We start from the raw sequence: 60,948 nt of genomic DNA, 5'->3' as shown, positions 1-60,948 counted from the left end.
GGCGACTATGCGTTCGCACGGCTGCAAAAAAAACAGCTAGCGAGCGGTCAACTCGGAATGACCCTCCTAATGCAACCGTGTTAGAGATGCCTGCGGTGGCTGATGTATAGGATGATCTAAAAAGCATTTCCATCCCGCGGCTGCAAGTCCGAGTCTTCCCGCAGCCCAGGTTCAGGGGGTCCAGGGAAGTTGCGCTACCTACAGGGGGAATGAGGGTAGGAAGGATTTGTACTGTGGCGCAAGTGGTCATTTAGGGCAGTCAGCCTGGCAACAGCGGATGTTTTTTTTTAGAACACTTCAGTTTTCTGACAGCATACTATGGAGGAGAGTGGAGAAACAGTGCCCCCCCCTTCATCTCTTGCCCATTCAGACCTAAATCTAACTCTTCTGAATGAGCCTTTGTAGGGTGACGTGCTCCGTACCGTCCCCCAGAAGCGGCTAACAGGCATTTCTGAGCGTGTTACTAAGAATAGATGATATCAAACATTAATCTTCAGAGACAAATCGTTCATTAGGCAACCTAGGCTTCCTTCTAGAGCCCAAGGGGAACGAGAAGCCCAGATTACTCTAACCTTAATAAATGGAGAGGGGGCCCACACCATGGCCTTGCCTAGGGCGAAGAATAATCAGGCTCTGCTAATCTGTATATTCCGTAATAGAGTGAAAGCCGCATGCAGTATGTAGCAGGGAGGGAGGGAGTCGTTCTTTTTATAATCTAGCAGTGTAGAGAGACAGGAATAGCTGCTTGCTCGATCAGACTACACTAAATTTAGACCAGCAGTGACGCCAACGTGCGTCTGAACGGCTTCAGAGACTTCCCTGCACACAGAACTGCTAACCTCAATAACATGAATGACACCAATCTCTCCGCACGTTGCAGAGCTCACAGAGGAGACCCCCTGGCAGCGAGAGACCGCTGACAGACACACACACTGAGAGGAGAGACTGATGGAAACACACATCAGTAGCACCGAGAACGGTAATTGGACATTCTATCTTTACAGGAAGTCCACAAATAAGGTCTTTATCATGACAGTCCTAGATAAGAAATAGAGAGTGAGAGAGCAATTGGAGAGGTAGCACTAAACCAAGTATAGGTATCAGAACATATAGATCCTTTATTGTTGTAATAATAAAAATTTAAATGTGTCATATAAACCACTATGGAAGGATTTAACGTTTTGTTAAATCTCTTTGCTAAACCATCAGTCTGGGGGTGATACACAGAGGTTCTTAACTGAGTAATTTGAAACAGGCGGCATTTCATAAGTTTCTGCATAAATCGATTACCCTGGTCATTCAGGATTTCCTTAGGCATTCCCAATCTGCTAATGGCATGTGCTAGTTCTCTAGCAATGGTCTTTGTTGACGTATTGAGCAATGGTACCGCTTCTGGGTTTCTGGTAGCGCCATCTATTACCACCAAAATATCTTGGTGGCACCGGGCAGCATTTATTAGCAGTCCAACCATGGGCCCGATTCAGTCCTGATGTGCGAATTTGCACAGCGGGCGTTTATTGAATGACTGCGTATGCACTGCAATGCGCAGGTGCATCACCAAACAGCGATAGGATGGTGCAAAAACTTAGACCGCAAGGCGTTCGCAAGGTGATTGACAGGAAGAGGATGTATGTGGGTGGTAACTGGTCATTTTAAGGGAGTGTCAGGAAAAACGCAGACGTTCACAAGTGTTTTCAGAGCGGGTGTGTGACATCAGTTACGGCTCCGATCAGCCTGTTTGTATCGCACTGTAGAAGTAAGTCTTGGGCTATGCACAGACTGCAAAAATCATTAGATGGTGAGTGGTTTGCGAACGGATTTGCAGCTTTCCGCTGTCTGGTGGAATTTTTGCACGGCGTACACATGCATTCGCACACTTGCACGGCAGGGTTTTCTGATCGCAGACCTCTGGGTGGAGACTATCTGATCGCAGACCTCTGCAAATTTGCAGCACAGCGATCAGGTCTGAATTAGGCCCCAAATCCATAGCTATTCTCTCAAACGGAACCTCAGTAATGGGTAACCGGACAAGCGGACTTTTAAAATGTGATCTTGGAGCGTGGTACTGACATTCAGGGCATGATGCACAATATTCAGATACCTCTTTATAGACCATGGGCCAGAAAAACCTCTGTAAAATTCTCTGATTTTTCTACCCCTAGGTGACCTGCAGTTATGTAACCATGAGTGCGATCTAACACCGTTCTTCTAATGTATATGCCTTGGGGACTACCAATTGTTCCACAATATCTTCCCCTTTCTTGGTCACCTTATACAAAAACTCCTGGCGTACTGCCATGTGAGGATATAACAATGTACTATCAGGGTCGACCGCGTTTCCGTCAATCACTTTTACATTCTCTCTAGCTTTTTCCAGAGTTGGGGCAATTAACTACTCTAAGGCAAAGATCACTTTTCTGACTTCAAGATCAGTCAATCGACTGATTCAACAACATTTCCTATTTCAGTAGGAGGTACATCATTCTGTGCCCAACTACTGCTCTCATCATACTCGGGCTCCCCAGTCATGCTTGAAAAAAGGAACATTTCAGACTTCGAAGACACAGCCACTGTATCAGTAACATTCTCAAGCGGTTGTGAGTTATTTACTTCTGTAACAAATCTGCTTCCCGCAGCTTCCAGATGTGGGCAAAATCTTAAATCTTTCCCCAATATAACATGATACATCAAGTCAGGAACCAAACCCACAGGGACTACAGCGGAACCACACTGCGTTTCTATGTTCACTTCCGCAGTAACGTAATACTGAGTATCCCTATGTATACAAGTTACATCCAAAGTTTTAAGATCCAGGTGGCTCAGCCACTTTCGCAGAATTGCAGGTAGGGACCGTAAATATCGATATATAATGACTCTTTCCACGATCTGTGGTCTTGTTTCTTTGTGGTAAGATGGACGAGGTCATGCATTTGAGAGTGGGGAGGATTTTCCATGTAATAATCCCACCGGTGAACTCGTTGTGCACAAACAAACACTGCGACTCCCAATCAAGTTAAGATTCTTGTTTCAATTTATCAGTCTTTGGCATCAGTCAGGCACAAGTTGAAAGGTGCCACAAGACTTGTCCACTGATCATTCGGCCAACTCCCTCTCTCAGCTGTTCTTACAAAAGTAGTTAGGCTTCAACATCACTCGGAGTCATCTTTTGCTGAAAATTATTTGCCCTTTATGGAGCGAGAGTTAGAATGTTGGTGGAAGTGTTCCCAGAGAGGGCTGTTAAATGCTGCACCACCACTTTGAAGGCCTCTCAGTGTTCTTAGGGCCTAATTCAGACCTGATTGTAGATGAGCGAAAAAAACGCACATCTACGATCAACACACAGCACACCAGTCCAGGATTTTTGTGCAATGTATTGGGGGTCATTCCGAGTTGATCGCACGCTGCCGATTTTCGCTGCGCTGCGATCAGGTCTCTACTGCGCATGCGTATGCACCGCAATGCGCACGCGCGTCGTACGGGTAAAATGCAGATCGTTGCTGAGTTATGGATTTAACGAAGAATCCATACTCACAGATGATCGCAAGAAGACCAAACTTTTGAAGACGCCATTTTTTGTTTTCTGTTCTTTTGAAAGTGTAAATGATGGAAATAAAATCAAACTTTTTTTTGACATGTTATAAGAATGTCTAATCTGTCATTTGATGCCTTTTGGAGATTTTTTCATCTTTCCTTGGCTTTTTTTTGCACATGAAAATGAATTTTTGCCTGGGGTGCCCAAACTTTCCATCCCCACTGTATATGTGTGTATGTGTATATATATATATATATATATATATATATATATATATATATATATAAGAGCTGTCTATGATCATGACTTATTGAAGAAAACAAAATAAATGAGTGCATTGTAGTTCTCATAAGTCAATGTGTGCAGGTGCATCAGTCTTATTAAAAATGGAAATGTCCACTGATTATGTTCTAGAGCACAGGTTCTCAAACTCGGTCCTCAGGACCCCACATGGTGCATGTTTTGCAGGTCTCCTCACAGAATCACAAGTGACATAATTAACTCCACCTGTGGACCTTTTAAAATGTGTCAGTAATTAATTAATACACCTGTGCACCTGCTGGGTTACCTGCAAAACATGCACTGTATGGGGTCCCGAGGACCGAGTTTGAGAACCACTGTTCTAGAGTATTCAACCTATTTTGTGCAAAGTAGAAAGAGCCCTCAATAAAAAGGGACATCAAACTCGATGCACTGAAACACCACTGGAACCCAAAAGAGCTACTTTTCTTAATTTTGTAAAATTGGGCAAAGAGGGTGGTTTGCGCATGCGCACGGCCATTGTGCATGTGCGATTGACAGCCGTCGGGGGGTGTCTTTGTGGCATTGGGGGCGGGGCATTCTGAACGGGGGCGGGCCGGGACAGTTTTTGCATGTGCAGTGTTTGTTCACTGGGAGAGAGGGCTAGGGGACATCCCAGCTGCAGACAGAGCACTGGGCATGCACCCACATTGGCGAAAGACATGCCCCTACCCACTAGGCCACGCCCCCTAATTGCACGCCTTCGGCGCGTGTCTGTGTCCCTCCTGCCAATTTTCTAAAGTTGGGAGGTATGCTACTGTTCTTTCCAAGTAAAAAGCAGGCTCATATATTGCTGTTCTCCCCTAGCGACGAGCATGTCTCCTGAGATGTTATGGCGCATTACACACAGTAAGATTTTGACCATGCGATTTCCCTTGAACTCCCGGGAGGCCACCACCAATTTTGACTATACAGTATTCACTTGCGATTTTGACTGTGCGATTTTGACTATGGGGGTCATTCCGAGTTGATTGCTAGCTGCATTCATTCGCTGTGCAGTGATGAGGCAAAAAAATCGTCCCTTATGCGTATGCGGCGTAATGCGCACACGCGAAGTACTATTACAACGAACAATGTAGTTTTGCACAGGGTCTAGCGAAGCTTTTCAGTCGCACTGCTGGCCGCAGAGTAACATGAAGTGGGCGTTTCTGGGTGTCAACTGACCGTTTTCACGGAGTGTTGGAAAAAACGCAGGCGTGCCAGGAAAAACGCAGGTGTGGCTGGGCGAACGCAGGGCGTGTTCGTGATGTCAAAACAGGAACTGAACAGTCTGAAGTGATCGCAAGCGCTGAGTAGGTTTAGAGCTACTCTAAAACTGCACAAAAAAACTTTGCTGCCGCTCTGCTATTCTTTCGTTCGCACTTCTGCTAAGCTAAAATACACTCCCAGTGGGAGGCGGCATAGCGTTTACACGGCTGCTAAAAACAGCTAGCGAGCGATCAACTCGGAATGACCCCCTATATACAATTTTGACTATGCTAGAAACTAGATTGTACACAATATAGTCAAAATTGCCTTGCCTGCACAGTCTATTTTTTATTGCGATACTGACTCGGCGGGAGCGCGCATCGGTATCGCAAGCTGTGCACACACGGTGCGATATGTGCTAACTTTTCTTACAATTTGTACTATATAGTGAAAATCGTCAGAAAACATGGCACCGCGTGTATGCACCTTTAGCCTGTGCACTATTTCCCAGCTTGGAAGACGGTAGACATGAGTACCCCGTTACATGCAGATTTCTGCCTCCTGACGTTTGTTCCTCTGTTTGTAAAGCTGCACCCACTTTCCGGCAGGCCATATTCCTTTTGTGCTTCAAGAACCTGGTTGGCTGGGAGGTATGAGGAGCTGGTGCCATTGCTGTATCCTGGAGGGGAAACGCTCTACATCTATAGTGTGGGCCTGTAGTGCACAGGCCTCTGTCCATAAGCTATAGAATGAGAGAACATTATTTCTGTAAGTGTGAACGGTTTATATTGGTATCCGGACTCCAGATCGACAGCAAAAAGGTCGACAAACCTTAGGTCGACGCAAATTGGTCGACAAACCTTAGGTCGACATGGACAAAATGTCGACAGGAACAAGGTCGACATGGAAAAAGGTCGACATGATTTTTTCACGATTTTTTTCTTTTTTGGAACCTTTTCATACTTAACGATCCACGTGGACTACGATTGGAACGGTTATCTGTGCCGAGCGAAGCGGTAGCGGAGCGAAGGCACCATGCCCGAAGCATGGCGAGCGAAGCGAGCCATGCGAGGGGACACGGTGCACTAATTGGGGTTCCTGGTCACTCTACGAAGAAAACGACACCCAAAAAAAAAAAAAAACTCATGTCGACCTTTTTCCATGTTGACCTTGTTCCTGTCGACCTTTTGTCCATGTCGTCCTTGTGTCCATGTCGACCTAAGGTGTGTCGACCAATTGGCGTCGACCCTGAGTCCCAGACCCGTTATATTACACGGCTCCGTTTCCGGTGTAATTGTGTCTGCTCCTATGTTTCCCCATTGATGTTTTTATGAATGGTCGTCACTGTGTGATGCTCTATTCATGGATCTCCATGACAATGCACAAGGAAGCAGCGGCCCCTACAGGCAATAATTGGAATGACTCCCAGTAAACTGAAGTTACTAGGATACTAAGGCTGGCAGGAAGTATAGGAACATACAAAGATAATCCTTCAGCATTCCAGACAATGCAATTTATACTGAGCCAATCTCATAGTTATCTACTGTCCCAGGATGTGCAGGAGACTACCTGATCAGGCTTCAAGGCTCCAGGGAGAGCAAGTGAAGCAATGTCTGTAGCTGAGATCTCTGCATTTTATTATCATGTAGGATGCAAGTCTCTGTCACTGGCCCATTGTAGAGTGCTATGGGAATTAGTTATTTCTTATCTAGTTTATCCCCTCCCTTACATGCATTGTGATGGATCTATAAATTAATTGAGCAACTTCCATTCTGTGCATCACTGTTCTGTGAGGCATGGATGGAATTAATAGTCAGAGGTTATGCTTATCCTTGTAGTGCCATATTGGAGGATCCTGGGGTGCCTCCAGGTAAGTTAGCGCTTAATTTAGAAATACATAAATGTATGACCCAAAATTGTGTTATCATACAGCGTAAAACCCCCAGAGCAGAGACGTCTTGCTGGCTGGTGGCTTACCATATATTTGCAAATATATGTTAACTGAGAAATCTGAATTTGAATATTATGTAGGAGTCAAGCAGTGTGCTTGGGCATTTGTTTTCTCTCCCCCAGAACAAGCAATGCTCTCAGAGGGGCACTTACCTTCCTATAAGGTGAGAGGGACAGTGACATTATTAAGCAGGTCATGTATTCACTGACTATGCAGGGCTGTAATGATGAAATGAGCATAATCGTATGCTACGCTCGCCTATTTAATGTCAAGTTAAGTTCACCTCTTTCTAGGGGCGTTTCACAGAGGTGGGGGCCCATGTGTACCTCCGGGTGAGCCCCCTCCTCTGCACGGCGCAGTAGTCTCCGGCACTTGCCGGAGTCTACTACGCATGCGCAGGTCTACGGAAACATGGCGCTCGCCATGTTCTGGAGACCAATTTAACTACTGCGCATGCATGGTGGCCATTTTGGCTGTGATTTTCGACGCGATTGCAGCGCCCAACGCTGGACTCCAGAAAGGTAAGTATTCAAATATGAGTGCAGTGTGAGCGGTGTAGTCCCCCATGGGCCCGTGTGCACCGCATGCGTTACACCCATTATAGAAACACCAGTGACACTTTCTTCATACCTCTCCTGTGCAAAAATGAGGCATGAGGTGTGGGCAGTAACTCACCATTTCACAATCATATTCATCAGGCCTAGGATTTACAGAGAACAGGAGAGCAAAAGGCAAACAGGCTGAGGGAGAATCCCAGGTAAGTGCCCGGAGAGTGGGTAATAATGGGAGAATCCCAGGTAAGTGCCCGGAGAGTGGGTAATAATGGGAGAATCTCAGGTAAGTGCCCGGAGTGTGGGTAATAATGGGAGAATCCCAGGTAAGTGCCCAGAGTGTTAGTAATAATGGGAGAATCCCAGGTAAGTGCCCAGAGTGTTAGTAATAATGGGAGAATCCCAGGTAAGTGTCCAGAGTGTGGGCAATAATGGGAGAATCCTAGGTAAGTGCCCGGAGTGTTGGTAATAATGGGAGAATCCCAGGTAAGTGCCCAGAGTGTTAGTAATAATGGGAGAATCCCAGGTAAGTGCCCAGAGTGTGGGTAATAATGGTAGAATCCTAGGTAAGTACCCAGAGTGTTAGTAATAATGGGAGAATCCCAGGTAAGTGCCTGGAGTGTGGGTAATAATGGGAGAATCTCAGGTAAGTGCCTGGAGTGTGGGTAATAATGGTAGAATCCCAGGTAAGTGCCTGGAGTGTGGGTAATAATGGTAGAATCCCAGGTAAGTGCCTGGAGTGTCGGTAATAATGGTAGAATCCCAAGTAAGTGCCTGGAGTGTGGGTAATAATTTGAGAATCCCAGGTAAGTGCCTGGAGTGAGGGTAATAATGGGAGAATCCCAGGTAAGTGCCTGGAGTGAGGGTAATAATGGCAGAATCCCAGGTAAGTGCCTGGAGTGAGGGTAATAATGGGAGAATCCGAGGTAAGTGCCCGGAGTGTGGGTAATAATGGGAGAATCCGAGGTAAGTGCCTGGAGTGTGGGTAATAATGGGAGAATCCGAGGTAAGTGCCCGGAGTGTGGGTAATAATGGGAGAATCCGAGGTAAGTGCCTGGAGTGTGGGTAACAATGGAAGAATCCCCGGTTTGTGCCCAGAGTATGGGTAATAATGTTTCCTGCAGATTGCCAGCTGAGTAAGCATGGTCATACTAAGGCTGGCATAGTCGGGCGCCTTGCGAGGCCAGGTAGTATGCATCCAGAAACGCAGACCCTGGCCTTGCCGCTCCCGGAAAACAGGGCGACGCCCCCATTTCAGGAAACGTCTGTCCCAGCACCGCCCCACCTAACGCCACTGCTTGAGGCAGAGGCAGAAGGGGGACTGCCTGCATCACTCAGGACCCGCTCTGCACATGCGCAGAATCGGGCCTGGAATCTGCATGGGCATTTGTATCAGCGTGTCCTGCTGCATCAGGCCCATAGAGTGTTGGTGGTGCAACTACGAATCAAATGGGATCAGTTTTGTACAAATAATTTTTTGCGAGAGCATAAAAGTAGACGATCATGTCCCTCACGCAAGCGTCTACTTTTTTTGCTCCTGCAATAATTATTTGTGCAATAATAAAGGGAGACGCCCTGGTATGTGCCCAGGAGTGTGGTTAATAAAGGGTGTAGTCCAGGTAAGTGCCCAGGGTGTGGGTAATAAACATAAAAACCCAGGTAGGTGCATTAGGTGTGGGTAATAACTGACCGGGACTGCAATCCATAGAGGCGCACCTGGAATTGGTGTGTGACTATGCCCCCTGTAGAATGCCATTAAGGCGGCATGACCGCATGCCACGTCCCCATTTCATGTCATGCTAGGGACAAGCCCAGCACTCCGGCAGATGCGCCTGTACCCAAGGTAAGGGTGAGCGTACAGGATCAAAGTCACTAGGCAGACTTGGAGACAAAAGATAAGTAACCCAGGTGGATATTGCTAATGAAGAACAAGAGGAAAGAGTGCCTTGACCAAGAGAGCTTACAATCGAAGGATAGGAATGAACAGTTAGAGCAGGCATGTCCAAACTGCGGCCCTCCAGCTGTTGAGAAACTACACATCCCAGCATGCCCTGACACAGCTTTAGCATTCTCTGTCAGCAAAACTGTGTCAGGGCATGCTGGTATATGTAGTTTCACAACAGCTGGAGGGCCGCAGTTTGGACATGCCTGAGTTAGAGGCTGATCTGTGAAGAATGGCAAGTCAAAGATGGAGAGGTAAGTAGAGATTAGGAGGAGGGCTGTTAGGCTTTAACTTATGTTTTACAATTACTCAAGTGACGGATGGGCGTGTTTTCCCCTTGTCTATATACAGTGCCGTTTTTTTGCGGTGGGCAAGGGGTGCCCACCGCAGCACTTTGTGGCTCCATTGTGCTCCCCCTCCTCCCACTTCCCTAGTACTCCGCTCAGGGGGCGGAGTTTTCTGGAATAACGTGGTTGCGATGTGATGTCACAACACAACCGCGCCATTCCGCAAAACTCTGCCCCCCCCCCACCAAGCAGAGTACTAGGGGGGAGAGGGAGCGGGATATGTCTGTTGGTGGGCTGGCACCCGCCAGCGAACATATTACCCTTGGCAACGAGCACTATCCTTGGCAACGAGCATAGATCCCAGAGCATGAAACCCCTGGCAACGAGCATGACACCCAGCACATGAAACCCCTGACAACGAGCATGACACGTGGAGCATGAAAACCCCCGGCAACGAGCGCGACACCCAGAGCATAAAACCCCTGGCAACGAGCATGACACCCAGCACATTAAACCCCTGACAACGAGCATGACAACTGGAGCATGAAAACCCCCGGCAACGAGCGCGACTCCCAGAGCATAAAACCCCTGGCAACGAGCATGACACCCAGCACATGAAACCCCTGACAACGAGCATGAAACCTGGAGCATGAAAACCCCCGGCAACGAGTGCGACACCCAGTGCATGATACCCCTGGCAACGAGCATGACACGCAGTGCATTCTATTGAGTCCACGCTCCTCGCTAGGAGCGTGCACAAAATAACACTGAGAGCCAACTTGTCTAGAATCAGCCATGTTTATATACAAAGGTAGAGGCTGCTCCGCTGAATTTTGTCCTGGTACCACTGATTCTGGGGTTTGGGATCTGATATCTAGGTCTCCCACTCGGAAAAGAGTGGTTTCCTGAGTTTGGACTCCAAGGTCTGGCTCCACCGTCAATCTGAGTTCAGCTCTAGGAAGTCTGGAGCTAGATGTCTGGGGAACAGACCAGTATTGTCAGCAGGCGGGACTCTCTGAACCTGCCTAGTTCAACAGAACCTGGGCGTCCGTACAGAAAGACCCTCTAATGTTCTACGAAGCCAGGCATTGGTTCTAGAGGAGCAGCACAACTCCACCGGCCCCTTCCACAAACATTGCTCTTATGAGTTACATCCAAACCCTGCCACACCTGCTGGTGCAGTTCCCCATATTAGACATTAGAGGGCGGTAATCTTGCATCACAGAGACCACAGACCCCAGCTGACCACCAGGTGGGAACTCTTTCATTATACAAACATTTTTGCTTCTACACATCTGCATTAACTTGTTTATATATTTCTGGACACATAAAAATAAATACCACAAAAATTCCTGGGAGCATGTAGCAGCACGGGGCCCTAGAACCATGTTATATTACATGTGCGGCTAGTGCCATATCAAGCTTAAACAGCTGCAGGCTGGATATTAGCGCTATAATGGGTCTTGGTAAATGATCAGTCACAGGACGCTGCAAAACAGGCGACCTGCACTGGTTTCTGCTCTGGAAAATTGTATTCATTGTTAGGAAACACAGTCGGTGGTCTGGATGTTATAACTATTGGTGGTGTTGTAGGACAGGCCTGGCCAACCTGTGGCTCTACAGCTGTTGTGGAACTACAATCCCAGCATGCCCTGCCACAGTTTTAGCATTTCCTCATAACAAACCCGTGGCAGGGCATGCTGGGATTTGTGGTTTCACAGCAGCTGGAGATCCACAGGTTGGCCAGGCCTGTTGTAGGATAATGATGTATGTTATATTATATTGCTGCGTACTCTATTAAGTCATGGATTGGATATTACAGATGGAGGTAGATTTACTTACGCTTCCTTAACAGACAAGCGGAGATGTTTGCTCCTAGCAACCAATCAGAACAGCTTATCATTTTCTAGAACGTACCAGTGAAATGATACCTGGAACCTGATCGGTTGCTATGGCCAGCTTTAGTAAATTTACCCCATGGTCTGGATGAGTGGTCTAATCAGTTTGGGCATAGGGATATAGATTTTATTATTGACGTCAATTCCGGGACCAAAAAGACTGAAGTGATCGCAGCGGCTGAGTAAGTCCAGAGTTACTCAGAAACAGCAAAAAGCTTTATCATCCCGCTCGGCTGCACACGCGTTCGCACACTTGCAAAGCGAAAATACACTCCCCCGTGGGCGGCGACTATGCGTTTGCACGGCTGCTAAAAGTAGCTAGCGAGCGATCAACTCTGAATGACCCCTATGTGCACTGCAGGGGTGGGGCAGAAATAACATGTGCAGAGAGAGTTTGATTTGGGTGGGTGGGTGGTCTTCAGTATGCAGAATTTCGGGATCCTGGCGCACAGTATACCGGCGCCGGAATCCCGACACCCGGCATACCGACAGCTATTCTCCCTCGTGGGGGTCCACAACACCCCTGGAGGGAGAATAAAATAGTGTGGCGCGCGTAGCGCGCCACCGCGCCTGCAGCGTGGCGAGCACAGCGAGCCCACAAGGGGCTCCTTTGCGCTCGCCCCGCTGTCAGTATGCTGGCGGTCGGGCTCCCGGCGCTGGTATGCTGGTCGCCGGGAGCCCGAGCGCCGGCATACCGTACTACACCCGGGTGGGTTATATTGTTTCTGTGCAGGGTAAATACTGGCTGCTTTATTCTTACACTGCAATTTATATTTCAGTTTGAACACCCCCCACCCAAATCTAACTCTCTCTGCACATGTTACATCTTCCCCCCTGCAGTCCACATGGTTTCGCCCAACTGCTAACAAATTTGCTGCTGCGATCAACTCTGAATTAGGCCCAAGTTACGTGGCTACTTCATAAAGAGCTGATTCCACTTTCTGATTGTATTAATGTTTTTTTTTTTTTTCTGTTTGTTCCACAATCACTGAGAGATCTGCTGGTCATACTGGGAGATAGAATACTTCTGATTGTTCTCATTGTGACGACGTTAGAGCCCACTGGTGACACTGAAGGTATGGTACGTATGCCCCTGTTTACAGCACTTTCAGCAGCCTTCTCCCTTTGTTCTGTCCTGTGTGGGTGACATGTGACGCTGTTCAGCGCCGGCTGGCATAAGCTGAGCTTCTGTCCACTGACTGACATGCCTGTCTTCCTGGAAATACCATGACAGTGTGGGGCCTGCTTGTCACTTGGTAATGCCTCCTACACGTAACTTCAGGGTCACAGGAGGCGGATGACGAAATCCGGTAGTGCTGAACAAAGATAATATGTAGTAGAGTGATTACATCACCCTTCTCCTTGTGTATCGCCAATGTAAAACGAATTATCAAATCCTGGAAAGTGAAACGGGATAAAATATGTGCGAGCAATGAATTGCTCTGGATCATCATTCTGCATCTGGTGGGGGCTGTTTTCCACTCCCGAGCACCACAATGAGCAGCTAATTCTCCTGAAGCGCACTTATCTGCCGCAAGGTGGGCAGGGACAGGACTTATGTGATGAAGCCCCGCCCAACTCCGTAAACACTGAGCAAGTGGCTTGATGCAATCTATCATTGCGTTCTCTCTAGAGATGAGCGGATTCGGTTTTACTCGGTTCTCAAAATGGCATCCTATTGGCTATCCAAAACACGTGACATCCGTGAGCCAATAAGATGCCGTTTTGAGAATCGAGTAAATCCGAGTAAAACCGAATCCGCTCATCTCTAGTTCTCTCCCAACATATCTGGGAGACTTCTGGATTCTTACTAGAATCTTGTGTCACCCCTGTCTGTGTTCCCCTCCCCTTTAGAATGTAAGCTCTCCCGAGCAGGGCCCTCTTCCCTCATGTGCCTTTACGTCTCTGACTTAACCTATCTTCTTTTCAATACTTCCTCCGACGGCACCAAATCCCCCGGTTTTCTGCCGTCCTGATACTTATTTCAGTGCTGTTTACTGACGCAGCCATGTTTATTTACCCTGTACTTGTCCTATATTGTATTGAGCTGTAAGTCTCTGTCTTCATGTTTTGCTTATTTGTTCACTCTGTAATTGGGCGCTGCAGATCCCATGTGGCACCATATAAATAAATGATAATAATAATGATAATAGACTTGCCGAGAGCGCAGTCAAAGTTCCCAGATAAGGTCCCGGAAAGGCGGGAAAGTACCTGGAGGATGGAAATTGCCTTGCCAGCTTGATGTGACATTAATAATAATATAATCGTGGCCTGCCTCCATGACACAATGCCGCGATTTGCTGCACTGTGTAGCAAGGGGCGGGGCCATGATGCACAATTCACAGCAACAGTGGGGGCGGGATTTACTAAAGGGAAAATGCGGTAAAACCCCTGTTTTACCGCATTTTCATATGTACTAACTCCCGATCACCGCATTTTCGCACCATAGGGTATCGCCATCTTTTTATGGCGATACCCTATAGAAGTCTATGGGATTCTTACCGCCGCCGCCGCCGGATCCCGCCGCCCCACACTGCTCACAACGCCCCCCCCCCCTTCCCCCCGGCATTCCTGAGCCGCTGCTGGTGCAACCCCCCTCTCCATCCGGCTGCAATGGGGAGGAGGAGGAGCCCGGGGACTCCCTGAACACGTCACCTCCCGAGTATGGGAGGTGATGGAGACCCCGCCGACCCTCACTGACCCTGGAAGACATCATCGCTGGGGGCCTCCTATACCGCATTGCGATACTAATCGCATATGTTAGTACATATGCGATTAGTATCGCTGCGGTAGGCGGCGAGAGGTGGCGATGTCTTATAGTACATCCCGCCCTGGGTGTGATTCGGGGGGGGGGGGGGGGGGGAATAGGTTGTTTGATTACTTTCCTGGGATCTGGGAAAATCTCCTCAAAATGGAGTGACTCCCGGAAATCCAAGAGAGTAGGCAAGTTTGCACGAATGGAGGTGTGGCCAAATTACATCATACTTGTCCCTCCCCACAGACGCGCTAAAGTACAACTAGTACGAAAAGTCCTTCCATAGTGAGCGCTTTCTCTGGTGCCAGAGAGGAACATCACTTAATGTACAGTAGATCAGTATATAACAAATTATCTTTTCCATGTAAAGTGTTTAACATCAGTTATGTCGTCATATTTCTTGGCACACAGGTAGACTTGCTTAGCACACATTCATTGCACTGAGACTTTCTGTCCTCCCTGTATTCTTTCCATTCTGCCCATTTCATTTTGAAAAACAAAAATTTAGAGAGTTTCCCGGTTTCTGGAGCGTCGGAAAGTATGCGTTAATTAGTTACAAGCCCGTCAAAATGATGGAACAACATAACAGTAATGTCAGCGCTGGTGGCTGTGCTCGCCCAAACGGAGCAACTCTTCAATTGCTCCGTTGGGCGCCATCTAGTGGCCATTGGCATGCAAAACACTTGAATTCCCCCCATGGAGGTGAGGAGCAGCATTAGCCTTTTATTATATAGGATGGGCTATAGCTTCCAACTTTTCATATAGTCACTGATCCAATATGAAGTAAGGAACAATGCCTGTGACCTGGGGAGTCTGGAAGAGCTCACTGGAATCTGGGAGGTATATTTACTAAAGTGTGGGTTTCTAGAAGTTGAGATGTTTCCCATAGCAACCAGATTCTAATATCTTCTAGAAGGTGCTAGATAAATGATAAGTCTAATCTGATTGGTTGCTATGGGTAACATCTCCACTTCTAGTCTAGCAGGCATTCCAGATAAAAAAACAGCTAGACATTACAGAAAACTGGTGAAATGGAAAAACATGGTGTTCTCCACAGTAAAGGGCCCCATGCACTAACGCGACATGTCCGACCCTCATGTCGCAGGCGATCATCCCGGCAGCCTCCCAGGCGGCAGGATTGCATAAGATACATCATATGCGGTACTTTTGCATACAATGGGGTAGATGTATTTACCTGTAGAAGGCATAAGGAAGCGATAAAGCAGTGTTAAGTGCAAGGTGAAAATGCACCAGCCAATCAGCTCCTAACTATTAATTTACTTATGGGAGCTGATTGGCTGGTGCGTGTATCACCTTGCATTTATCACTGGTTTATCACTTCCTTATGCCTTCTCCAGGTTAATCCATCTGCCCCAATGTATCTTATGCGATCCCAGCCATGTCTGCGGAGCCAGACATGATCGTTTGTGCAGCACATTCAATCTAGGGGATCCGATGCTCACGGGAACGCGCATCGGATCGGAAACACCTCCAAAATGCCCAATTTCACGCGATATATCTGCCCAAATACCCGAAATCGGATAAATTGTGCATTATCGTTCTAATCTATGGGGCCCTTAACTTTTCAGACGTTTGCTATCGTGTTCTAAGCTGCTCCATACAAATGACAACTGGAATATGATCGGTTGCTATGGGTTACAGCAGGTTTCCACCTGTAAACCAGCTACAAAAATGTCCTCTACGGCTTCTTGGTCTCCAAGCAAATGGCGGTCGCGGCGACTTCCGGTGCTGTAAGCGTCTCACGTGACAAGCGGCAGCCAGTCAGCGGCGTCCACATCAGGGTAGGGCGGAAGTGCGGGGTGGGAGACTGTCTCTGCGCCGGGCTCTCTCCGCATATTGCTCCCCATGGCTCAGCTGCTGCTGTTGCCGGCGCTCCTGCTGCTGCTCTGCGGCTCCGTGCGGCCCATCTCCTTCCAGCTGCCACCCAACAGCCGCAAGTGTCTGCGGGAGGAGATCCACAAAGACGTGCTGGTGACCGGCGAGTATGAGGTCTCCGAGGCTCACGGGCAGGGCCAGGTCCGCTTGAAGGTGAGAGACCTAGGGATGGTCCTGTGACAGTGAGGTCTAGGCCTCTGTGGTTCTAGGCGGTTGGGGTCTGGTGCTGCAGTGATGGGGCATCTTGGTCCTGCTATAGGGAAGGCAGGCCCTTCTTCTCCGTTAGTAATGGGACTGTAGCTCGGGCCGGCGGGGGTATGGCCCACCTTGGAGTGTCAGTGGGTATGGTAGACCGGGTGCCTGAAGGTGTAGGTAGAGGAGCGTGGCCCTCCTAGGGTGTCACTGGGTATAGTAGGACGGGGTCTGTGGGTGTAGGTAGATTAGCTTGGTCTTCTTGGTGCTGTCACTGAGGTCTGTGGTTGTAGGTAGAGGAGCTTGGTCTTCTTGGTGCTGTCACTGAGTATGGTAGGATGGGGTCTGTGGGTGTAGGTAGAGGAGCTTGGTCTTCTTGGTGCTGTCACTGGGTATGATAGGATGGGGTCTGTGGGTGTAGGTAGAGATGCTTGGCCCTCCCAGGGTGTTACTGGGTATGGTAGCCTGGGGGTGTAGGTAGAGGAGCTTGGCCATCCTGGTGGTGTCACTGAGTATGGTAGCCTGGAGTCCTAGGAGTGTTGGTACAGGAGCTCGGTCTTCTTGGTGGTGTCACTGGGTATGGTAGGCCGGGGCATAAGGGTGTAGATAGAGGAGCTTGGACCTCCTGAAGTATCACTGGGTATGGTAGCCTGGGGGTGTAGGTAGAGGAGCTTGGCCCTCCTAGGGTGTTACTGGGTATGGTAGACTGGAGTCCTAGGAGTGTTGTTAGAAGAGCTTGGCCTTCTTGGTAGTATTGCTGAGTATGGTAGAAGGTGCAGGGAAGCTTGTGAATGAGTTATAGACCACCTGAGGGGAATGGTCTAATGGGGTTACAAATGTTATGGTTGATCAGGCACTGCTTCAACTACCTTAATGAGACCACCTCTCTGCAGTATAATATATTTACTAATAAGTAGTATTTTGAAAATGCATGAAAGATTTGAATGCAGTCTGGCCCAGGAGCATTGTGCATCATTGTGTGGTGTGGACTAAGTCAGGGTTTACAGGCAAATGATTGGCTTACTTAGTGGTTGAGTGACCCCAGGCCCAGGGTTGTGGTATAAATATGTATATTTCTGTTGAGTGAGATGTAATGGGTGATCGGAGTGACCTCCTGCAGGCCAGTTGCTGTGTATGCTGTTAGGTGGCCATAGAGTTTCACAAAGTGTTTCTGAAGCATTTCCTATCTTACCACAGTCTCTGTACATAGGTGTTAATGAAAAGTGTAACCAAACATCACCGTAAGGGGCCCACTTACCAATGGGTTGTAGCTGTTTAAAACGTGTTGCATATGATAAATGGTGCTCCAGCCAATCAGCTCCAAACTGTCATGTTTCAAACACATGAAAGTTAGGAGCTGATTGGCTGGAGCACCACTTATCATACATAAAGGGTTTGAAATAGCTGAAAGCCGTTGATAAATGGGCCCCTAAGTACAGCCACATCACTGTGAGTTGCCTGAGCTCTGACCAGCAGCTACTACAACATAAGCACTTTCCTCCCGGGAGTGTGGGAACTCTACCGGCTGTCTGTCCCTACGTTCTGTCGCTGGTGGCACAGCTGTTCCTATGTCTGGAATTCCCAAATGCTGCTCATGGTGTGTCCTCAGAGGTTACTGACACACACTATCCGGCAGTAGCAAAAACCTGTAGTACTGATCTGGTGTGTGTATATATAATTATTATTATTTTATTTTTTTTGTTCTATTTGAAAATACACAGAATAAGCAAAGCAATGATAATGTTTCTTTAAATTTAGCATTACTGTAAATAAATGTCTATTTAGGATCGACTAATACCCCTTTCACACTGCACAAATAACCCGGTATCGCCCCCGTATATTGCCGCATTGCTGTGCGGTGTAAAAAGCGGCCATGACGAATTCCTGGGTCGCCTGACCTGGTAATTCAACCCGGGAATAAAGCAGTGTTATTCCCGGGTTAAATACCAGGTCAGGTGCAGTGTGAACGGATTGCCAGGATCGGTCACTGCATAGGGAGAAGCGGCGCAGAGATGATCTCATCTCTCAGCGCCCCACCCCTGATGTCTGCTCCGCCCCCACCCGCGATTGCTACCTGACACGGCATATTGCCGGGTCGATAAGCAACATGAAAGGGCCCAATTCCCGGGTGCGACCTGGCATTGTAATCTGAAAGGAGTGTAATTAATATAAGAAACAACTTTGAATGTCATTTGCTGGGAGAGGGGGAAAAAAAAAGCAAAAAACGCAGAAAGGAAAAAGCAAGAGTAGGGGGTATTGCTACATCATGGTTTAGACCAGTGGTTCCCAACTGCGGTCCTCAAGAACCCCCCCAACAGTTCATGTTTTCCAGGTCTTCTCACAGAATCACAAGTGAAATAATAGCTTCACCTGTGGATCTTTTTAAAATGTCAGTGAGTAATGAGTGCACCTGCCGAGTGTTTTGGAAAACATGAACTGTTTGGCGTCCTCAAGTTTTGGAACCGCTGGTTTAGAGTCACAAAGTTGAGTGAATGTTACCCGGTGTGTAATGGTGGCTCGGAGTGTTCAGTCCGTGATGACCAGATTTTAATAAAGCAGTCAGTAATTTCTTGTAGAGCAGTTGTGATGTGTACCATGCGGGAAACCAACCAGATGGTGTTGACGGTAGCTGATGGATGGGGTGAAGTAGGGTCTTTCCAGTGGAGAGCGTATTGACATTTTTCGGATATGCTCAATAAGGTTTGACGTTTATTAAGGCCCCTGTGGAATAGGACAGGGCAGAAGAGTCAAGTGAGGAAACTGGGATGTCTACAGGCAGAATAAGGACATTTTAGCTAGTTCCAATTTGGGGGGACTCCAACAGTGTTGGAAGGCCTAACCGAGAGATTGGTGAAACTTTTTTTATATTTTTGATGCTGACTTGGATATACCCCTGCTGCACACACCTGGGCCTGTTTGGTCCTGGAGATGTAGCTTGTTTGCCTGGAGTGTCTCTAGTTATCCTGCGTGGTGTACAGATTTCAGTTCCATGTAGTCCCATATCCCATCTTACGTGGTTGTTTTTCCTTGCCTGCTGGCTATGAGGCTCCCTGATGTGACTGAGCTGGCCACTGTGTGTGCTTCACTTTTGCCCGCCAGTGACGGGATTGGTTCTGATTTTTATTCTACCCTGACAAACGGGCTGACCCACCTGTACATCTGCTTTGTAGATCACCGACTCGGCTGGCCACATCCTCTACTCCAAGGAAGATGCATCTAAGGGGAAATTCGCCTTTACCACGGAGGAGTACGACATGTTTGAAGTTTGCTTTGAAAGCAAGCATCCCGCAGGTTGGTGGCTCGTTGTCGGGTAGCTGATGGTAGGTGAGCACTCAGAGAGCCCCGGTGTAAGCTTCTGACCCTTCCTGTGTTCCCAGGTGCTGGCCGTGTGCCGGACCAGATGGTGGTTCTAAACATGAAACATGGCGTGGAGGCCAAGAATTACGAGGAGGTGAGTTGTGTCGTGTCACTGTAACAATATAACAAGTCCTTATACCTCTGTGATCAGTACAGCTGAGCTTTTATTGTCCTAGCTGGTCACAAATACAACCGTTCATAAAACATGTGCTTCAGTCATTTTGGAGCTTTTACAGATGGTATTACATATTCCCTATGATGCAGCTGCCCCCTGCGATTGATTTGGAGGGAAGTGTGACCGGACGCTGGCTCTCATTGGCTACGCCCAGCAATCACAGATTGGGTTTGGGTCACAAGGAACCTGCCCAATAGGGGATTCCCTCTTACTGCGCAGTGGGTGGGTATTTTGCTGCTACCACCAGGCTCCTACCACCGGCACCTGGAACTGCTGCCACGCCTCCTGGTTGGTGTTGGCTGAACCCCACCGGTCACTGGCCAGGCACCTGCTTTAGTAGCTGGCAGAAGGTGGCGCTTGGAGACGCCAGGCTCCTTCCAGGTAGGCGGAGAATGGGACTGCGCTTGTCGCATTTCTGTTGGTCACAAGAAGGCAGCCGTCGTCTTGAAGGCTAAGATGTTTATTTGGTCAAATGGCCTTAAAGAAGAGGGCAAGCATACAAAACATTACAGCCCCCCCCCCCCCCCCTCTCCTCCATGTCCTCTCTAATCAATCAGGCTATCTCACAAAATATAAATACATTTCAGATTACATTTCAAAAGAGTTAAATCACTAAATAAATTATTTGTCCTGCTTTCCCTCCTTGTACACACATACAACTCAGAACAGTTTGCATTCCTAAAACAGTCTGATTTAACATAGTCTTTTAGTGTTCACTCTAGGAGTGAAAAGGGGCAGGGCGCCGGACTCCGGGGGCAAATTTGCGCACGCGGCGAAGCCGTGCGCCCGAAACGGGGCAGCGGCCACGCAAATTAGGGGGCGTGGCCACGCCTACGTCATTTTAGGGGGCGGTTCGGCCCACAGACGCTACCATAGAGAGCGTCTGTGGCCGGCGACGTCCCTGTTGGGGGCGTGCCCAGCACCTCCGTCGGTGCTGGGCTTCCCCCAGCTCTCTCCCAATGCGTAAATGGATGCCATGCGCATGGCATCTATACACGCCGGGAGAGCAGGAAGCGGGCAGCTGTTCTAGCAGGGCGCCGCAAAAGGGACGGGGCGGGTTTTGCCTGCTAAAAAACGGGCAGGGCGCGGCGCCCTGCTAAAACACCCTAGAGTGAACACTAGTCTTTCTCATGTAAAAATGTGATTTTCATATTTGTATATAAAACCAGTTTCGCTTAATAAGAATCCTTACAACTTCATAGGAACAACATGAAATTCTGAAACCCAACAATACTATTTATTCTCCTATGTGTCTCTGAGGCACAAAATATTCCCTTGGACTGCATCTCAAAGAAATTGCTTGTCCAGGGACACCCTTGCTTGTGACATGCTCATTAATATAGGAATTCCTTGGTAAGAATGTCCCAAGGCAATTTGTTCCCAAATGTCAAAGCCTTAAAAAAACAATATACCTTAAACAGAAGTGCAGTGTTCTGCGTTCCCATAATTCTCTAACAGTGCACTGAATATAACCTGTTAAACACATTATTAAGTATACATTTAGTCATTTACGGCCATTCGTCTATTAAAAATAATGGCGAATGCGCCACAAGTTTAATCTGTGTGCCCGGCCTCTGGCCACAGGAAGGTTTTGGCAGTGACCGTTTGGTACTTGCTGCAAAGTAAAGGGGAATGTGTTTCCCATAGAACACCCTGATTTTAGCTCCGCTGCTTTTCTAAGCCACATCACCTGATAGATGGAAAATAGGGGACATCTCTAGGTAATGCGGCTATGTTTATGTGAATGACCTTACGCGGTCCAGTATACAATGACATGAACGATCCCTTGGCTTGTCTACTTGCAATGCAGACAGGCTTCCTCCCTTTTGGATACAGATGAGTAATGCTCGACGGCTAGCGTTATATAATTTGGGTGTCTGCTTTTTCTTATTAGATCGCTAAAGTGGAGAAGTTGAAGCCGCTGGAAGTGGAACTGCGTCGTCTGGAAGATCTGTCCGAATCAATAGTCAACGACTTTGCCTACATGAAGAAGAGGGAAGAGGAAATGAGAGATACAAATGGTGAGACCCTTTTTGTTTCATGACCTCTTCCTTTTTTTTTTACCTGTCTCTTCCCAGTGAGTGTACGTGAGGTTGTCTGACTCCTCGTCTCTTGCAGAGTCCACCAATGTGCGTGTGCTGTACTTCAGTATATTCTCCATGTGTTGCCTGATGGGACTGGCCACGTGGCAAGTCTTCTATCTCCGACGCTTTTTCAAGGCAAAGAAACTGATTGAATGAACTCATGACTTCAGTCATCCTTACAGCGCCCCGTCCCTCCATCCCCCTGGGTGTCACTGTCCGCCGCAGAACGGCCTGCAGATTTGTAGCGAATGCCTCTCACCCCTTTATCTCCAGTCTCATGTCCGTTCTGATGCACTACGACTCTTACAGGGTGTCGCGTCATGGGGCCAGGTCAGATCGGCCCGTTACATGCGGCATTGCTGTTGATGCCCCTCCTCCGCGGTGTGCGATGTTCTGCAGATCCTCTGCTTGTTCTGCTGTAAATTTTGGATACATATTTTTCAAATTAAAGAAGAAACGTGGGTGAAAACTTCCAGCCTGTGGCGTTGATGATGAATATTGTGTATACGGGTTGGGTGGAGGTGACACTGCCCTGATGATGATCTTGTCTGAGGGATGGCAGCTTTCTGTGTCTGGTTCCACGTGCGTTATCTGCTGGAGGACCACTGCCATAACGGAGTTCATAAAATGTATATCCGACTCCTGACATCCTGGAGCTGTGTAGTACAATTCAGAATTTGGAGCTTTGTAACCTGTTTATCCATAGGACTAGCGATTCTATACGTATAACTTGGTCACAGTGAGTGAATAGATATATATGATAGAGATCTCTTATGATCTGCAATAGAATCTGCAGCTTCACTTCAGTATGTTTACGTGTAGGGGACACACTTGCTTCCTCTTCTGAAGCGTCCTTATCAATATCTATAAGTCACTCATCCATCCGTCTATCTACACAGGGGGCGCAGATAGTGTAGCATCGTTAAAACACAATAAATACTTTTTGCATTTTAATTCAGTGGTTCCTAACTGCGGTCCCCAAGGCTTCCGAACAGTCCAGGGTTTACGGATATCCATTCTTAGGTACAGGTGACTTAATTAATTGATTATAAGCAGGAATATACCTAAAACCTGGACAGTTGGGTGCCTTGAGGATCGCGTTTGCAAACCACTCCTTTACTTGAAGGATGTTATTTTAGACATATAACAAAAAAGGAAGCTTAGTCTAGGGTATAAGGGGCAGAAGTAAATATGTAAGGGTCACAACTAAAAATGTCAGAACTAAATATTAGGCGATATTGCATCTGGTAAAGACATGGGTAATATGTTTAATGTTAGGAATGTCATGACATGGCTTGGGTTGAATTTCATAACTGTGATCAAACTGATGGTGCACCAACTTGGCATGTGCATCACCTCCACAGGCTGCATCTGGCTCGTGTCTCCATTGTATGCCCTGTGGGTGGCAGAGGCTGAGAGTCTTTGTGGCTCCCGGGTGTCTTGTCTGGAGTTATTGCTGGCATTCTATGGGTGTCCTCCATCCTGTTCTGTGGATGATGTGCAGCTACTGGGAGCACCCAGCCCTATGCTCCACCTATTTACTGTTGCTCCATGGTTGCTCCCAGGCTCAGCCAGTGGCTGTGTCGTGCTGCGGAGATCAGTATTTAAAAAAATGTCCAGAGCGTGGCGCTCTGTCAAAAGAGCCTAGCGTGACCACTGACTATACAGGTGGTGCAGTTATCCCACACGTGGATCCCTATACACCAGGGCTGGCCAAACCGGTCCTCGAGATCTACCAACAGTTCATGTTTTCCAGGCCTCCTGGAGATCTGTAGAATTGTCGGTTAGGAATGAATGCAGCACATCTTAACTAGTAATGACTACACATGTGCACCAGCTAGGTGGTCTGAAAAATGTGTACTGTTGGTAGATCTCGAGGACTGGTTTGGCCAGCCCTGCTATACACAGATCAGTATACATTTTGAGCCTGGGCTTGAAGCTTGGTGTTAGGGACCTACCAGATGAGGTCACCTGGTCGCGGTTGGTGGGTCCATATTATTGGCCAAAAATGATGCTAAGCGCCTCCAATTTTGCTCTGTTAGGTTGCAGAGTTTATTATAAGTATTCTGATTAGCAGAACTTAGTACTATACAGTGTGCAGCTGCATTTTCATTTTATTTATTATAACCTATAATGCGTAGACATAGTTTTTATGTACGTAGTTACTGCTCAGCGGAGTGTTCAGCTTGTGGATGAGTGCCTGCAGTGGTGCACAAACCAGATAAGCATAATAACATACAGCGTGTCCTCATTCATCATTGCTGCAGTCACACCAAACACCCCCGTCTTGGCACGCCAGGTCACGTGTACATTTTTTAGCTGAAAATGTGTATAAATTACAATACAATGTGACTAGGACACACAAGGAGACACTGCTGGTTTAATTTGATGTGACACATGTATATCTGTGTGCGACTGAGTCTCAGAATCTGACAATGTAGCAGCCACAGCTGTTTTCCCACTACAAGTTCTGTTTGCTCCGTATACAGACTCAGTCATGCACAATATGGGTCTGATTCAATTGTGTTACATTGTACTACCACTAGGGGGCGTAATTCATTTGTTGATTCTTTTAGATGCCTGGAAGCCTCGGGGATGACACGTCTTCCCACAGCCTCCTGAGGTGCGAGAAGAAATGTGCGCTAAGTCTGCATGCCCGGAGCTGGACTTTAGACGGGTTTAGCCGTTTTACGCGGCTAAACACTGTCTGATAGGCCGCGATATGCATATGCGCCCAAACATCAATAGAATTGTGGCAATTGTTTTGCCTTCTAAACCGTCCCATTTAGATGTGAAATTCTACCATTAGCATGGGCGCACACCAATACATTAAGAAAACACGTTAAGACGCACAGTTGTCTCCCTATTGTACTCACATTTCTTTTTCTCTACACACATTCTATCATTTTTTTCTCTGCTTGTTTTTAATTGATCATACAATACAGTTATTACATAGACAATAAGTTATAGATCATTACAAAGAGTGCACCCTATACAGACCCATTTTCTTGCTTCTTAATGTTGCACAGAAGGTCTTCGGGAGGTAACAGCGCCATCTAGTCAGCCTGACCCAGAACTACAGTCTGCTGCTCTTCTTTATATAACGAATGCGGAATTTATAGGTGTGCATGTGACCGGATGGTCCCGTGCGAGAGCCCTCACCGCTGTGTATCCCGCCCCCAGTCACAGAATGGAGTTTTAGGTCACACGGGACCTGGCCAATTAGGGGATTCCCGCTTACTGTCAGTAACTGCCTGTTACTGACTCCACCCACTGCGCAGTGGGTGGTACTACGCTGCCACCACCAGACTCCTTGTAGCCGTGGCGTCTGGAACCATGTGTGGTGTTGACGAATCCTCAATCGTCGTTTGCCTAAGCACAGCACGTTAGCAGGCGGGAGGCGGAGCTTGGAGCTGCTGGGTGTACCCTGGACAGCCGGAAAATGGAGCTAGGTATCGCCTAGCCCTGCAGGTCACAAGATGAAGTGGTCATCTTGAGGCAGAAGATGTTTTATTTACCCAAAATAGTCTTCAAAAAGACTCAGCAATACAGCAGAAGTTTACAGCTTAAAGTAGTTGGTATAATACACCTCTGAAGCTCACAGGCCTCTTTTATACAGTAAAACCACAATGCAGCTCAGGGGGTAGTTCCCCACTGAGTCCTTTCTGTTAGGATATATTACAAAATATTAATAAATTACATTTTAAAAGGATATAAGTGCATGAAGCAATTTCCTCCTTCCTATCACACACAAAATTTGGTTCATTTAAACTCCATTCCTTACCACCTGGTAGTCTACAATTCACCTTTGATACATTTATCACCTAGCTTCAAAATACGGTTTGTATTTGATTTCTCAAACAAATGTTCCACATCCTTCCTGCATTGACCATTCAGGTTTGTATATCAATCAAACCAGTTACATAAATAAATACAGGTTCCAAACCCATACCAATCCATACCACTTTACATATGAAATAAGAAAATTCACAGTCATTAACATCTTTCCCTGAGGAACTCGCACTCCCAGCCATTACCTGTTGTGCCCTGTCCACCATCAAAAGGCTTTTGTCATTCACCTGATCTGCTAGGAGAGGTCAATTAGCATACAATTTCCGAGTCACAGAAGATAGAGGATCCTTATTCAGTCATATATAGTAAGTGCATTTTTCCCTTAAAATACATGTGACCACATCTTAAATATAAATACATTTAAACATGCAATCCTACAACTGCACAGAGCACTACATATGAGGTTAAAACACATCTTTAAACATATTTTTAAACAGTCTGCGCCTGGTGCCGTAAGCACATTTAAAAGTGGCGCCTATTGTCCTTAAAATGGTGCCGGACAATTAAGGGTTAACATTACGTACCGTGGCCGCCATTAACCATGTGGCCGCCAGGGTCTCCGGCGCAGCGTATTCTGAGTTGGAAGCAGCGGCAGGAAGCAGCGGCAGTGGAGCGATGGATTTTGCATGTGTTGAAGTTGCATCACTCAGACGTCCTGTGTTTTCTTCATACAGAGTCCCAGTACAGTTGTAGTAGCACTGTAGCAGAAACATCTGTGGCGTTGCCAGGGGGTGACTGGAACGTAAAGGGGGTGACTAATCCGATGCATGGAGATATTGCGTTTTATGGGAGTGTTGCTAGCAGTGTTTCTGTTCCTAGACACTGCTATTCACTCAGTGGGCTATATTCATATCGTGCTGTCTAAAGACGTATGAAGCGGTATATATCGGCGTGTACGGACGTTGACAGCGGGCGTCTCAGCCCTAGCGCATTTGCCACACAGAGGCACACCAGGGAGGGGCTTTCAATGGACATTGGCATAAAGACTCAAACGCCACTGCTGCAGAAGACACACTCGGATCAGGCCCTAAGTGCAACGTGTAGCAGCGTGCTACAAAGGAACCCGGGGTGTTTATCCTTTAATCCTAGGTAAACCATGCATTCGGAGGATAAGAAATGTGTGTTGCCTGCTTGATTGACTTCAGTGCATTTCTCCCCTGCAGCCTGGTGCAGCTGAAGGCATGTCACTAATCAAACAGAGCAGCTGTGAGGAACTCCCTTAAGATTGCAATGTGGGAGTGTTATTTGCCTGGCCTTCTGGGAAGTGGAAGAGGAGTTATCTAATGCTGGGTACACATAGAACGATGTGAGCCTGGATGATATACCAGCCTGCGGGCTAATATATCGTATACGCGGTACGGACGGAACAATCCTTCATTACACTGCACATTGCCGCATACGATATTGTCTGGTTTGCTGTGCAGTACGGCCGTCTGGAAGTTATTACACGCGACCTACGGAGTGTGCAGTTTGGGCATACACACTGAACAATCCGGTCAATATGTTCCGATTCATCCGAAAATGGCACATCCGGGCCGAAGTTGCTTGAGTGTGTATCTAACTGGTATACCATTGTACTATCTCGCTGCTGAATGCTGACAGATGATCCAGATGCCTATAATGAAACCACAGGCAGGGTTTTTACGTTCAGAACCATTTGCATACAAACGTGTTAGACACACGCACAGTACAACATAAACCATAAGCTACAATATTATTTGTGCAGCTGGGTACACTGTGTTCCACAGGGAATACATCGGGGGGTGTAGAGTTGGATCTTGATCCAGAGGCACCAACAGGCTAAAGCTTTGACTGTTCCCAGGATGCATTGCATGGCCTCCACTATAACCCCGCCTCTGGACACTGGAGCTCAGTTTTAGAGTTGGTGCCTGCATGAAGCAGGTCACTTAACAGGGGGTCTGCGCTAGGCAACCCTGAAAAGAGCTTTTAGAAAACTTCAAGGGCTGCAGCATTTAATATGTCATTGTGACATACTGTGCTGCGGCTCCATCACCTCCCCAGCAGCGCTGCATACTCCCGCTGGCCGAGTTCCCGGGTATTTGCGCCGGAGGTGCTCCGGTTCCCAGGCACACCACCGCTGACGCTCTCCTGGATCGCGTGGCTGCTTCTTAGGGAGGATGTAAGAGGGTCCCCCAGGCGGGACCCACCGCTAAATCGCGTTCCGATCGCAGTCCCAGGAGATGGACTGCGCCGCTGTTGTGGACACTGTGTCAGTACAGGGACTCCACTGTATCCACCAGGGCAGGGAGCACAGGTCGGATTGTGTAAAATCCATTTTAATAAGGCTCCACAGTACCCGGTGGTGAGGACCAGCATAGGGGATATGGCGCTTACCTGTAGCCCCTCCCCCAGCCCCGGGCGCCATCTACTGCTGGTGTTTCCGCCCTGGAGCTGCTTATCACTCTCCCTCACGTCTAAGAAACCTGATAAGTTCAAACGTCAGAAGGTTGCTAAAGTAGTCTTGCCATATTCTGACTATTTAATAGACATACGTCAGGAACCCTGGTCTTCTCCAGGAAAGAAATTCTCCCTGTCTAAGAAGATGCTAGCTCATTATCCTATCCCTGCGGAGTTGAGTAACAAGTGGACTTTCATGTAACCCGTCTTGTGGTGTCATCTACTCTGCCTGTCACCACTGTCACCTCACTGAAGGAGCCGACGGATAAGCGTGTGGAGGGAAGCCTGAAGTCTATTTACTCGCTTACAGGTGCTGTACGTAGACCCACTATAGCAGCCTCCTGGGCCGCAAAAGAAATTGAAGCATGGGTTCAGGCACTAGAGGAAGAGCTGCCTCAGGATATATCTGATACTGCCAGAAAATATCTGTCTTATATTACCACCGCCTCCCACTATATTCAGGAGGCGTCCTCTGAGGCAGGTGTAATGTCGTCCAAGGCGTCCACTACGTCTATACTGGCCCGCCGAAATATGTGGTTGAGATCATGGAAGTTGGACCTGGACTCCAAAAAGACCTTGGAGGTGCTCCCCTTTAAGGGAGACATCCTATTTAGGGAAGACCTGAATAAGATTTTAACTGACTTGGCGATGGCTAAGACTGCATTTCTCCCAAGTACTAATCCTTCTGCACCGAAGGCAAAGAGTACCACTTTTCATTCCTTTCGGCCTCCAGGGAAAACACAGGGTCAGGCGTACCCGAGACAGGCTTGTGCTTCCAAAACCACTAAGCCCAAAACTAAACAATCCTGGGCTGCCCGTCCGTCTGCTTCCAAACAAGACAAGCCAGCTGCATGACGGGGAGGCCGACTTTTGCAAATCGCCCAGGTCTGGTTGAAGACCACTTCAGACGCATGGGTGCGAGAAGTTGTCTCTCACGGGTATGCAGTCTCTTTCAAGAGATGTCCCCCTCGCCAGTTCTTCACAACGGTTATCCCTTCGGATCTGTTGAAGGCGCAAGCTCTACAACTAGTTGTGCGTTGCCTCTTGGATATGGGAGTGGTAGTGCCGGTACTACTGTCCCAGAGAGGCAGAGGATACTACTCGACTCTGTTTCTAGTCCCGAAACCCAATGGTTCTTTCTGACCTATACTCAACCTCAAGTCACTGACAAATTTGTGAGAGTGTCCAAGTTTTTTTTTTTAATAAAGTAATTTTTATTCAGTAGTCTGGAGATTAAGGTACAGACATTGCAGATCATAATCATAGCACAAACATTACATCCATTCATATTGAATCAAAGCCATGTTTTACACATATCTTACATCAATGAGATATCAGTATATTTTCAATAAAGATGTATACAAGGATTTCCTAATGTTCAGACCTTCAGGGTCTGCAAAATCCGCAACCAGCTATATTAGTCTTCATTATTTTTTATATTTAAACCCGTAACCTAAACTGTAGAAAAATAACAAACAACCAGAAAAAGGGCAAGGAAGGCATATTAAGAAGGAGTAATCCGATTCAGGGCTCCATTAGTCATACACATATGTGAGTATGTGGTCACGCAGGGCCCAACCGTCATCCCCTCAGTACACATCAGACATAGTAATTTATTGACATGCTTGCACTTCAGTGTCTTCTATATTTGGGGAACAAGATGAGAGTGGGAGGAATCTAGCCATGGAGACCAAACCCTTTCAAACTTAGCTGATGCGTTTTGCTTCATGTAAACATATCTTTCCTTAATTATAGTGTCGTTAATTAAGCCCTTAAGTGCAGATATTAACGGTCCTTTGGGGGCCATCCACATTCTTGCAATGCAAACCTTAGCCAAGGCACATACATTTAGAGCATAGAGACCCATTGAAACAGACTCGGGAGCAAGGCACCCCATTCCCAATATACAGAATTGTGGGGTAAGCAGTCCGCCAGGCACTCCCGTACTCTCCAGAATTGACCCGACCCCCGACCAGAACACCCTCAACCTCGGGCAGTCCCACACTAGATGCCAGTATGTTCCCACCGCCCCCCCACACTTAGGACAGAGAGTAGATCTGCCCGTCCCGAACGTAGCCAGCCTAGCTGGAGTCATGTATGTTCTGTGTAAAATGAAGAATTGAATCTGCTGATATCTAAGGGACTTGGTAACCTTAGCGGGGTATTCTAAAGCGAGGACCCAGTCCTCCTCAGTTATTAGACCCAAATCCTCCTCCCACTTTCCACGGAGACGCGTCAAAGGGTCCGTATGGAGCTTGGTAAGAAGATATCCATACGCAAGTGAGACCATCTTAGCCCGACCCAAAGTGGTCACAAATGTCTTGATGGGAAATGGGAGGATTCGTGGGGGTGACTCAGCAAATTGGGACTGGAGGGCGTGACGAAGCTGGAGGTATCTGAAGAAGTAGGAATTGGGTAGGTCAAACTCATCCCTCAGTTGTTGAAAGGATTTAAATGCATTATCTAGATAAAGTTGAGAGACAGAGATCACCGATCTAGGGGCCCACACCTCCCGCCCCTCGAGTGCATGCAGTTCAGGGAGCCAGTCAGAGTACCACAAGGGGGTATCCGGGTCCAGGTCGTCATATCTTAAGAGGTCTCTCAGGGCCCTCCAAATCTTTAGGGCCTGAAAAATGATAGGGGGAAGAAACCTAGCTATGCTCCCACTCAGTAACACCTGCATAGGAGAGAGGTAGGGAAAGTAACAACGGATAAACTCACAATGCAAAGAGTCAGTCTCAGAGTTTTGTGCCCATATAGCGATATGAGTCAGCTGAGCAGCGAAGTAATATATCTGAAAGTTAGGTAGAGCCAGGCCGCCGTCAGATCGCTGTCTGGTAAGGGTATTTAGCTGTATCCTAGGTCTTTTATTAGCCCAGATCAGTGAGGACAGAACGCTATTCAATTTTCTAAAGAATATTGGATAAATATATACCGGGGATTGGAGAATAATATATAGGAGTTTGGGCAGTATAATCATTTTAATGAGATTAACCCTGCCAGAGACTGTCAGTGGAAGCTTACACCAAGTCTTAGATTTGCCCATGACCCACTGCATGGTCGGTTCTAGATTCAGGGGGACAAAATCAGAAGGGTCATTAGTTATTTGGATTCCAAGGTACTTAAATTGTACCGTCCAACTCAATGGCAGGGGGATTTTGGAAACAGTAGGAGGGGGGCCTATGACTGGCATAATGTATGATTTAGGCCAGTTAATTCTAAGGCCCGAATGATCTCCAAAGCTTTCTATCACACGCAGCAGGGTGGGCATTGACTTGGTGTAATCCTGCAAAAACAACAACATGTCATCGGCATAAAGAGCTATCCTATCCTCACGTGAACCTGTACATATTCCCACAATATCTGGGTGTGATCTTATCAAGCAGGCCAGGGGCTCGATGGCCAAGGCAAACAGCGTAGGGGACAGGGGACAACCCTGTCTAGTACCTCGGGTCAATTGAAAAGATGGGGATACATAACCGTTCACCAAGATCCTGGCACTCGGATGTTGATACAGTAGTTTAATCCATTTTATATAATTGGGTCCAAATCCCATACGAGCCATCACCTCCCACAAATAAGCCCACTCAATGCTGTCAAAGGCCTTGGCCGCGTCCAGCGAGACCACAGCCGAGTCAGAAGGGGATTCGTGTGGGAGCTGTAGAATGGTATGCAGTCTACGTAAATTGATAGACGTGGACTTTCCTGGCATAAAGCCGGTCTGGTCCGGGTGAATGAGGGAGGTTATCACTGTGTTGAGCCGTATTGCCAATATCTTTGCCAGGATCTTGGCATCGGTGGGAATCAGGGAAATCGGTCTATAGGAGTCCAGAGATTTAGGGTCTTTACCGGGTTTTGGGATCACTATTATAACTGCCTCTGACATGGAGGGGGGGAGGTCGTTATTGGCAAATATATCTAAGTACAGGGCATGTAGCCTGGGGCCAAAAAAATCAGTATGATTCTTGTATACCTCGGAGGGAATTCCGTCACATCCCGGAGCCTTGCCATTAGGGGACATACCAATGGCCGCAGTCACCTCCTCAAGCGTTAAAGGTGCCTCCAGCAGCTCGCAGGCCTCAGAGGAGAGTGCGGGCAGTGGAACACCCCCCATGTAATATGAAAGATCTGAAGTAGAGCGCTGCAACTGTGAATTATAAACCTCAGAGAAGTAAGATCGGAATAACAGCGCAATGTCCGGTGTGGTATCAACAAGAGAACCATCCGCTCCGGACATTTGGGCGATCGTGGTCCCAGGACGATCGTAATGTATAAGACGGGCCAGGAGGCCCCCCGTCCTATCAGCCTGCATATATATATTAGTAGCTTTGAAAAGAAGGGAGCGAGAGTTTCTATCAGACAGGTGGGCCAACCAAACTGACTGAGCCACTAGCCATCGTGTCTTTGTCGCGGGGGCGCTGTCAGACAAATATTGGGACTCTAGGTCCCTAGCATCTTTTTCAAGGGCCTGTTCTCTCTCCCTAGAGGCCATTTTATGAGCCGCTATTCGTCCAATATATGAGCCTCTCAAGAACGCCTTAAACGAGTCCCAAACTACTGCACCCGGGGCAGACCCTACATTGTCGTTAAAGTACCCCTCCCATTGAGTTTCCAAGTCACCGCAGTCCCCCAGCTGGGTCAGCCAAGAGGGGTGCAATTTCCAATAGGAGTGCCCCCTCTGACTTTCCACAGCAAGAGTCATCATCAGAGGGGAGTGGTCAGAAACCCCTCGAGCCTCGTAGTGGACGTCAATTATCCTAGGGACGAGGGTGGGGGACACCAGCATCAGGTCAATTCTGGAGAAGGAGCCATGAGTGCTGGAGAAACAGGAGAACTGGCGGACCGCAGGATGACGAAGTCGCCACACATCTACCCACTGCAAACTATTCAAAAAATCCGCAAACTTGGTAGGACCACCTCCCACCAGCGCAGCCTGTGGGGAGTGCCATCGGTTCATAGACAGATCCAGGACGTTATTAAAATCTCCCAAGCAAATCACTGGGGTGTTAGGGGAGGGGGTTATGAAGGACGCAGCTTGTTGCATCACAATGTATGAGAAAGGAGGGGGGACATACACCGCTAAGATGTAATAGGGCTGGGAGTTCAGCTTACACTCTATAAATACATATCTTCCATACGAGTCAGTTTTAATCGATATCAACTCGAATTGCACTGTCTTTTTAATCAGAACGGAGACACCTCTAGAAAAGGAGGAGTGAGAGGCATGATATGCCCAGCCCACCCAGGCCCGTCGTAAGGACAGTAATCTATGTCCCTCCAAGTGGGTCTCACTGAGGCATGCAATATCCGGGTCGTATTTCTTAATCATATTTAGTATCAAAGAACGTTTGATTTTGTTATTCAGACCTCGAACATTCCATGCCAGAATTTTCAGATTAATCATGACCCTCTATAAGCTCTATACACCTCCCGGATGGACCTCTCCCAAAATACATTTTGAGTATAAGCATTATCAATACCCGTACAACATGACGTATGTGAGCCCTGCGTTGTAAGCCATAGCATCTGAATATGAAACATCCTTGCCTCAGTAAATACTTGAATAAGAAAAATAACAAACTAAAGAAAAAAATAAAATCCCAAAAATAGCAAAAGGAGGCGCAACTAGCAGCTTCCCAATTAACCATTCCCTCCCCGTATACCACCCCGAACTCCGGCATACTTATATCCCGAACAATCAACCTAACTACCAAGCGCTAGAAAGGCTAGATTCTCAGCTGAACCTCCAACCCTCTCTAACCAACACCACTTGGCCGTACAAGTCTTGAGCCACAAATGCAAAGAGGGGGGGCTCCCCGAACTGTGATCAAGCCTCCGGTAGACCAGGCCCCGGGCTGTTTTCATAGGAGATCAGTCTGGAGCCAGTTGCCGAGCACCCGGTGCATATCTGTCCAGCCACTGGGCCGCCTCTCTAGGGGAGTTGAAAAACTTGGTCTCCCCATCCGCCACGACTCGGAGCCTTGAGGGAAACAGCATGGAGTATGAAATGTTGAGGTCTCGCAGCCGTCTTTTGATGGGCATAAACTGGGCTCGGTCCTTCTGGACGTCTGCGGCAAAGTCCGGGAAGGCCGATACCTTGACTCCATTGCGGACCAGCGGGTCCTTCGTGCGACCTAAGCGGAGAACCGAGTCGCGGTCTTTATAGTGCAGGAATTTAGCGATGAAGGTGCGAGGAGGGGCACCAGGGGGTAAAGGCCGAGATGGTATCCTATGTGCTCGCTCCACCGTAAAATGGGCCGTAAAGGACTCAGCGCCATACATTTCTTTAAGCCAGGATTCGAGGAATTCCTCCGGCTGCGAACCCTCTTCTCTTTCAGGCAGGCCTACGAATCTGACGTTGTTCCTACGCAGCCGTCCCTCCATGTCTAAGAGCTTGGTCTGAAGGGAAGAGACCTGCTGGGTCACCACAGATACAGACTGCTTAAGGGGGCCACATAAATCTTCCAGATTGGAGACCCGTGTCTCCGCCTCACCCACTCGCTCTCGGATACGTTGTACATCTTGGCGGAGCAAGGAGAGATCGCACTGCACCTTTTCCATCTTATCGGAGAGACGTTGTTCACTGCCGGCTATAGCCTCCAGCACTTGTTGAATAGACGGCGCCACCACTGCCTCCGGGGAATTAATCGCCGTCTCGGGAGGGGAGGTCGAGTGTGTTGGAGAGGCTTCATGAGAAGGAGCTGGTGCAGCCCTAGGATTGGGTTGTCTGGTAAATTTTTCAAGTTTGGCCGCGGCCGCACTCCGGCCGCCCCCAACCATGTTGAGCGGGAGCAGTCACACTCTCCCCAGAGTAGGGCTATAGTATAGGGTTGTAGCTAGATGGCGGTCGCAGCAAGGCCGCGTATAATCAGTGGCGGGAATCAACCGTGTCCAGTCAATATGTCAGAGTAATAAAGTAGGATAATGGTACGTAGTACACTGTGGGAAATTGGTGCAGCACAGCAGTGTAGGCAGATCTAATCTATGTGCAGCTCCTGTGTGTTATATTGGAAGGGCCGTGCAATATAAATAGCTGACCTTGTCTCCAATCTCAGGTGAGTATTAGCATAGTTACTAGGAGAGTAGTAATAGGAGAGATCAGTATGCAGTAAAAGATCCTGTGTGCATAGATAGATCACTGGGCACCACAGATGAGTGCAGCCCTTCCAAGCATGGAGATCAGTTTCCCTTCACTCAAAATGGCCGCAGTGTCTCTTCCCCTTTCCCAGAAGTACCTTTTACTTTTCCTTCTGTCTCTCCGGGTGTTAGGGCTCCGGGCCGCAGCCTGTCTGGGAGAGGAGAGGCAGCTTCCACCTCCCAGTCTTCCCAGGGTGTTTGTGGGTGTTGTCAACCCGTCGCTCGAGCTCCGGGCGTTCCGCGGCCGAGGGCGCCGAAATTGAGGCCGGGGATCCGGAGGAGGCCTAGGCCGCAGGGCCGGAAGTCAGCCGGCGCCGTCCCTCGAGTCCCGGAGACCGCAGAAAAAGGTGCCCCGCAGCGCCCAGCAGTACAAGGGAGGTATGCAGCCCGGGCAGGGTCACCAGGAGGGTCAGGATGGGTGGAAGGATATGTTTGTTCGGGGAGCTCCCGAGATCCGCTCCCTACTCCGTTGCTGCCGTGGCCACGCCCCGAGAGTGTCCAAGTTTCGTATGGAAACACTGCGCTTCATTGTACTGGCCATGGAACCCAGAGACTATATGGTATCCTTGGATATACAGGATGCTTACTTGCAGTGCTGGAGCAACACTCTCTCCAGGGTCAGTGGACCAAGGAGGAATCTCTCCTCCCTATAAACATCCTGGAATTGCGGGCAGGGTTCAGTGCCTTGACTCTTGCCCTGCCTGTGATACAGAACAGGCCTGTTCAAGTACAATCAGACAACGCCACCACGGTGGCATACATAAATCATCAAGGCGGCACTCGAAGCCGCATGGCAATGATGGAAGTGTCAAAAACCTTTGGGCGGAATGCCATCTGCCAGCAATATCGGCAGTGTTCATTCCAGGAGTCCTCAACTGGGAAGCGGATTTCCTCAGTCGTCAGGACGTACACGCCGGAGAGTGGAGTCTTCATCAGGAAGTCTTTCAACTACTAGTGGACAAGTGGGGTCTCCCAGATGTAGACCTGATGGCGTCTCGACACAATCACAAAGTTACGGTCTTCGGTTCAAGAACAAGGGATTCTCAAGCAGTGTTCATGGACGCACTGGCAATTCCATGGAACTTTCGACTGCCATACGTGTTCCCTCCGGTGTCACTCTAGCCCAGGGTACTACGGAAATTCAAGCAAGAAGGAGGAATACTACTTCTAGTCGCTCCAGCGTGGCCCAGACTGCATTGGTTCTATCGATAGAGCGTCCTTTTCTACTTCCTCAACGTCCAGATCTCCTCGTTCAGGGTCCTTGTGTCTACCCGGACCTGGCCAGGGTGGCTTTGATGGCGTGGCTCTTGAAGCTTCACCCCTGAGGACCAAAGGATTCTCCGAGGCGTTTAACCAAACTATGCTGAAGGCCCGCAAACCGGCTTCGGCACGGATTTATTATAGGGTCTGGAATTCTTACTTCACCTGGTGTGCTGCTAAGAATAACGATGCATACAAATTCAGAACTGCCAGACTCTTGGTTTTTCTGCAACAAGGCCTACATTTAGGCCTTCATCTGGCCTCCCTCAAGGTTAATATTTCTGCCTTATCGGTGTTGTTTCAGAGGCAGATTGCGTCTATTCCTGACGTTCATACTTTCACTCAGGGTGTTTTACGGATTCAGCCTCCCTATGTCCCTCCTGTGGCTCCATGGGATCTGTCTGTCTTGAATGCCCTACAAGAGTCTCCAGTTTAACCTCTTGAGTCTGTGGACCTTAAATGTCTTACGCTTAAGGTCGTGTTTCTGCTGGCTATTGTCTCTGTTGGACCTTCTTGGGCGGCCCGCCGGGGCGCATCCACTGGACAATTGTGCAAGGCAGCTACGTGGTCCTCAGTGAACACGTTCATTAGGTTCTATGCCTTTGATACTTCTGCCTCCCAGGATGCTTCCTTTTGGACGCCGGGTTCTTGTGCCCGCTATGGTGAGTTCCCTCCCATGAGGACCTGCTTTAGGACATCCCCTATGTATTCCCTGTGGAACACAGTGTACCCTGCTGCAGAAGAGGAGATTTATGGTAGACTTACCATAGTTGAATCTCTTTCTGCGAGGTACACTGGGTTCCACAGGGCGCCCACCCTAACACACTTAGCTTCTTTGGGTTTGTATGGCATTAGCCGCTTGTCCCTTCTCCTGTCGCGAGAATGTGGTTCTATGTGACTAACATCTGCCTTCTCTTTTACCTGCTACTACATTGGACTGGTTAAAGAAACTGAGCTCCAGTGTCCGGAGGCGGGGTTATAGAGGAGGCCATGCAATGCATCCTGGGAACAGTCAAAGCTTTAGCCTGTTGGTGCCTCTGGATCAAGATCTAACTCTACACCCCCCGATGTATTCCCTGTGGAACCCAGTGTACCTCGCAGAAAGATTTATCTATGGTAAGTCTACCATATAAATCTCCTTTTTTGTTATGAAAACATTCAGAACTGAAAACAGGCTGCGTTTTTCAGCCTAAAATACTAACGATCAGGTCTGAATTACCCCCTATGTTCTCTGCTTAGCGATGTAAAGACTGCACTCCAATAGATGCTCTGTTACTAAGCTCACGTATAGCATTAGAAAGATCCTCTTGGAAATGGCGAGTATTTATTTGGGTTTCCTGACTTAGCAAAAATGAGCCTGCCAAGGATTGTTGGGATCTAATGTTTCCTGGCATCTAGCAAGTGCAGATATTACTGGCGCTTACCTGTAGCCCCTCCCCCATCCCCGGAGCAACACACTGGCAGACACAGAGAATGGTTACACGGGAGCAACACACTGGCATGCACAGAAAACGGTTACATGGGAACAACACACACTGGCATGCACAGAGGGGGTCATTACGACCCGATCGCACCGTGCTTTCGCTCGCACAGCTGCGACCAGGTCACTACTGCGCATGCGCGGGGGCCGTAATGTGCACGCGCGTCGTTGATGCCGAAGGGAACGAAGAAAGTGATCGCAGTAGCGATACCTTGAAGATTGACATGCGGTGGGCGTTCCTGGGCGGCAACGCAGCGTTTGGAGCAGTTTTCTGGGAGTGGTAAGAAAAACGCAGGCGTGTCAAGGGCGGGTGTTTGACGTCAGAGCCAGGACCGAACAGGCTGAAAACGTTGCAGCTGGTAAGTATGTCTAGACCTACTTAGAAACTGCACATATTTATTTACCATAACAGGCCTGCACAAGTGATCGCAGCCTTGCTATTTGAAAAAACACTCCCCCACAGGCGGAGTATAGATAATAGCACGGGCTGCAAAAAGCAGCTTCATGCGATCAACTCGTAATCAGGCTCAGAAAGCGGTTAACCGGAACAACACACTGGCAGACACAGAACGGTTACATGGGAGCAACACACTGGCAGACACAGAACGTTACACGGGAGCAACACACTGGCAGACACAGAACGGTTACATGGGAGCAACACACTGGCAGACACAGAACGTTACACAAGAGCAACACACTGGCAGACACAGAACGGTTACATGGGAGCAACACACTGGCAGACACAGAACGTTACACAAGAGCAACACACTGGCAGACACAGAACGGTTACATGGGAGCAACACACTGGCAGACACAGAACGGTTACATGGGAGCAACACACTGGCAGACGCAGAACGTTACACGGGAGTAGCACACTGGCAGACACAGAACGGTTACATGGGAGCAACACACTGGCAGACACAGAACGTTACACGGGAGCAACACACTGGCAGACACAGAACGTTACACGGGAGCAACACACTGGCAGACACAGAACGGTTACACGGGAGCAACACACTGGCAGACACAGAACGTTACACGGGAGCAACACACTGGCAGACACAGAACGGTTACATGGGAGCAACACACTGGCAGACACAGAACGTTACACGGGAGCAACACACTGGCAGACACAGAACGGTTACATGGGAGCAACACACTGGCAGACACAGAACGGTTACATGGGAACAACACACTGGCAGACACAGTGGGGGGAATTCAAATGTTTGAAAAGTTGGTTGGGTGTCTATTTTTTCCTGTCTATTAGATAGGAACAAACAGACACCCAACTGACTTTTCAAACATTTGAATTACACCCAGAGAACGGTTACATGGGACAACACACTGGCAGATACCGAGAACGTTTACACGGGAGCAACACTGGCAGACACAGAGAACGTTTATACGGGAGCAAACACTGGCAGACACAGAGAACGTTTACACGGGAGCAAACACTGGCAGACACAGAGAACGTTTACACGGGAGCAACACTGGCAGACACAGAGAACGTTTACACGGGAGCAACACTGGCAGACACAGAGAACGTTTACACGGGAGCAACACTGGCAGACACAGAGAACGTTTACACGGGAGCAACACTGGCAGACAGAGAACGGTTACACGGGAGCAACACACTGGCAGACAGAGAGAATGGTTACACGGGAGCAACACACTGGTAGAGACACAGAGAACGGTTACACGGGAGCAACACACTGGTAGAGACACAGAGAACGGTTACACGGGAGCAACACACTGGCAGACACAGGACGTTTACACGGGAGCAACACACTGGCAGACACAGAGAACGGTTACACGGGAGCAGCACACTGGCAGACACAGAGAACGGTTACACGGAGCAACACACTGGCAGGCACCGAGAACGGTTACACGGGAGCAACACACTGGCAGACATGGAACGGTTACACGGGAGCAACACACTGGCAGACACAGAACGGTTACACGGAAACAGCACACTGCCAGACACAGAGAACAGTTACACATGAGATACATACTGACACGCACAGAGAATACTTACACAGGACCTATATACTGACATGCACAGAGAACAGTTACATGTGAGATACATATTGACACAGAATAATTACACAGGACTTATATACTGGCACACACAGATAATAATTACACAGGTCCTATATACTGACACGCAGAGAAAAGTTACATGTGAGATACATACAGACACACACAGAGAATAATTGCACGGAACCTATATACTGACACACACAGAAATTAATTACACGGAACCTGTGACAGGACGATACCGTACGAAAGCACTCGCAGCTTCCGCGTCCCGTTGACTGCGCACAGAATGGAAGGTCAAGCCGCACGAGGCCTGACCACATAGGGGATTCCCGCTTACCGTCAGTAACCGCCTGTTACTGACTCCACCCACTGCGCTGTGGGCGGGTTCTCGCTGCCACCACCAAACTCTTAACCTGCCGTGGCGTTTGGAACCACGGTTCTGCTCTGTATGTGCCGACGCACTGCTTTACCACACCTGTGTGGTGTCGACGAATCCCCACTAGCCACTTGCTAGGCCTCTACCGGTAGCTGGCGGAAGGCGGAGCTTGGAGACGTCAGGTGCTTCCCTGGACAGCCGGAGAACGGGGCTAGGTTTGGCCTAACCCTGTTGGTCACAAGATGAAGCAGTCTTCTTGAGGCAAAGGTGTTTATTGCTCAAATAACCTTTAAAAAGGCTCCTCCCTATTGCTAGGGGCAACGGCATACAATCAAGATCTTTTCAGCAGAAGAAGATGTTACAATACACACTCCTATGGGCCAACTGCCCTTCTTTTATCCCTCTCCAAGACCCCTTACCACAGGGGGTAAGCCCGCCCTGTGGTGTACAACCAATCAATGTTTACCCATGAGCTGTGCATGCTCTGGTCTCATGCACACCCAACATTGGTCCCTATGGACAGTGGGGAGTGGTCGGTCTCCTTGGACTCTCCCATCTGGGAGAGCAGGGTACTCCCACGGTGCCGTTCAGTCTGGCTGGGGGGAGGTTTTCCCTCCTAAACTGACTTCCAGAAACCTGCCCGGGACCCCTCTCACTGCCTGCAGCCTGGATTTGGGCTCCAGAGCTGGGCAGCCTGGCTCCCCGGTCCAGGTTTCCTGGCCACTACGGCTGATCTCCATGGAGCTCCAAGAAACCACTCAGCTTGTTTTATAGCTAAGCTGCTTCTCTTTCTCCCTGTGCCCATTGGAACTGTGAGGCTGGATGGGAAAGCATTCCGTTTTTAGGGAAAAGGTCTGGGAGAATCCATCAGCCTGCACAGCCATGGATTCCCCCCTCCTGGGACACACAATCAAGTAAGTGCAATTTCTCTTTAAATACATTACATTTTAAATCACACTGTACATTTCCCTGTAACTATACACTGAGCCTGTGCCCTGCACAGACTCTACATACTCAGGCACTGCAGTGCCTTCCCTAGCCCTGCAGCCTGGCTGCTAGGGCTCTCTGTGTGCTGGAGGTATGGGGCTGGCTTCCCCCATCCTGCAGCCTGCCTTCCTGCCTCTGGGGTTCCAGGGAGCTGGCTCTCCCTGTCCCCCCAGGGTGGCACTACCTTTGTGGCCTCGCCGCACGCAGCGGCGCACCCCCCTGTACCTAAGCCCGGCGGCCCGGGACACTTGTCCCGGCCGCCGTGACTCTGGCTTTGTTTCAGCGCTGAGGCGCCGGGAGCGTAGCTCCCGGACCCCAGCGCTCACCATCCTGCTGGGCAGCCTACTTTCACCCACGCCGCTAGGGAGCCGGCTAGCCCGGTCCCCCATGAGCGGCGCCTGTCTGGTGGCCTCGCTGCAGCGTTCGGCGGGGAGCCGGGCTGCAGCGCACCCCCCTCGCCGGCTAGCAGCCCGGGACGTCCGTCCCGGCTGCTGCGGCTGGCCACCCGTGCTGGGCTGAGGCGCCGGGAGCAGAGCTCCCAGCCCCCAGCGGCGGCTCTCACAGAGAGCACTGCAGCGGGAGCCGAGCTCCCAGCCGCAGCGCTCACCCTTCTCCCCGGCGCGCACACTCCAGTGCGCCCGGGGCTACACTGACTGCTGCCGGGAGCGGAGCTCCCGGACTCCGGCGGTCAGCGGCTGCCTCCTCTCCCCCGGCGCGCACACTCTGCTGAGCGCGCCGGGGGGCTGTCCTCCCTGCCGTGGTCTCCGGAGAGGTCCGGGACCACGGCACAACCATAAAATACATGCATTTAAACATTTTACACATCACGGCGCCTAGCGACCAACATAATTCAAATTTGGCGCCAAGCGCCCCTTTGTCTTAAAAAATGGCGCCGGGCACTAGGGGTTAACCCCTTCAGTGCCGCAGGCGGCCATTTGCCCCGTGGCTGGGGCTCTCCGGCCACACTCCTCCCCCCCCATTCAAGCGGGTCAACCAGGGACCCATGTCCCAACGATTTGGGTCCTGGTCCCGCAGTCCGTTGGGGTGAAGGGGACGCTACCTGGGGGGTGTAGGCTCTGGCCTAGACAGTTCATCCATAGTGTAGTGGGCCTCTCTTCGTGGGTGCACAATGTTCAAATAGTCCACCTGAAGTCCAAGTTCAAGGCTCCACCACAAAAGTCTGTCCAATTCCCCCAAGGTCGGTTGCAGCCACCTAACAGGTAGGTGGTAAGTCACCACGGTGGGGGGCCGGTTACAAACAAGTGCCACCCACGGTGTCCCAACTGTGGCATACCCCACCTCCCACAATAGCAGTTTTCTGCTCAAACAGGCCACAGGGTGCTCCTGCCCATATGGCTCTTTCTGGCTCGGTACTGCTCCCAGTCCGTGCAGTGGCGCAATAGTTCGTAACACACAGTCCTGGTCAAGAATGTGCGCCATCAGCACTGGAGCGGGTACCCGAGCCTCCTTCAATGACTGGAATGCCAACTCGCAAGCGGGGGCAAAGTCCACTGACTTGGGAATGCCCTTCCTAGCCATCTCTGTCAAGGGGTTCACTACAGGACTAAAGTCAATGACAACATGTCCGTAGGGCCTTACAGGTTCTAAGGTCAGTACCGGTCTGGGTGATGTGGGTCGGGGACAGCCTCTGGTTGCCTCCACCCCCTCTGGGTTGGGCCTACCCCTGTCTCCTCCCACATGGTGCCCCAGGCATTGCACCTCCGTCGTACCTATCTGGCAACGGTCTGCCCTAACTGTCAGACCTGCCCTCCAATCCTCTTCTGTCGACCTATGACACGGGAAACCTACCCTGTCACCTAGGCCTACTCTTCCCTCCTCGTCCACTACCTGTGCCACAGTGATGGCGGCCAGACCACCAGCCTCTGGATCCTGTGTGGCATCCACTACAGGGAGGCTGCGTGTCTTCCCCGATCTACTGTGCACAGGCAAGGGACCTGCTATGTCCACAGCAACTTGCTGCAAGGGTTCTCCTATGGGCAGAGGCCCAGAGACAACACAACCGCTGGAGTGCCCCGGCTGCCAACGCATGGCACCAGCCTTACATGTGGTCTGGGCGTCATCCGACATTCCAGACCAGGGTAAGCTCTGTGTCAGGCACTTCAGGGTACGGTCTGTCTCCGGGTTACTGTCCAAAGGGGTTTCGCTGGCAACCGACACCGGTTGCACAGGAAAGTTCCCTGGGGGGACCAGTTGGACACATTCCCTATCTGGTCTATCCCCTCCCACTTTCCTGGCTACCCTGTACCTTAACCCTTCCCGCCAGGTCAACCTCCCCGCCCCAACCCTGTCAAGGCCGCTGCCAGAGTGGCGCCTCATGCCTTTCGGGGATGGGTCAGAGAGTTGAGCCTCCCTAAACTCCTGCCTGTGGCCCTCAATCTCTCCTAAATTGGGACACTCTACAGGGGGATCTAGGTGGGGACTACTAGGGTCAGTCTGGTAGGGGTCAGTCATGGAAAAGTCAGTGTGGTTTCTCATACTCACCGCCGGAGTTGGCAAACCACTTGGGTCAGGAGCATCATTGGGCACCCCCACAGGATCAAACGAGCTGGAACCGACATCCTCTGCGTTGCTAGGGGACGTAGGCATACCAGAGGCAAAAGGCATGCGGGGTCGATGTACTGATCTAGCCGCTGTGATCTTTTCCTCTGGGCTGGTTGATGCTGTGGTTGGCTGTGCTGGCAGTTGTCTAGCAGCTGTAGTCTTTTCCTCTGGGCTGGGCTGTGCTGGAGTAGCTGATGTCAACGGTGGCTTTGGAACTTGACTCCGGGGAATGGCGCCAACAAACGTAGTGACGATCCCACCACCCAGATCATTTCCTAGGACCACATCAGTTGGGAGACCATCCATGACGGCAACTTCTCGCAACTCTGGTCCAGCTCCCCAGTCCAGGTAGACTCTTGCCATGGGAACCGCTTTTTCTGTTCCTTCTGCCAGGGTGATCGTGGCAGTGCGACCCTGCAATACTGCAGCAGGATCTATAAGGTGGGGGCTCACCACAGTGATTGAGGCCCCAGAGTCTCTTAGGCCTTCTCCCTGCAGGGGTCCCACGTGGACTGGCTGCAGGTGCCTCCACATGTTGTGTAGGGGCTGTTTGGCCATGCAGGTGACTCTCTCCGCAGAGTGCACCTGTCTCTCGCCACACTCCATCGGACTGACTGGTGGGGGAACAGTCTCTGTAGGCTCATCTCCTCTCGTCAAACAAGCGAGCCGGGCTCCAGCACTCGGATTTGGGGCACGAGTCTGGGGTGCTTGGGATGCAGGACAGTTCATCCTCAGATGTCCGATTTTCCCACAGCCGTAGCACTTCTTCTCCAGTCGTGGCACCGATGATCTCTGATCAGTTGCAGGGACGCTGCGGTGCGGTTGCTGGCCAAGAGCACCCGGGTTGGAAGATGCTTGTCTTTGGGGGTGATGAGCTGAAGAGGGGGGTCCCCTTGGTGGTACAGTCTGTTGGAGCTGGCTGCTGGCGGGGCGCTTCTGCCCCCGTGGCCGAATTGCCACATACTTGTCGGCTAATTGGGCAGCCATCTTTAAGCTGGGTGGCTCCCGATCTAGCACCCACTCCTTCACTTCTTGGGCGCACCGGCGGTAGAACTGCTCCCTGCAGATCAGGTCGATCAGTGCGTCCCATGTAGTGGCGTCCGAATCCTTCACCCACTTCACCACGTACTGCCGCAGCTGGGTGGCGAACTGCTCATGGGTGCTGCTAGGATTCTTGGGCAAGTCTCTGAATTTCTTCCTGTAAGACTCGGGAGTGATGAAGAATCGCTGGAGGAGGGCCTTCTCGACTTCGTCGTAGTTCCCACAGTCCTCCGTCGCCACTCCTCGATAGGCCTCCAAGGCCTCTCCATGCAGAGTGGGCACAAGGTGTCTCACCCACTCTGACTTGGGTAGATCGTGTAGTTTACAAGTCCTTTCAAAAACTTGCAAATGTCCATCAATGTCCCCATCACTGTCTGCAAACTTGGCAAACTGAATACGTCCTGATCTGTGTACAACAGCTGACAACGGCTCCCGGGGTATCACGGCCTGTGGTGCCCGCTCATCACGCCACATCTGGATGATGATCAAGCGCTCTTGCTCCGTTGCCCTTTCCCCCAATTCCGCTAGCCGATCTGCTAGGCTATCCGTACTGCCCCCCCTGGGACGTTGGGATCCTGGCCCTGCTAGGGATTGCTGGGAAACATGGCTGCTGTGAAAGGGGGCGGGGCTTGTGGTTCTCACCGGTTCCTTACGAAGGTCCACTGTTGGGCCGTCCTCTGCGATGCTGACGCCGTCAGTGCTTTCCACCTCCGCCCGATGAGACTCCTCCACGCTCCTGAGCGCCGCCTTCATGACGCTTCTGGACGCGTTGGAAGGGATATCCACACCCTTCCCCTGGCATACGATCTCCAGATCCTCCTTGGACATTCCGCTGAATTCCGCCATCTTGTGCGTTCTCCTGCGCTGCAGTTACTCCTCTCCTGAGTAACTCGGCTTCTCCAATCGGGTGATGAAAAGCCGCCTGGGATGATCCCACCACTATGCCACCAATTTCTGTGACAGGACGATACCGTACGAAAGCACTCGCAGCTTCCGCGTCCCGTTGACTGCGCACAGAATGGAAGGTCAAGCCGCACGAGGCCTGACCACATAGGGGATTCCCGCTTACCGTCAGTAACCGCCTGTTACTGACTCCACCCACTGCGCTGTGGGCGGGTTCTCGCTGCCACCACCAAACTCCTAACCTGCCGTGGCGTTTGGAACCACGGTTCTGCTCTGTATGTGCCGACGCACTGCTTTACCACACCTGTGTGGTGTCGACGAATCCCCACTAGCCACTTGCTAGGCCTCTACCGGTAGCTGGCGGAAGGCGGAGCTTGGAGACGTCAGGTGCTTCCCTGGACAGCCGGAGAACGGGGCTAGGTTTGGCCTAACCCTGTTGGTCACAAGATGAAGCAGTCTTCTTGAGGCAAAGGTGTTTATTGCTCAAATAACCTTTAAAAAGGCTCCTCCCTATTGCTAGGGGCAACGGCATACAATCAAGATCTTTTCAGCAGAAGAAGATGTTACAATACACACTCCTATGGGCCAACTGCCCTTCTTTTATCCCTCTCCAAGACCCCTTACCACAGGGGGTAAGCCCGCCCTGTGGTGTACAACCAATCAATGTTTACCCATGAGCTGTGCATGCTCTGGTCTCATGCACACCCAACATTGGTCCCTATGGACAGTGGGGAGTGGTCGGTCTCCTTGGACTCTCCCATCTGGGAGAGCAGGGTACTCCCACGGTGCCGTTCAGTCTGGCTGGGGGGAGGTTTTCCCTCCTAAACTGACTTCCAGAAACCTGCCCGGGACCCCTCTCACTGCCTGCAGCCTGGATTTGGGCTCCAGAGCTGGGCAGCCTGGCTCCCCGGTCCAGGTTTCCTGGCCACTACGGCTGATCTCCGTGGAGCTCCAAGAAACCACTCAGCTTGTTTTATAGCTAAGCTGCTTCTCTTTCTCCCTGTGCCCATTGGAACTGTGAGGCTGGATGGGAAAGCATTCCGTTTTTAGGGAAAAGGTCTGGGAGAATCCATCAGCCTGCACAGCCATGGATTCCCCCCTCCTGGGACACACAATCAAGTAAGTGCAATTTCTCTTTAAATACATTACATTTTAAATCACACTGTACATTTCCCTGTAACTATACACTGAGCCTGTGCCCTGCACAGACTCTACATACTCAGGCACTGCAGTGCCTTCCCTAGCCCTGCAGCCTGGCTGCTAGGGCTCTCTGTGTGCTGGAGGTATGGGGCTGGCTTCCCCCATCCTGCAGCCTGCCTTCCTGCCTCTGGGGTTCCAGGGAGCTGGCTCTCCCTGTCCCCCCAGGGTGGCACTACCTTTGTGGCCTCGCCGCACGCAGCGGCGCACCCCCCTGTACCTAAGCCCGGCGGCCCGGGACACTTGTCCCGGCCGCCGTGACTCTGGCTTTGTTTCAGCGCTGAGGCGCCGGGAGCGTAGCTCCCGGACCCCAGCGCTCACCATCCTGCTGGGCAGCCTACTTTCACCCACGCCGCTAGGGAGCCGGCTAGCCCGGTCCCCCATGAGCGGCGCCTGTCTGGTGGCCTCGCTGCAGCGTTCGGCGGGGAGCCGGGCTGCAGCGCACCCCCCTCGCCGGCTAGCAGCCCGGGACGTCCGTCCCGGCTGCTGCGGCTGGCCACCCGTGCTGGGCTGAGGCGCCGGGAGCAGAGCGGCTCTCACAGAGAGCACTGCAGCGGGAGCCGAGCTCCCAGCCGCAGCGCTCACCCTTCTCCCCGGCGCGCACACTCCAGTGCGCCCGGGGCTACACTGACTGCTGCCGGGAGCGGAGCTCCCGGACTCCGGCGGTCAGCGGCTGCCTCCTCTCCCCCGGCGCGCACACTCTGCTGAGCGCGCCGGGGGGCTGTCCTCCCTGCCGTGGTCTCCGGAGAGGTCCGGGACCACGGCACAACCATAAAATACATGCATTTAAACATTTTACACATCACGGCGCCTAGCGACCAACATAATTCAAATTTGGCGCCAAGCGCCCCTTTGTCTTAAAAAATGGCGCCGGGCACTAGGGGTTAACCCCTTCAGTGCCGCAGGCGGCCATTTGCCCCGTGGCTGGGGCTCTCCGGCCACAGAACCTATATACTGACATGCACAGAGAACAGTTACATGTGAGATGCACACTGACACGCACAGAGAATAATTACACATGTCCTATATACTGACACGCACAGAGAACAGTTACATGTGAGATACATATTGACACAGAATAATTACACAGGACTTATATACTGGCACACACAGATAATAATTACACAGGTCCTATATACTGACACGCAGAGAAAAGTTACATGTGAGATACATACAGACACACACAGAGAATAATTGCACGGAACCTATATACTGACACACACAGAAATTAATTACACGGAACCTATATACTGACATGCACAGAGAACAGTTACATGTGAGATGCACACTGACACGCACAGAGAATAATTACACATGTCCTATATACTGACACGCACAGAGAACAGTTACCTGTGAGATACATAGAGACACGTACAGAGAATAATTACACGGAACCTATATACTGACACGCACAGAGAACATTTACCTGTAAGATGCATACAGACCTGATGAGAAAGCAGGTAGGCAGAAACTACATGCTAACACGCACAGTGTACAGTTACGTGGGAGCTGCCTGCTCTGTTATTGGAAACATGTCACACCTGTGACATCATCGTGTTTCCTCTACTTCCTGTTTCTGTCTCGCCCTCTCGCCCCCTCACCACACTGCGCTGGGTTTTCCTGGGTGATTTTTGCGATGTGACTTTATTTTACTGTGACCTTTCCGAGATGTTTCTCTCACGTGACTTCCAGCTCAGGTCCCCAGATAGGAAACCACAGGAGGAAGGTGAGAGCGTGATGGGTGGGGCCAGACATGTAGCGAGTGGAGTATACAGAGAGCAGAGGAGACGCAGGCAGACAGCGAGAGGTACGGGGAGGACCGCAGGACATGCAACCAGACTCCGACAGCGATGAGCCAGGGTACAGCAGTTCCCCGTCCAGCCTCAGACAGGTACTGACCCCGTGGCTTGGCGTATAGGCCGCATGTCTCTGAGCACGCTCTGGTGTCACCTCTCTGCTTTCAGGATTCCTCCGATGATATGAAGAAAGTTCAAAGGAGAGAGAAAAATCGTATTGCAGCGCAGAAGAGTCGCCAGAGGCAGACAGAGAAAGCTGACACGTTACACGTGGTGCGTAAGAGACCAGCATACCTTGTACCACCCATCATACACCTCACATAGACTGGCACAGGAAGCCCCCCCCCCCCCCTCCTTTCCTGTTCCTGCCAGGTCTGCTATACCCTCCAATGTCTACAGCAATGTCCTTCTGTATATAGCATTCACACTGCGCTGTGCACCAATGTCTGTATTCTGTGCATCACTAACAGTATACCCTGCTCTGTACACCATTGTCTGTCTACTGTGCATCGTTACCTCTATAACCTGCTCTGTACCCCATTGTCTATATACTGTGCATTGTTACCTGAATACCCTGCTCTGTACCCCATTGTCTGTATACTGTGCATCCTTACCTCTATACCCTGTATACTGTGCATTGTTACCTGAATACCCTGCTCTGTACACCATTGTCTGTATACTGTGCATTATTACCAGTATACCCTGCTCTGTATCCCATAGTCTGTATACTGTGCATCGTTACCTGAATACCCTGTATACTGTGCATAATTAGCAGTATACCCTGCTCTGTACCCCATTGTCTGTCTACTATGCATCCTTACCTCTATACCCTGTATACTGTGCATTGTTACCTGAATACCCTGCTCTGTACCCCATTGTCTGTATACTGTGCATCCTTACCTCTATACCCTGTATACTGTGCATTGTTACCTGAATACCCTGCTCTGTACCCCATTGTCTGTATACTGTGCATCCTTACCTCTATACCCTGTATACTGTGCATTGTTATCTGAATACCCTGCTCTGTACACCATTGTCTGTATACTGTGCATCCTTACCTCTATACCCTGTATACTGTGCATTATTACCAGTATACCCTGCTTTGTATCCCATAGTCTGTATACTGTGCATCGTTACCTGAATACCCTGTATACTGTGCATAATTAGCAGTATACCCTGCTCTGTACCCCATTGTCTGTATACTGTGCTTCCTTACCTTTATACCCTGTTCTGTACCCAATTGTCTGTATACTGTGCATCGTTACCGCTATACCCTGCTCTGTGCCCCATTGTCTGTATACTGTGCATTGTTACCTGAATACCCTGTATACTGGTCATTATTACCAGTATATTCTGCTCTGTCCCCCATTATATGTATACTGGTCATCATTACCTGAATACCCCGTATACTGTGCATTATTACCAGTATATTCTGCTCTGTACCCCGTTATCTGTATACTGTGCATCACTAACAGTATACCCTGTCCTGTACCCCATTATCGGTATACTGTGCATCACTAACAGTATACCCTGCTCTGTACCCCATTATCTGTATACTGTGCCTCCTTACCTATATATCCTGCTCTGTAGCTCATTATCTGTATACTGTGCACCATTCCCTGTATACTCTGCCCTGTGCACCATTCCCTGTATACTCTGCCCTGTGCACCATTCCCTTTATACACTGCCCTGTGCACCATTCCCTTTATACACTGCCCTGTGCACCATTCCCTTTATACACTGCCCTGTGCACCATTCCCTTTATACTCTGCCCTGTGCACCATTCCCTTTATACACTGCCCTGTGCACCATTCCCTTTATACACTGCCCTGTGCACCATTCCCTTTATATATTGCCCTGTGCACCATTCCCTTTATACACTGCCATGTGCACCATTCCCTGTGTACTCTGCTTTGTGCACCATTCCCTTTATACACTGTCCTGTGCACCATTCCCTTTATACACTGTCCTGTGCACCATTCCCTTTATACACTGCCCTGTGCACCATTCCCTTTATACACTGCCCTGTGCACCATTCCCTTTATACACTGCCCTGTGCACTATTCCCTTTATACACTGCCCTGTGCACTATTCCCTTTATACACTGCCCTGTCCACCTATCCCTTTATACCCTGTCCTGTGCACCATTCCCTTTATACACTGCCCTGTGCACCATTCCCTGTGTACTCTGCTTTGTGCACCATTCCCTTTATACACTGTCCTGTGCACCATTCCCTTTATACACTGCCCTGTGCACCATTCCCTTAATACACTGCCCTGTGCACCATTCCCTTTATACACTGTCCTGTGCACCATTCCCTTTATACACTGCCCTGTGCACCATTCCCTTTATACACTGCCCTGTGCACCATTCCCTTTATACACTGCCCTGTGCACCATTCCCTTTATACACTGCCCTGTGCACCATTCCCTTTGTACACTGTCCTGTGCACCATTCCCTTTGTACACTGTCCTGTGCACCATTCCCTGTGTACTCTGCTTTGTGCACCATTCCCTTTATACACTGTCCTGCGCACCATTCCCTGCGCGCTCTGCCCTGCACACCATTCCCTGCGCATACTGCTCTGCGCCACATTCCCTGCATGTTCTTACTGTGCCACCACGATCCACTGCACCTTATTGGGGTTGCTCTGGCTCACTGACCTACCAGGCATCCACTGAATAAGGAATAGTGGAGAGGTGGTGCAGGATGCTGGGCTGTACACAGTACTGCGGGGTGTAGAGTGCAGTGTTGGCCCAGGGACACAATGGGATCTCAGTGATGATATTTATTAGCTCGTAACACCTGCACCTATGTGCACTTACCACTAGGTGTCAGTGGTGTTACAAGGCTTACTTGGGTTTCTGGCACTTTTATTACACATTTATTACAGTCTGGGGCTGGAGAAGGGTAAACCAGCACCAGTAGCCAATCCAGGCTGACCCTCTTATCTCTGCACTTTTCATTCAGGACAGAGGTTGAGGTGGGGAGAATGGGGAGAGTATGGGCTACAGCTGTATACTCATCTCCTGGCTGGGTCTGCTGTCACCTTAGCAATCATGTGCTCAATGTACTGTGTATAACTAACTCTCTTGCTGGTGACATTGTGAAGGAAGAATGATCGAGATTGGATCGTGCGCTTCTTTCCAATATGGACTAAACAAATAATGTTCTTAATATATAATGTAGTTCAGGTATTGGCAAATAGCGGTTGCCTTGACATGTAAGCTTTTAGTCCAGGTGACTAGGAAGAAGAGCTACAGTAGGGTCTCTTAAAAATAAATGCTTTCGAGTATAGAAGAATTCCTGCTCGCAAACCAATTGGGCTCTGAACTCCAGTGACATGAATAGGGGGCACTACAGTGTGGCATACTGTGAACTAGGGGCATTATGGTGTGGCATACTGTGAATTAGGGGCACTACAGGTGGGTACACTATGAATTGGGGTACTACAGGGTGACATGCTATGAATTCGGAGCACTACAGTGGCACACTATGAATAGGGGGCACTACAGTGTGGCATACTGTAAATAGAGGGCGTTATGGTGTGGCACACTATGAATTAGGGGCACTACAGGTGGGCACACTATGAGTCAGGGTACTACAGGGTGACATAATATGAATTGGAGGCACTACAGTGGCACACTGAATAGGGGGGCACTACTGTGGAACTAAAGTGTGGCATACTGTGAACTGAGGGCACTACGGTGTGGCACACTATGAATTAGGGGCACTACAGGTGGGCACACTGAGTTGGGGTACTACAGGGTGACATGCTATGAGTTGGGGTACTACGGTGGCACACTATAAATAGGGGGAACTACAGTGTGCCACACTATAAATAGGGGGCACTACAGTGTGGCATACTGTGAACTGAGGGCACTACAGTGTGGCACACTATGAATTAGGGGCACTACAGGTGGGCACACTATGGGTGACATGCTATGAGTTGGGGTACTACAGTGGCACAGTATAAATAGGGGGAACTACAGTGTGCCACATTATAAATAGGGGGCACTACAGTGTGGCATACTGTGAATAGAGGGCACTAGTGTGTGACACACTATGATTTAGTCTGGCTTCTAAACTTTTAAGCTGGCTCCTAGATTCTACAGAACTTACAACTACATGCTAATATGGGCAGAAGCTAATCTGAGCAGAGGGTTTTCCAGTAGCAAGTAAGATCGCAACTGCTAATTTATGCACACCCAGAAAACGCCGTCTGAACGGCCATGACACGTCTGTGTTTACCTAGCCTCTCCCCATTCCCACCCCCTAACGCTGTCTTCCTGTCACCGGCCTTGTGACTAATTATTTGCGACTAATTCCTCGGTCCGACTGCAATTGCAGTTCATTCGCTGTGTGCGCACACTGCGGCTCAGACGCATGCAAGTAAGAAAACATCCGATTTGCATACAATAGCCGCTTTGCGACCGTACTTCGATGAGTCCCAGTAATTGGAGGTCCAGCACACGCTGCTCAGTGCTGTGTGCTGCAGCCTGTCCTCTCTCTCCCTGTGGGGGGGAACGATCACATCCGCCGCCCTGGACACCGGCGACCCCCTGTGCGGCGTGCGCACCATCATATGGTCAACATGCATTACATCAACGGGGTCAAAAGGTTGACCAGTAAAAGGTAGATAGCACTTAAGACCGACGGGTTAACTGTGGTAACAGTGGTGATAAAACATAGAAAATGACACCCAAAAAAACAAAAACTTGTGTCAACCTTTTTTGTGTCGATTGTCTGACCCTGTCGACCCTTTCTGCTGGCTACCTTTTGACCCTGTCAGTCTTATGCTTGTTTACCATATGGGGCGGCCTAATGACTGTCTCTATAATTACCGTAGATCTTATATACCACACCCATTAGCAGCTGTATATCGCTGTAACACACTCTGTAGTTACCGCACTTTTTAATGTCTCTTAGCACAAAGGTTAACAAACTACTGATATCCAGTCATCAGTGGTAACTATTGGGTTAATTGACTAGTTAACAAACACACTGGTCAATTAACCTAATACCGTCGATAACTGGATATTAGTAGTTTGATAATGAAATCATAGTATAACCTTTGTGCTATGAGACACTGAATAGAGTGGTGAAACGCCTTTCTTATCCATTAACCTGTTCAGCACAGGTGATGGCAATCATACATTACCAGGAAAGTGCAGGAACAGAGCATTTTATCCCTCATGGAGAGGGTCAGGTAGGCAAGTATGCTCCAGTTACGCTATTGCAGCCGCTGATTCCCCCGTCTCCTCCTCTCCTCCCCCGTCTGCTCCGTCTCCTCTGCTGCTCTCCCGCTGCTCCCCCCACCGCAGACATCTCTCTCACCATCCCGCACCGCGCCGCTGACAGCTCCCCCCTCACCTCCGGCGCCGCTGACAGCTCCCCCCTCACCTCCGGCGCCGCTGACAGCTCCCCCCTCACCTCCGGCGCCGCTGACAACTCCCCCCTCTTCTCCGGCGCCACTGACAGCTTCCCCCTCACCTCCGGCGCCACTGACAGCTTCCCCCTCACCCCCGGCGCCGTTGACAGCTCACCCCCCCCGGCACAGCTGACAGCTCACCCCCCGACACAGCTGACAGCTCACCCCCCGACACAGCTGACAGCTCACCCCCCGACACAGCTGACAGCTCACCCCCCGACACAGCTGACAGCTCACTCCCCGACACAGCTGACAGCTCACTCCCCGACACAGCTGACAGCTCACTCCCCGACAAAGCTGACAGCTCCCACTTCACCCCCGGCGCCGCTGACAGCTCACCCCCCGGCACAGCTGACAGCTCCCCCCTCACCTCCGGCGCCGCTGACAGCTCCCCCCTCACCACCGCTGACGGCTCACCCCCCGGCACAGCTGACAGTTCTCCCCCTCACCCCCGTCGCCATAGACAGCTTCCCCTGATGCCGCTGTCAGCGCACCCGCAGCGCTGACAGCAGCAGCAGGTCAGGAAACCGGGAGCGGCCAAATCCGACAGTCGGATTTGGCCGCTCTTTGAATAGGGGTTGGCGGGTCCATTCCGACAACTGCATGTCGGAATGGACCCGACTCTTAATGAATATACCCCTAAAAGGGAAATCCATGAGCAGAGCATTCTGTCCCTCCTGGAGAGGGTCATGTTGGGAGGTATGAGGTACGCTCATGTAATAACCCCGTCTATATTCTATTCTTGTCAGTGTTAGGACACAAGTGTATTCCTTAATGTATATACACGGTTAATACCAAACTGAGAAATCAGCATACAATTAATGTTTTAATCACATATTTAATTCATTATTTCACTTATTAAGACATCTTTTACCATATTATACTGGTGAGGAAATTTTAATAAAACCCAATAAAGGTTATGAGGGAGATGTACTAAGGGGTGGTCTTCAGTTTTGGACCCCGACAGCCTGCATACCATTCTACACCCATACTAAGCAGCAGAGGAGTGAGCCAGTGGAGAAGTTGCCCATGGAAACCAATCAGCTGCTCTGTATCATTTTATAGTATGCAAATTATAAATGTTACTTCAATGCTGATTGGTTGTCATGGGCAACTTCTCCACAGGCTCACTTCTCCGCTCTTTTCACTGCTTAGTACATCTCCCCCTATATTTTATATAATTTCCCAGTGCGCCAACATAAAGGCAATTCTTTCTCTGTTTGTGGTTTTATCCATGTAAGTAGTAAGTCAGTGATAAATACGTTTCTCCCAAGCATGGCATGGGGAAAGTTCTAGTGAATTACGAGGTGGTGTTAAAGTGGTCAGAGGGTGGGATTACACGGCCGTTTCACAGTTAGCGGCCTGCGCGGATACCGTGGCTAGGAGTTCTGCCGGTGGTCATCTGTTAATGGCAGAGAAAGCGGCGACGTGGCCTGTGCCAGCGTATCCTGATGAGCTCGGTAACTGAATCTCACCGACGTGTTTCTTATTCCTCTGCAGGAGAGCGAGAATCTGGAGCGGCTGAACTCCACTCTGCGCAGGGAAATCCGCGGCCTGCGCGAGGAGCTGAAGTATTTGACGTGCGTCCTGAGCAGTCACCAGTCTGTGTGCGTCCTGGGAGGCCAGAAGCAGCCGGCGTTCCAGTCACGCTATCAGCACTGACACACGTGTGCCTCATAGACTGTTATCCGGAGGTTCCAGGACACGACAGGCCCGGTATCGCACACTGCGTGTAGTACTGTTATCTGGATTCTCAACCTGTATTTCTGCAGCTGAGCCGACGGCATCTGTCCAGAGTTCCCCATTTCTGTTTCACAATTACAGAACCTTTTATAAAACCTTGTGAGTCATACGTGCTGATTTCCACCGAAACATCAACTTCGTGCGAGGAAGACATGATACACGCACATGTGAGTGTTCCAATAGTCATACCTCCACCGGGGTACATGTGAGTGTGCTTCTATAGTCATACCTCCACCGGGGTACATGTGAGTGTGCGTCTATAGTCATACCTCCACCGGGGTACATGTGAGTGTGCGTCTATAGTCATACCTCCACCGGGGTACATGTGAGTGTTCCAATAGTCATACCTCCACCGGGGGACATGTGAGTGTGCGTCTATAGTCATACCTCCACCGGGGGACATGGGAGTGTGCTTCTATAGTCATACCTCCACCGGGGTACATGTGAGTGTGCTTCTATAGTCATACCTCCACCGGGGTACGTGTGAGTGTGCTTCTATAGTCATACCTCCACCGGGGTACATGTGAGTGTGCGTCTATAGTCATACCTCCACCGGGGGACATGTGAGTGTGCTTCTATAGTCATACCTCCACCGGGGTACGTGTGAGTGTGCTTCTATAGTCATACCTCCACCAGGGGACATGTGAGTGTGCTTCTATAGTCATACCTCCACCGGGGTACATGTAAGTGTGCTTCTATAGTCATACCTCCACCGGGTACATGTGAGTGTGCTTCTATAGTCATACCTCCACCGGGGTACATGTGAGTGTGCTTCTATAGTCATACCTCCACCGGGGTACATGTGAGTGTGCTTCTATAGTCATACCTCCACTGGGTACATGTGAGTGTACTTCTATAGTCATACCTCCACCGGGGGACGTGTGAGTGTGCTTCTATAGTCATACCTCCACCGGGGTACGTGTGAGTGTGCTTCTATAGTCATACCTCCACCGGGGGACATGTGAGTGTGCTTCTATAGTCATACCTCCACCGGGGTACCTGTGAGTGTGCTTCTATAGTCATACCTCCACCGGGTACATGTGAGTGTGCTTCTATAGTCATACCTCCACCTTGGTACATGTGAGTGTGCTTCTATAGTCATACCTCCACTGGGTACATGTGAGTGTACTTCTATAGTCATACCTCCACCTGGGTACATGTGAGTGTGCTTCTATAGTCATACCTCCACCGGGGTACGTGTGAGTGTGCTTCTATAGTCATACCTCCACCGGGGTACATGTGAGTGTGCTTCTATAGTCATACCTCCATCAGGGTACATGTGAGTGTACTTCTATAGTCATACCTCCACCGGGGTACATGTGAGTGTGCTTCTATAGTCATACCTCCACCGGGGTACATGTGAGTGTGCGTCTATAGTCATACCTCCACCGGGGGACATGTGAGTGTGCTTCTATAGTCATACCTCCACCAGGGTACATGTGAGTGTGCTTCTATAGTCATACCTCCACCGGGGGACATGTGAGTGTGCGTCTATAGTCATACCTCCACCGGGGTACATGTGAGTGTGCTTCTATAGTCATACCTCCACCGGGGTACATGTGAGTGTGCGTCTATAGTCATACCTCCACCGGGGTACATGTGAGTGTGCTTCTATAGTCATACCTCCACCGGGGTACATGTGAGTGTGCTTCTATAGTCATACCTCCACCGGGTACATGTGAGTGTGCTTCTATAGTCATACCTCCACCTTGGTACATGTGAGTGTGCTTCTATAGTCATACCTCCACTGGGTACATGTGAGTGTACTTCTATAGTCATACCTCCACCTGGGTACATGTGAGTGTGCTTCTATAGTCATACCTCCACCGGGGTACGTGTGAGTGTGCTTCTATAGTCATACCTCCACCGGGGTACATGTGAGTGTGCTTCTATAGTCATACCTCCATCAGGGTACATGTGAGTGTACTTCTTGAGTGTGCTTCTATAGTCATACCTCCACCGGGGTACATGTGAGTGTGCGTCTATAGTCATACCTCCACCGGGGGACATGTGAGTGTGCTTCTATAGTCATACCTCCACCAGGGTACATGTGAGTGTGCTTCTATAGTCATACCTCCACCGGGGGACATGTGAGTGTGCGTCTATAGTCATACCTCCACCGGGGTACATGTGAGTGTGCTTCTATAGTCATACCTCCACCGGGGTACATGTGAGTGTGCGTCTATAGTCATACCTCCACCGGGGTACATGTGAGTGTGCTTCTATAGTCATACCTCCACCGGGGTACATGTGAGTGTGCTTCTATAGTCATACCTCCACTGGGTACATGTGAGTGTGCTTCTATAGTCATACCTCCACCGGGGTACATGTGAGTGTGCTTCTATAGTCATACCTCCATCGGGGTACATGTGAGTGTGCTTCTATAGTCATACCTCCACCTTGGTACATGTGAGTGTGCTTCTATAGTCATACCTCCACTGGGTACATGTGAGTGTGCTTCTATAGTCATACCTCCACCGGGGTACATGTGAGTGTGCGTCTATAGTCATACCTCCACCGGGGTACATGTGAGTGTGCTTCTATAGTCATACCTCCACCGGGGGACATGTGAGTGTGCGTCTATAGTCATACCTCCACCGGGGTACATGTGAGTGTGCTTCTATAGTCATACCTCCACCTTGGTACATGTGAGTGTGCTTCTATAGTCATACCTCCACTGGGTACATGTGAGTGTGCTTCTATAGTCATACCTCCACCGGGGTACATGTGAGTGTGCGTCTATAGTCATACCTCCACCGGGGTACATGTGAGTGTGCTTCTATAGTCATACCTCCACCGGGGGACATGTATGTGAGTGTGCGTCTATAGTCATACCTCCACCGGGGTACATGTGAGTGTGCTTCTATAGTCATACCTCCACCGGGGTACATGTGAGTGTGCGTCTATAGTCATACCTCCACCGGGGTACATGTGAGTGTGCTTCTATAGTCATACCTCCACCTTGGTACATGTGAGTGTGCTTCTATAGTCATACCTCCACTGGGTACATGTGAGTGTGCTTCTATAGTCATACCTCCACCGGGGTACATGTGAGTGTGCTTCTATAGTCATACCTCCACCGGGGTACATGTGAGTGTGCTTCTATAGTCATACCTCCATCGGGGTACATGTGAGTGTGCTTCTATAGTCATACCTCCACCTTGGTACATGTGAGTGTGCTTCTATAGTCATACCTCCACCGGGTACATGTGAGTGTGCTTCTATAGTCATACCTCCACTGGGGTACATGTGAGTGTGCTTCTATAGTCATACCTCCATCTGGGTACATGTGAGTGTGTTTCTATAGTCATACCTCCACCGGGGTACATGTGAGTGTGCTTCTATAGTCATACCTCCATCTGGGTACATGTGAGTGTGCTTCTATAGTCATACCTCCATCTGGGTACATGTGAGTGTGTTTCTATAGTCATACCTCCACCGGGGTACATGTGAGTGTGCTTCTATAGTCATACCTCCACCGGGGTACATGTGAGTGTGCTTCTATAGTCATAACCTCCATCTGGGTACATGTGAGTGTGCTTCTATAGTCATACCTCCACTCTGGGGTACATGTGAGTGTGCTTCTATAGTGATACCTCCATCAGGGTACATGTGAGTGGGTTCCTATGCCTCCGCCTGGGAACATGTATGTTCACAGCAGGTTATTGACAATTAAAGGAACCCCTAAGACAGAGGCTAAAACCACAGATAATGTAAGGACAGAGAGAGAGCAGGCTGGTGGAGTAAGCCCATCCTGTCACATATTCCTGTTACCGTCACACTGATCACTGATTATTACCCGCCATTATCACAGATTTCACTTCTTATCCATTCATCACAACTTATCAGGTCACTCGGCCTTATAATAAAGGTACCATGTGCCATGTGCTCTCAGTGTGAGTGGACTCTCACGGGCCCTTGTAGAGAGTCAGCCTCTGCTTGCCCTTACCAATATCCAAGAACAGAACTTGGAAGAGGTGTCATTACCTACATGATGAGATTTCCCAGCAGCACCTGGGCTACATAAGCGCTGATGTTATTGTATTCTGAGGTGCAGAGCGCGTGACTGCTGATCCGGGAACTGATAACGTATATATTATAGGGTGCAGAGTCCGCAGCCGCAAGGGCTGATTCTTAATGCGTGCCAGGAGCAGCGTGGCAGATAATGGCACTGTACCATAGGCTGATCCAAACTTGCCGACTCTCCCAGAAGTTGGTCGAGACTCACAACTTTTCAGGTTGTCCACCACAATCCCCGGAAGCATAGGAGGATCACCCTGCACCACTTTCTAGCGCAGCAGGAAGGATGGGGAGATTATCACGGGAATTGGTGGCACTGTATAGAGGGGGTGGGGCTAAATGACACAATTCGCACAGTTTTAGTCCCACCCCCTCCCCGACTTGCAAATTGTGGCATTTTATCTGTGGTGAGGGTGGCACCTAATGATACGATAGATGGCCCGCCCCCTCAAGTGTCCAATAGCATCTCCTCAGCAGGTTTCTCCCGGAGCGGAGACTAGAAAAGCTGGAAAGATTGGGCTGATCCAGAGTGGAGAGTGTAAGTTGGCACCAGTGTCGGAATCGAGCATGAAGGGCCCCCTGGGGAATGCAGTATT

The 60,948-nt window shown here is 49.8% G+C and overlaps 2 protein-coding genes across 3 annotated transcripts; both read left to right on the top strand.

Annotated features, from left to right (window-relative positions):
* Positions 1-864: 864 nt before the first annotated feature.
* On the top strand, positions 865-22,577 carry TMED10 (transmembrane p24 trafficking protein 10). Of its 2 annotated transcripts, XM_063948282.1 has the most exons (6): positions 865-979; positions 12,645-12,730; positions 19,663-19,783; positions 19,870-19,943; positions 21,919-22,045; positions 22,143-22,577. In XM_063948282.1, exons 1-6 carry the CDS (start codon positions 949-951, stop codon positions 22,262-22,264), a joined length of 561 nt encoding a protein of 186 aa, XP_063804352.1. In that variant the 5' UTR covers positions 865-948; the 3' UTR covers positions 22,265-22,577. The 2 variants fall into 2 exon arrangements, with proteins under 2 accessions (XP_063804352.1, XP_063804351.1); XM_063948281.1 differs by lacking the exons at positions 865-979; positions 12,645-12,730 and adding an exon at positions 16,203-16,453.
* Positions 22,578-48,950: 26,373 nt separating this feature from the next.
* BATF (basic leucine zipper ATF-like transcription factor) lies at positions 48,951-56,427 on the top strand. Its single transcript, XM_063947422.1, has 3 exons — positions 48,951-49,252; positions 49,326-49,430; positions 56,090-56,427. Exons 1-3 carry the CDS (start codon positions 49,190-49,192, stop codon positions 56,249-56,251), a joined length of 330 nt encoding a protein of 109 aa, XP_063803492.1. The 5' UTR covers positions 48,951-49,189; the 3' UTR covers positions 56,252-56,427.
* Positions 56,428-60,948: the final 4,521 nt, after the last annotated feature.

This window comes from Pseudophryne corroboree, chromosome 12, assembly GCF_028390025.1.
Source record: "Pseudophryne corroboree isolate aPseCor3 chromosome 12, aPseCor3.hap2, whole genome shotgun sequence".
In the NCBI taxonomy this organism is placed as follows: domain Eukaryota; kingdom Metazoa; phylum Chordata; class Amphibia; order Anura; family Myobatrachidae; genus Pseudophryne; species Pseudophryne corroboree.
Note: the sequence above shows the minus strand (reverse complement) of the source record. Positions and strands in the feature narration are given on the sequence as shown.

What these genes read in the sequence shown, in the direction of transcription:
- TMED10 (XM_063948281.1), top strand. Translation starts at nt 16,271, where the DNA reads ATGGCTCAGCTGCTGCTGTTGCCGGCGCTCCTGCTGCTGCTCTGCGGC. An exon ending in TGAAAGCAAGCATCCCGCAG is followed by an intron (nt 19,784 to 19,869) that starts GTTGGTGGCTCG and finishes CTGTGTTCCCAG; the next exon opens with GTGCTGGCCGTGTGCCGGAC. An exon ending in AGGCCAAGAATTACGAGGAG is followed by an intron (nt 19,944 to 21,918) that starts GTGAGTTGTGTC and finishes TTTTCTTATTAG; the next exon opens with ATCGCTAAAGTGGAGAAGTT.
- BATF (XM_063947422.1), top strand. Translation starts at nt 49,190, where the DNA reads ATGCAACCAGACTCCGACAGCGATGAGCCAGGGTACAGCAGTTCCCCG. An exon ending in CCCCGTCCAGCCTCAGACAG is followed by an intron (nt 49,253 to 49,325) that starts GTACTGACCCCG and finishes CTCTGCTTTCAG; the next exon opens with GATTCCTCCGATGATATGAA. An exon ending in AAGCTGACACGTTACACGTG is followed by an intron (nt 49,431 to 56,089) that starts GTGCGTAAGAGA and finishes ATTCCTCTGCAG; the next exon opens with GAGAGCGAGAATCTGGAGCG.